At 42.7% G+C, this 72,089-nt stretch overlaps 3 protein-coding genes across 3 annotated transcripts; 1 reads left to right on the forward strand and 2 right to left on the reverse strand.

Moving 5' to 3' along the window:
* The first annotated feature begins 8,985 nt into the window (after positions 1-8,985).
* LOC147889550 (pentatricopeptide repeat-containing protein At3g03580-like) lies at positions 8,986-12,899 on the forward strand. The gene is made up of 2 exons (XM_087391158.1): positions 8,986-9,431; positions 9,566-12,899. The coding sequence occupies exon 2, from the start codon at positions 9,694-9,696 to the stop codon at positions 12,097-12,099; it is 2,406 nt and encodes an 801-aa protein (XP_087247284.1). The 5' UTR covers positions 8,986-9,431; positions 9,566-9,693; the 3' UTR covers positions 12,100-12,899.
* Positions 12,900-30,639: 17,740 nt separating this feature from the next.
* On the reverse strand, positions 30,640-31,934 carry LOC147889551 (protein BPS1, chloroplastic-like). Its single transcript, XM_087391609.1, has one exon. The coding sequence runs from the start codon at positions 31,838-31,840 to the stop codon at positions 30,743-30,745; it is 1,098 nt and encodes a 365-aa protein (XP_087247735.1). The 5' UTR covers positions 31,841-31,934; the 3' UTR covers positions 30,640-30,742.
* Positions 31,935-62,086: 30,152 nt separating this feature from the next.
* Positions 62,087-63,329, reverse strand: LOC147889552 (receptor-like serine/threonine-protein kinase At1g78530). The gene is made up of 2 exons (XM_087391273.1): positions 62,729-63,329; positions 62,087-62,631 (listed from the first exon to the last, which is right to left on the reverse strand). The coding sequence occupies exons 1-2, from the start codon at positions 63,327-63,329 to the stop codon at positions 62,216-62,218; spliced, it is 1,017 nt and encodes a 338-aa protein (XP_087247399.1). The 3' UTR covers positions 62,087-62,215.
* Positions 63,330-72,089: the final 8,760 nt, after the last annotated feature.

Genomic DNA, 72,089 nt, shown 5'->3' on the forward strand with positions numbered 1-72,089 from the left:
GGCATATGATGAACATGATGGTATCTATCTCTTACTAAAGTGCAAAATATTTATTTAATGATTCACATAATTGACTATGCAACATAGATTTGTTATGCTACACATGTCTTTCAAGAGTTCATGCATTCATGAATGATATTATGGTTTGAATCATTGTATGCTACATATTTTACACACAACATTCCCACAATACACTAGTATTGAAACTCACAATGTATCTTATCAAAGTGAGGCATGGAAATATTTCCACGTTACATTATCGAGAATATTTTTTACACTTGTATCAACATTTCAAAAGGCATTTTTTTAAATGATTATATTGATGTCCATTTATTATTTTAAAATTCTAAAGGTGGATCTCCTCATTTGATTGAGAACACACTCAAAGGTTCACATTGTTTCTATGTGTGTGTGCTAGAGGCATAGTTAGGTGCCCATAAGCATAGTTAGGTGGTGGTAGAAGCCACATAGGATGATTGAGAGAATCTAGGAGCAGATTGAGGAGATGATTGTGGAGCTCTGAAGTCATCAGTGATGTCAGTGATCATGTAAGAGGTGCCTACTTAAGGACCTCATCTTTCTTCATTCTATAAGCAAGATTTCTGAGCTTGTGTTCACTCTGTGCTTTCTTTTCAGTTTACCAACATGGTATCAGAGCCCTTTGATCCTCCTTGAGCCCATTTGTGCCACATCATCTTCTTCTTCTCCATCTTCTTCTTCTTCATCTTCACCATTTCTTCCCCTTCTTCCCAAATCTTGCTAAAGCTTGTTCTCCTCCGTTTCTTCACCATTCTCCAAGCCCTTCCTGTAGGAGATACCTCTCAAATGGGCGAACCTTCAGCTGCAAGGAATCGAAGAAGGGACGTCGCTGCTGGTCGTCATTTCTCGAAAATCGTCAAACCTCTCTTCTGCATTTTCTCTGTTTCAGCTCCACCTTTCTCTAATTCCTTTTAGGGGAAGCTTCTCCATACTTGGGCTATCTACTGTTGAAATTTGAGTAGCAATTACTGCATATTCAAGGAGAAAACCAGTCGACTTTGAAGAAGCTAGCTATGGCAACCTGACGCGGAATTGCGCCTCTCCTCCTTAGTGGATCTTCTCTGGTATAAGAGCTTTCTTTTGCTTCAGAAAGCCCCTTTTTCTTTGCTTTGGAGAATAAGATACAAGCCCTCCAAGTTCAGGCCTTTGTTTTTGACAGTTTTGACAAGGTTGTGAAAGTAATGCTACATTAGATGCTATTTTAGCATTTCTGAGGGTTTGAAGTTTTGAAAAGCATTAGTACAACTGTGGCTACAACTTTCTTTTAAGTTGCTATACCTGGATTTGACTGGAAATCTTTCATTTAGCGACCTTTGTGAAGCATGTAAGTGAAAGCATCATTGATTGAAATTTGATCACAAGTCTTTGCTACATTAAATGCTTATATTTTGAAGCTTTTCAGTTGTTATTCTAGCCTTGTAAGAGAGAAGACACTACCCAATTCCTGGGTTAGACCCTCTCATGGCTTGCTTATGCAAAATATGTGGAAAGCCAAATCATAAAGCAATGTCTTGTTATGCTACAATGGAAGAGAATGCCAACATGGCTTCCTTGCTGCAGATTGCCAAGATAATGGTTGCCAAAAAGGAAGCAACTTCAAAGACAGAAAATGCCAATCTACTTTCAGTTGATGTGCCTCCACAAGATGAGGCATCCTTTGAAGATTACTCTTTGAATCATCTCCATGTATGCTCCAGATCTCTCTTTTTGTTGAGTCAAGGTACTCAGCCTGGATAGTCCTCCAAAATGAATGAAATAAACTATTGTGTTTTGTAAACACCTCTGGTCACCATATGATGTAGGCCATGTGTATGTGTTTTCTCCATGGTACCTCCTGCAGACATTGTATGCATGTACATGCAGGGGAGATAACCATTGGAAGATATTTTGTATCCCTTTTGTTTACCTTACACCCATGGGAACCCTTGCTAGCTTGAGATCCTAGCCATTGATAGATCCATGACCACCATGAGATGGCATGTGACACCTTGTGCTAAATGTATCCTTGACATAGCCTGAGGCATTCCCTTGAGGGGGGGGTTTGTTGGGATATCTCAAGGTGTATGCCTCAGGCACACCTTGGTTTCTATGTGTGTGTGCTAGAGGCACAGTTAGGTGCCCATAAGCACAATTAGGTGGTGGTAGAAGCCACATAGGATGATTGAGAGAATCTAGGAGCAGATTGAGGAGATGATTGTGGAGCTCTGAAGTCATCAGTGATGTCAGTGATCATGTAAGAGGTGCCTGCTAAAGGACCTCATCTTTCTTCATTCTATAAGCAAGATTTCTGAGTTTTTGTTCACTCCGTGCTTTCTTTTCAGTTTACCAACACACATGATGGAAAATTTCTCATATTATAATTGAGTAAGAGCCATGGCCTTCTTTATGAAGGTACAAAAGTGATGTCAAATGTTTATTCAAATTTTTCTCAAAGGTGAAATGTATAAAGACCTTATGGATTAAGAAAGCCTTTTCATTTGCAGGTTCGGACCTTGAAATCTCAAAATTTTCATGTCAAAGAGTAAGATCCATTAAAAGAGCCCCTTGTGTGGTCAACTTGTTAAAATCCTCAAGAGCATGGGTAAAGAGACTCCTTGGTCAAATGGAAGAATCTCAAATGCCCGTCTCAAGAATATAGAATGTATGAAGTAGTAAAGAGACTGCAAGCCTTCAAAATGCTAAAGGTGCTCTTTATTTCTTGTAATCTCTAAGCCAAGGGCTTCTTTTTAGTAATCAGATAAGCAAAATGAGTCTGCTATAAAAGTCAACCTGCACTTTGCTCTCACCAGAAAATTTACATTTAATGAAAAGGCTACTATGTGTGCAATATTTCATGACAAAAAATAATGTTTCTAACTATTGTAGTAGCCTTTTATGAGCCTACCAATTGATGGATATTGATCATCGTGCTCACTATAATTCTTCCAATGACTTGTTTATACATGACGTTATCGAGATGGCAAGCATGCTACAAATCAAAGAGTAGGGTGATGAAAGTTGGATTTTCAACAACATATGGATGGCAGTTGTTGACTCAACACTCGCAAAACACATCATGGCACACTTGAGCTCACACAATGAAGCAAGACACTCCCAATGCGAAAATACAAGACAATTGCAACCAACATGTGTATCACAAATGCACATCTAGCCAGGGTGCAACTAAGGGATGTGAAGATAGTGGGAGAGAGGGAAGGAGTCTCACTTGCGGCTTTCTCACATACACAATGGGGGAATACACACAAAGGTGGAGGCTGAAAACAGTTTTCCTCTTCTTAGTTGTGAAAGCCAAAAGAACTCAAGTACAAAGAAATAGAAGAACCCTATATGTGGGTCTCAAACCAAACTCAACTCACTAAGGTGGCATACTAACTGATCCACGAGCTAGTGTAGATAAGGATAGCTATCATCCAGCTATTATTCATGGGCGGTGTACCAACCGCATCTGCAGCTAACAAGTCGGTGACATAAATGCACAACAGTCACCCTGGCATATCGTGAGTGGGAGCTCGATATCTCAACACTCCCCCTCGAGCTCAATCCCAATTCCTGCACACCAAGCAGGTCTCTGAACTTACGCAGCTTCTCTGCACCCAATGCTTTTGTGAATATGTCAGCTACCTGATCCTCTGTACTGACATAAGCTAGATCAATAAGACCTAGTAAAACCTTCTCCTGCACATAGTGATAATGCACCTCAATGTGCTTTGTTCTAGCATGATAGACTGGGTTATTTGACAAGTGTATACTGCTCATGTTGTCACAATAAATGACAACTGGCCCATCTGTAGACTAATGCATATCATAGAGTAGCTTATGCAACCAAGCTACCTCACATGAATCCATTGCTGCACCCCTGTACTCAGCCTCTGTACTCGACAAGGCAACTGTAGGCTATTTCTTGCTGCTCCAAGTGACTGCAGCACTCCCAAAAGAGAACATATACCCATTGGTAGATCGTCTATCAGAAATACTACCAGCCCAATCAGCATCAGTGTATCCATGCAACTGTATCTGAACCCCAGCCTCATAAAATAGTCCATACTACAATGTGGACTTCACATACCTGAGTATGCGTCTAGCCGCATCCAAATGCAGTTTCCTTGGAGCATGCATAAATTGACTTACCAATCCAATAGCATAGCTCAAAGCATAGCTCAAATCTGGCCTGGTAATAGTCATATAAATCAAACTTCCTACTATGCGTCTGTACATAGTAGGGTCTTCCAGAAGCTCACTTGCATCTGTGCTCAGCTTCACATTCTGCTCCAAAGAAACTGAAATAGGCTTATAGCCTGTCATTCCATATTTGGACAGCATGTCCAATCCATACTGCCTCTGCAAGAGCTGTATCCCACTTGGTGATCTAATCACCTCAATGCCTAAGAAATAACGCAGCTCTCCCAAATCCTTCATCTCAAACTTCTGCTTCAATAGCATTTTCACATGAAGGATATCTTCATCACTATCACCTGTGATGATCAAATCATCAACATAAATGACAAGTAGCATAATACCTTTCTCTGTTTTTCTCACATAGAGTGAGAAATGTGCCTTGGAGATCTGAAAGCCAATAGTGACAAGATACTGTCCTATCTTGTCAGACCATGTTCTAGGTGCTTGCTTCAAGCCATACAAGGCTTTCTTCAACCTGCAAACAAACTCAGGATGAACAGCATGAACATAACCTGGTGGCTGCTCCATAAAGACTTCTTCTTGCAAATCACCATGCAAGAAGGCATTCTTTACATCCATCTGATGTAAAGACCATCCCTTTGATGCAACCATAGCAATGACTACTCTTACAGTTGCCATCCTTGCAACCAGAGTGAATGTTTCTTCATAATCAATGCCATATGTCTGTGCATACCCCTTGACAACTAATCTTGCCTTGTATCTGTTCACAAAACCATCTGCATTGTGCTTAACCTTATAAACCCACTTACAGCCAATTGCATTCTTGTCTTTAGGCAAAGGCACCAATTCCCATGTAGCATTTGCTTCCAAGGCATCCATTTCTTCATCCATGGCTTTCTCCCATTTTTCATTTCCCATGGCTTGCTCAAAAGAAGTGGGTTCTGGTTCCTGTATCACTTTGACCATATAAGCATAGTGAATGGCTGTAAATCCATCATATTTCAGCCTATCCATAGGATACCTAGCTCTGGTAGACCTGTGCAAAATAGGCTCACTTCCAGGTGCTCTCAAAACATCCCTGGTCTTCATTACTCCAGGTGTAACAATAGAAGGAATACCCAACTCATCATCAATGCTTTGTTCTGAGCCACTGGATTCACCATCCACATAAGAGTGACCTGCATTCACATCAAACATGGGCTGATCTACCTTCTCTTTTCCTTTTCGTGATACTTGGATACCACTATCGGCATTGCTTTGAAGAGATTCTCCTGATCTCAATCTGCTTCTCCATGGTGAAGTATGTGAACCACTGCTAGAAGACACTGCAGGTCCATTGATATTTTGTGATTGCTGCTGTGAATTCTGTGCAGCATTACCATTTTGTGCATCTATATCAATCATCACATTTACTGGTTTATACTAGCTCCTCATCTCATCAAAAACAACATCTCTGCTCACTGTAAACTTACGAGTAGAAGGGTTATAGCATCTATACCCTTTATGCTGCAGAGAATAACCAATAAAGATGCACTTCTCAGCTTTTGTATCCAACTTGGACCTCAACTCATCTGGCACATGAACATAGGCAATGCAACCAAAAATTTTCAAATGAGAAATGTCTGGTTTCGTACCAGTATACATCTCCTCTGGCGTTATGCCATGTATTGCTGCAGTGGGAGTCCTGTTCATTATGTAAACTGCTGTAGCAACTACTTCAGCCCAATAATAATCTGGTAGATCTTTTCCATTTAGCATGGCCCGAGATACCTCTCCAATATGCCTATTTTTCCTTTCTGCAAGTCCATTTTGCTGTGGGGTATGACTGCATGAATATTGCTGCTTTATGCCATGCTCCTGCAGGAACCTTGCAAACTCATTTGAGAGGTACTCTCCCCCTCCATCTAACCTTAGGCATTTTATTTGCAGGCCTGTTTCTTTTTCAACCATAGCTTTAAAAGCTTTGAAGTGCCCAAACACTTCACTTTTCTTTTTCATAAAATACACCCAAACTTTTCTGCTGAAGTCATCAATAAAAGTGACAAAATAGTGACAGCCTCCAATAGATGCAGCTTTTGTAGTCCACACATCGGAGTGGATTAATTCCAATGGCTTCTTGCTCTCTTGAACATGCCTAGGAAATGGTTTCCTTGCCTGTTTTCCAAATTGACAGGCTTCACATACCTTATGCATTTCTGCAACCTTGAATTTAGGCAATCCTGCAACAATATTTGGGCCTGCATCAATTTAAGTCGCTGAACATTAACATGACCAATGCATTTATGCCAGATATCAATATCTACAACTACATCTACAACTACACCGGTCCCATGTGCAAACATTGCTGCACTCAATTCAGGCATGTCTACATCCAGCGTAAACATCCTGCCCTTCTTCTTTCCTTTTGCTATCAAGCGACCGTTATTTTTCATATCCTCAACAAAGCATCCATGAGGATTAAATCTGACCTGCAAGCCCTGCTCAACCATTTGACCAATAGAAACTAGGTTCTTGGTGATGTTCGGGACATGAAATACATCAGACAGGTATTTCTTTTTCCCATCCTGCATAGACAAAGGAATTTTACCAATCTGCACAATAGGATGTGCAGTATCATCACCAGTCTCCACAAATCCTGGTTTTTCCATTTTCCTTGCATCCTGCATCCATTCTGCATGACCTGTCATGTGGTTTGACGCACCTGAGTCAACATACCACACATCATTTCGTTCTTCTGCACTTGTCACAGAATTGGTCATGTGCTGTACCATAAATAGATGCTCATTTCTATCATCACCCTGTCTGCTAGAAGATGCATAATTGCCTTGCTGCAATTTTCCATTCATAATGTCATTCTGCTTTTTGTAGCAGTCTTTAGCCATATGACCTATTTTACCACAGTAGTAGCATTCAACATTGCTATTTGCTTTTTGGCCTCTCTGCCATCCACCACGGCCTCTTTGGCTCCCCCTGCCTCTAGAGTTACCACGTCCTCCATAGGACTGGTTTTCTTGAGTCTGCTGCTGCATATTCTGATTTCTACCACGGCCTCCAGATCGGCCTCCTCTACCTCTGCCTCTACCTCTTCCAGCATTTGAGTAGAAGACAGTTTCTTTTGAAGTTCCGCCTGAAGAAGATGCACCCCCATTTCTCTGCTCTTCAGAAATTAGAAGAGCAAACAACTCTTCAAAATCAGGAAATTTTTCACGGACGGCAATGGATGTCTGGAATTGTGCATAATTTTTTCCTAGACCATTCAAGGTCACAGACACTGGATCATCATCTTCCACTGGCGACCCAATGGAAGCAAGTGCATCTGCAATTTTCTCCACTTTCATGTGGTAGTCATTGATGCTCAAATTTTCTCTCTGCACATTATGCAACTCTTGCTTGAGCTGCATTTTCCTGGCTTGTGTATTTGTGCTGTACATTTTTGCCAAGGTATCCCATGCCTCCTTTGGCGTTCTTGCATCCTGAATATGCACAATCATAGAATCCGAAATACTGATAGAAAGCCAGTACATAACTTTTCTGGCCCTCTCATGCCATCCTTTAAATGCTTGCATTTCCTGTTGATTGGGAACATTAGGAAGAACTGGTTCCTCTTTATTTCCTGTAATGAACTCCCAATAGCCTTTTCCCATAAGGAAATTCGTCATTCTAAACTTCCATGCCTGGAAGTTGTTCTTGTCAAGCTTTTCAGTGACAATCTGTGAAAGAGAATCATACGCCGTTACAGAACACTGCAAAATATTCTTTCACTGCAAAAAACATAACTTTTGCCTCACACGGGCAGATCTGCAAAACTGACGAAAGTGGTATTTGACCACACAGTCACTTCCTAGTGACGATTTTGCATCAACAGGCAACAAGGATGATTTTGCAACTCCCAATATCTCTGCGCACAGGCATACGATGCAATTTCTGCGGCAACTTTTGATGGACCAGCAGAGCAGTGGTCGCACAGCAAAAACGGGGCCTTTTTCTGAGTGCCTGCGAAGAACTTCCGCCTTCAAAACGGGCCCCGAAATGGCCTCGAATCAGAAAATCAAAGTTACCAAGGGCTTCGCCCTTGCCTGCAGCATATACTGCCCTCTCGCCACACCGCGAAGGGCGTCTCAATCTGAAACAGTGCACTCTTGCACTTCCGGCTGTGCTACCTGCAGAGATTTGCTCCCAAACTCGAAAAAGGAAAGCAACACTGGTCCTTTTACCAGGACACCGCGAACTTGGTTTGCTTTCTTGAGCTCCTTACCACGAACAAGGCTCTGATACCATGTGAAGATAGTGGGAGAGAGGGAAGGAGTCTCACTTGCGGCTTTCTCACATACACAATGGGGGAATACACACAAAGGTGGAGGCTGAAAACAGTTTTCCTCTTCTTGTTGTGAAAGCCAAAAGAACTCAAGTACAAAGAAATAAAAGAACCCTATATGTGGGTCTCAAACCAAACTCAACTAACTAAGGTGGCATACTAACTGAGCCACAAACTAGTGTAGATATGTCATCCAGCTATTATTCATGGGCGGTGTACCAACCGTATCTGCAGCTAACAAGTCAGTGACATAAATGCACAACGATCACCCTGGCATATCGCGAGGGGAGCTCGATATCTCAACAAGGGAGTCACCGGACCTACCCATGTTGTCATCTCCCTTTGTCAAGATTGGTGTTCACAGAAGGATTAATTATCACTCCATGATCAACCATCTTTCTCAATAAACAAGATTTGACAAAAACCCCTACCGTTGACATGCCAGCTATATGCCTTCCCTCCTAATGATTGGTAAGGGCAGTCGGTCACCACTCTCCTATTCGTCGTCGAAGGCTAGGTTTAGATCTCCACTTTCCAATTTTAACTCCTTATTAGTAATCTGTGCTCTATCACCCTCTCAGAGTGTTCCTATTACACTGTCTCATCTCAATGCCACCGATTTAATAGTCAAAATCAACTTTGTAACCTGAGGTCATGCCACCTTCCCAAGCCTTTGACTGCTGGAAAAGTTGGGGAAGTTGGCCTCTAGAAATTGAAGGTAGTATTGAAGATCCACAATGCTCTTCCCCCCCTCGGTACTCGAGAGTCTTATCATCAAGTGACATGGCATGGAGAAACCCTTTGAAAGTGCCAACAGGGCTTCCACACTGGGAGACAAGGGCAAAGCCCTAGGGCTTGAGGCACATACGTATCCACACGTTTTAACTGCTTCAGGTGACGTGGCATGCAGGCATTGCTAGGACGACCGAAGGATCGGAGTGTGCAACGAAACGGTAGTTTCTTGTGAATATTAACAGACACACCCAACGCTCCAGTTTTCAAGCATAAAAGTAGCAAGTTGTCGCCATTGATAAACTGCTGGTACAATCTGTTCACATTAAAGACATGCTTGAGAAAAAAGAATCTAGAATCAAGGGAATGTTTCAAACTGTGGCTTGGAGGGTGTCAGCAATCGCAAGGCCAGCGTTAGATTTGGAGTACAGCTGGACGCCCCAGAACTGCGAGAGAGTGGTGTCTGGGAGATGCTGAGTTTAGAAGAGACACTCACTTCTTTAGAGGGGAGGCCCCAGCTTCCTTCGTATGATGATTTTATATGCATCTTGCAGAATTGCAGAAAAGAGAAAAATGTAACTTCTGCTAAGCGCTTGCATGCATACATGTGCAAACGTGGGTTAGAAGCTCATGGATCTCTCGGGAACTACCTTGTCCCCGTGCTGGTGGATTGTGGAAACATGTGTGATGCTCTGCAACTTTTTAACAAGCTGGTTGATCCCAATGTGTATTCTTGGACTTCTCTCATCACAGGTTATATTGAATGCGGGGAATCTCAGCATGCCCTCTACTTGTACCAGAAAATGCAAGAGAATTGTGTACATCCTAGCAAATATACATTTATGGCCTTACTCAAGGCTTGTGCTAGGCTGAAGGATGCGGAGAGAGGCCGTGAAATACATGCTGAGGTTGCAAGAAAGGGTTGGGAAAACGATCCTTTTCTTGGCAGCACATTGGTCGATATGTATGCGAAATGCAAGTTGCTTGCAAAAGCACAGCAACTGTTTGATAAGCTTCCAGTTCGAGATGTAGTCTCATGGACTGCCCTAATCACTGGATATGCTGCACATGGGCTTGGTGAGGAATCGTTACACTGTTTTGAACTGATGCAACTACAGGGTGTCTCTCCCAATTCTGTCACGTTGGTTTGCAGCTTGAAAGCTTGTGGCAGCATAGGAGCCATAGATAAGGGGCGGGAAATACATGCCGTTATTGTGATGAAGGGATTGGAAAGAGATCCTTTTCTTGGCAGCATCTTGGTCGATATGTATGCTAAATGTGGTTCGCTTGCAGAAGCACAGGAAGTGTTTGACAAGCTCCCAATTCGAGATGCAGTCTTGTGGACTGCACTATTAACAGGTTACGCTGACCATGGGTTTGCTGAGGAAGCGCTGTTTTGTCTCGAACGGATGCAACTGGAGGGTGTCTCTCCGGATGCCATCACTTTTGTTTGCATCTTGAAAGCTTGTGGCAGCGCAAGAGCCATAGATAAGGGTCAAGAAATACATGTTGAGATTGCTAGAAAGGGGTTGGAAAGGGAGCCAAGTGTCGGCAACATCTTGGTTGATATGTATGCCAAATGTGGATTGCTTGCAAAAGCCAAAGAAGTTTTCCACAATATTCCAATTCAAGATGTCGTCTCATGGAATGCACTAATTGCAGGATTTGCTGAACAAGGGTTTGGTGAGGAAGCGCTGAACTGCTTTGAACAGATGCAACTGGAGGATGTCCCTCCGGATGCTCTCACGTTTGTATGCAGCTTGAAAGCTTGTAGCATTGTGGGAGCAATAGACAAGGCCCAAGAAATACATACTGAGATTGCCAGAAAGGGATTGGAAAGAGATCCTTTGCTTGGCAGCACCTTGGTAGATATGTATGCCAAATGTGGCTTGCTTGTAAGCGCACTGGAATTGTTTGACAAGCTTCCAGTTCAAGACGTAATCTCATGGACTGCACTGATTTCAGGGTATGCTCAACATGGTCTCGGGGAGGAAGCACTGGAATGTTTCCAACACATGCAACTTGAAGGTGTCTCTCCAAATGCTATTACATTTGTTTGCAGCTTGAAAGCTTGTGGCAGCATAGGAGCCGTAGACAAGGGCTGCAAAATACATGTTGAGATTGCCAAAGGAGGGTGGGAAAGAGACCATTTAGTTGGCACTGCCTTGGTCGATATGTATGCCAAATGTGGGTTGCTTGTATGCGCACGGGACGTGTTTGACAAGCTTCCAGTTCGAGATGTTGTTTCATGGACTGCACTCATTGCAGGGTATGCCCAACATGGGCTTGGTGAAGAAGCATTGAAGTGTTTTGAACAGATGCAAATGGAGGGTGTCCTTCCAGATGTAGCCCCATGGAATGCACTAATTGGGGGATATGCCCAGCGAGGAGAAAGTGAAACTGTTTTCCATATGCTTGAGAGAATGATAGGAGCAGGCATAAAGCCAGACGAGGTGACATTTCTTAGTGTGCTTAGCGCATGTAGTCATGCAGGTCTAGTTGATAGGGGCCAGAAGTACCTTGAGGCCATGAACAAAGACTTCGCCATCACTCCGACTATTGAGCACCATACTTGCATTATTGATCTTGTTGGCCGTGCAGGCAAATTAGAGGAGGCAGTAGAAATGGTGAAGAAGATGCCTTTTCAACCTAATCTTGCTGTATGGCATACTGTGTTGGGTGCTTGTTGCAAGTGGGGTAATGTGGAGGTGGGAAGACTGGCTTTTGAACACGCGGTGCGATTGGATGACAAAAATCCTGCAGCTTATGTCTTAATGTCTAACATCTATGCAGATGCTCACATGCAAGAGGACAAGGAGGAGGTTCAGGCGATGGGAGTAAAAAAACACGCATGGAAGAAGCCAGGAGTGGTCTGAGGTTGATGGAATTGTACATGGAGAATACAAGGCATCCTCAAAGAAAAGACATTCATGCAAAGCTAAAAGACCTTTCTTTCAAAATGTGGGAGGAAAGGTATGCTTCTGACTTTCACGGGATCTATCTGATGAAGCAATAAAGATGGGTTATGTGGACCCAGCAAGAAGTTAGGTATTGTGTGCGCTCTTCTCAATACTCCCAAGAGGACTCCAATACATATTCAGAAAATCTCTGGATGTGTTATGACTCTCATGCAGATAACTTAAATCAAAGATAAGCAGCAAACTATTTTTCGTCAGTGATGCAAACTGTGTTTGTCTCTTCAAGAAAGGGAAATGTGCTTGTCGGGACTATTGGTGACGCTAAGTGAGTGAAATCTTATCTGAGACATACCCAGTCGAGGAAAGACTAGCGAGTTGTACATGGAGGAGGTTTATCAAACTGAGTTGGATCATGTAAGAAACATGTGAAATCATGCTTCCTTTTGGCTGTCTACTGAATCTCATCTACCTTATCTGAGACATATCCAGTGGAGGAACGACTCAGAGGAGATGGATCAAACTGAGTTGGATCGTGTAAGAAACATGTGAAATCATGCTTCCCTTTTGGCTGTCTACTGAATCTCATCTACATTATCTGAGACATATCCAGTGGAGGAATGACTAGTAAGTTGTACACAGAGGAGATGGATCAAACTGAGTTGGATCATGTAAGAAACACGTGAAATCATGCTTCCCTTTTGGCTGTCTACTGAATCTCATCTACCTTATCATCACTAGTCTTAATCCATTTAAGATAAGTTGGGGTTCTAGTCGGGGCTTTGCAAGTGGGAGACTTTAGTCTTCTTGGGTATCCACCTGTCCCTTTTTGGGAAGCTGCTATCATCTGGTTATTTTGGCACATTTTTTTGTCTACCCTTGTGTGTGGTGTGTTGGAGCACCAATGGCACTGACGAGTAGGAGGTGTGGGGGGTCCCAAACGTACGTCCCATAGCCATGCAACCTGCCTCCACACCTTGAAAAATCGGGCAGGATTGTGGAATTATGGAGAAGGGTCTCAACCACTCCAATATATTAAAGGACCCAATATATATTATCATTTTGCCTAGGGGGCAATTCCCGAAGCCCTATACCATGCGTCCTTGGCCACACACATGAAGGGTGAAGCCACCACTTCCCACACCTAGGATCCCTAACATCGTCTGACCTGTGCACCTACAGTCTGTACAGTCAACTATCAGTCCACTACCAATAAACAGTCGGCAAGTCTGCTACATCAGCACCTGGATCCTGGCAGCACACTTTATCTATAGAGATAACTCAAAGTTCTAGCTATGACCTACTTACTACAACAAGAAAAAAGCAGCTTCAAAGCGAACTACAAGAGGCACTACATCGGCTACATATGATTAAAAGCAAAGTGGGCACAAGAATCTATCTAGCACAGTGACCGGTCGTCAACGTAACAGCAAACAACACTCCATGCCTAAGTGACTCCAGCAATGACCAAGACTTGAGCACCGACAAAGCTACCAGAACAAATAGAAGTACAACAAGAACTAAAAAGATTAAGTAGAGAAAGAAAGCAACCAACAATTTTGACTTATGTTTAGAAAGCAAAGCAATCCACAAATTATGCTCTTATGGCAACAATCATGTAGTTCAACAGGCAGAATAGCATAAAGCAATGGATGAAGAAATGAACACATTGCATAAAAATAGAACTTGGGAATTATGTGATTTGTCACCACTAGGCAAGAAAATAATTACTCCTTATAGGGAATGGTTCTCCACTTATGACAATGGAAAGATAGGTTGTGTGCATCTTGGAAATAACTATGTATGTGACATAGTGGGAGCAGGTGATATAAAGTTTTCTTTTGCAAATGGGTCTACTTTTGTTTTGAAAAATGTGAGACATGTGCCTAAGCTGACCAAGAGTCTTAGTTTAGCGGGTCAGCTAGATGATGCTGGTTTTGAAACCATCTTTGGTTTTGGATCTACTTTTGTTTTGAAAAATGTGAGACATGTGCCTAAGCTGACCAAGAGTCTTAGTTCAACGGGTCAGCTAGATGATGCTAGTTTTGAAACCATCTTTGGTTTTGGGAGTTGGAAAATTCAAGAGGGCTCTATGCTTTTGGCCAGGGGTGCTAAGTATGGGACTCTGTATCCCTTATATATATCAGGTGTGTCAGATCATGTTGTTGGAATAACCAAGCAGCCAAGTACTTCTTTGTGGCATTGCAAGTTGGGCCATGTGAGCCAAATGGATGAACTCTTCTGCCGTTTGGGTTGTGTACCGCATTTGAGTTTTTTTTACTTTGAATTTTGTGAGTATTGTCTCTATGGGAAGCAGACTAAATCAGCCCATAAAATAAGGGGAAAGAAAGATCTTGAAAAGGTTGATTTAGTGTATTCAAACGTATGCTGTTCCATGGGTGTCTACACGGTCATTAGGTGGGCTTGAATATTATGTGACATTCATTGATGATGCAACTAGGAAAGTAAGGGCTTATGCTATGGCTTGGAAGAGTGATGTGTTCTAGGTATTTCAGAAGTGACTGGATTTGGTTGAAAATCAGTCAGATAGAACGCTTAAATGCCTATGGACTGACAATGATGGAGAGTATTTCTCTCATGACTTTTAGCATTTTTGTGATACACGTGGGATCTATGTGATGCTTACTGATTGTGGTTGGGGAGCCTTTCTGCTATGGAGAGGATATGATGCGCTGAGGATCAACGCAAGTGGGAGTATGCTATGCAATAAGAGATGAAGTTTACTCATGGAAGAATAAGACTTGGGACTTGGTTTCTTTGCCACATGGAAAGAAATCACTGCCATGTAAATGGGTCTACAAAATGAAGGTCACAAGTGATGATGTGCCTTAGTACAAGGCTCGTTTGGTTACTAAAGGGTTCAAGCAAGAGAAGAGTGCGGACTTTGATGAGATGTTACTCAAGTTGTGAATATGACCACACTTAGATGTGTACTTGGAGTTGTGGCAGCAAAGGATATGGAGCTTATGTAGGTGGATGTTAAGACAGCTTTCTTGCATGGGGATCTGTATGAGAAAATTTACATGGTACAATCGAAAGGCTTTGAAGAAAAGGGAAAAGAGCATTTGTTTTGCAAGCTGAAAAAGAGTCTCTATGGTCTTAAGCAAGTGCCTAGAGAGTGGTATCAGAAGTTTGATGCTTTCATTTGGTCCAGGGTTTCAGAAGAAGTGAGGTTGATCACTGCCTATACGAAAAGGGATGAGGATAATAGCGTGAAACTCCTGGCACTTTATGTGAATGCATTGAAGGTCAAGTTGCATGAGTCCTTTGACGTGGAGGATTTGGGACCTGCAGGTTATATTCTTGGTATGCGCATCTTGGGAAGCTCCTTTGGCTTTCACAGAAGGAGTATGTTATAAAAGTATTGTAGCATTTCAATATAGAGGGAGGTTGATCACTGCCTATACGAAAAGGGATGAGGATAATAGCGTGAAACTCCTGGCACTTTATGTGAATGCATTGAAGGTCAAGTTGCATGAGTCCTTTGACGTGGAGGATTTGGGACCTGCAGGTTATATTCTTGGTATGCGCATCTTGGGAAGCTCCTTTGGCTTTCACAGAAGGAGTATGTTATAAAAGTATTGTAGCATTTCAATATAGAGGGGGGGAAGACTCTAGGTACTCCATTGCCTCCATATATGAAACTGAGTCAGGCAGATAGTCCGAAATCAAATGAGGAGAGGGCCATGATGGCCAAGGTTCCTTATGCATCAGCGGTTGGGAGCCTTATGTATGCTATGATAGCTACTAGACTAGACATTGCATTTGCAGTGGGAGTTGTTAGTCGGTATATGGCTAGTCCAAGAAAGAGGCATTGGGAGGCACTTAAGTGCATGAGGTACATGAAGGGTACCAAGGAGATGTGCATCTGCTTTGGCAGAGGAGAGGTGTATACTTGGATACATAGATTCAGACTATGTAGGGCATGTGGGAAGATCCACCTCTGGCTATGTATTCAACTTTGTAGGTGGTGCAATGTCGTGGATGTCTCATGCACAGAAGTGTGTTGCTTTGTCTACCACAGAGGCCGAGCTTGTTGTAGCCATAGAGGGTTGCAAGGAGGCTATATGGCTTGATTGGCTAGTGGGAGATTTGGGGATTCATACATATGTACCGACATTGCATAGTGATTCCATGAGTGCTATTTAGCTAGCACGGAATCCGGTCTTTCATGCAAAGACCAAACACATTGAGGTCAGGTGTACCATTTCATCACAGAGGTACTTGAGGACAAGCATATAGGACTAGTCAAGGTTCATACAGATGATAACCCTGCATATATGATGACGAAGAGTTTACCTACTCAGTAGTTTGAGTATTGTCGTGTATTGATGGGCATATTGATGGGCATTGGATACTATGCTCACTGGTTGTTCTTCCTTAAAGGCACATTAGTCTTTAAGTGGGAGGTTGTAGGGGTCAAATGCCACTGTGCCTTAACCCCGGTTATGTTATATATATGTGGATGACATAGAAGATTAAGGTGTTCTGTACCCACTAAAACTTATGTGACTCTCTTCTGGACATCCTTGATAGAATAGCCAGGACAAAAGAACCTTAATTCTTCCAATTTTAATATTTTGAGTTTATACGTGGAAAGTGGTGGACACCCTTGATAAAAAATGGTTGAAAAAGGATCTACTCAATATGAGACGCTTTGGACATGTATGGGATAAGGAAACCCTTGAGAAGCAATCACGCCTCTTGTTCTTATTAATGCACAAACCTGTGGACATGATGTAAGGCTCCTAGCAACATGTGCAAGGGATGTAAGAGAGCCCGCTCACTTGCTCATGAATTTTAGACTTCAAAGGGAGTTTGGGAGGGAATCCATCAACGTCAAGGGTTTTTCTTGTTTGATTTTACAATTAATGATATTGCTAGGGAATTTATTGCTAAGGCAAAAGAGTAATTGGAATGTATTGAGGAGAAATTTTATTGTGGTTCATATGGTTATAAAGGAATGCAAAGGTATTTTAAAGTGTATGTTTGGATGTATTATAGCTCACTTGCCAAGAATTATGTGTACAGAAAAGAGGACAAATCATCAAGGAATGTGATGTACACCTAAAAAGCATACAACAATTCTTCAAAAGGACATTGAGTGCAATTGTAAATAAATAAAGGCCTTGGAACCTACTATGTGATGTGGTGGAAGCTACCCAAAAATAGAGTGTTGATTCCCAAATGGAAATTCTCTCTATGTTTTGTCATATGGTGGATACTTTCTTGTATTTTTTGGACTATGAGATACAAACCTAATGTAAAACTTATATTTATGCTGATGGCATGAATAAAATCCCTCAATTTGCACCCCCCCAAAAAAGTGTCGAATAGTTCAATGTTGAGGGTGTATGTTTACCTCCATCATGTTTTGCATGTTTGTTTGAATATTTGAAAATATATTTTGAATTTTATTATAATATATCATCCACAAGTGCATCAATTCGGTTGTCATGAAGCGTATAAGAATACCACATACTATTGACAAATATTTGTGTTTTGTTTGTTTTAGAACCTACATCAATAGCATCTTCATATAATGATGAATGTGTAAGCAACATTCAAATGATGTATGTAACATTGGAACTTGGGAGAGATTCATTTGGCTCTTTCTAGATTATTTGCAAATGAGTGTATTGATATGCTCATTACAATATCCACAAACCTTGATACAATTCATGATATGATATGTATACTTAATAAACAAGATTTGCAACATTGATAATCCACCACATCTTTTTGATAAACTTTATAGATAGATGGTCATACCTTTCTATCTATGCTTCCAAAGTGCGTAATACAGAACAAATACAAAGAGAACCACACCTTCCAATCCATGCATCTAGAAAGTTGTTAATAGATAATAAAACATACACAATAACACCTTCCTATTCATGCATTTAGAAGGTGCATGTGCTACTACTGGACTCAGTGTTGATAAATTTGGTGTTTGCTTTGTAGTTTACTCTAGCCTAGCTCCAAATTTCCTTGTAGGCTCCTCTTGGTTTTAAATACTTCCTTGAGATGCTCATGGCATCCTTTGGTGCTACATTCTAGCTCACTTGTTGTGAAAGCCCGATACCTAGGGATTTGACCTTCAATTCCATGTCCATATCAGTTGCTACTTCTACCTCAATCTGCTTGTTCCAATCCATATCTCTTGCTTGGTGTTGTTCCCTCAATTGTTGGTGGCAAGTTCTTGTGAGTGAGTTATGACATTCACTTGATTTGCGGCCTAGGGCACCAACTCAATATGTGTTATGTTACTACCCTCGTCCAAAATCCAAGGTATGGGGGGATATGGTACATATACAATATGCATGGATTTTCTTTAAAACTTTCAAATATGCAAAGGAAAAATATGAAAATATCATGTCCCCCCTCCCACAAAATATGAAGTATATACCTTCAAAAATATGCAAGATTTTAAGGTTTGTACATATTTTTCATAATATGTGAGGCCCAAGGGGGGGGGTCTTTTGGATGGGGGGGGGGGGGTAAAACAAAAAACTACACTAAAATATGAGAACCCATCTCCTTTCAAATTAATATAACTATTTCATGTGTTACCTAAATTTCAACGCGTAAAGACATATTTGAAGCTCTTTTCATGTAGAGCACAACGATGCTAATTTGAATAATTTCTACTCATGGCATATTGTTAAATTCATTTCATACTCAAGATTTTGATAGGTATTCTTACTAAAGGGAGTTGGCACCCCAGGATATGCAGTCACCTCAGCTACTTTTGTGAGTACATTTAGTAGGTGCCTCATGAGCAAGGTATGCCCCTATGTTCAAATCCACCTAAGCAACATCTTTAGTATACAATCACCATTGTACTTTTATATCTCATGTGCTTCTCATCCAATTTAATCCCATGTTGAAAATGACAATCTCTTAAAGAAATTTAGGAATCAAAACAAGAAGAGTCATAGCATTGTCTTTCCTTCCCTCACATTATGTAATGTTGTACACCTACTACAGTTGTCATAGGATAGGGGTCTTCATCATTCACCTCCAAAAACTTTCTTAGCTTGCTACCTTGGGATATTGAAGCATCCTACAAAAGTCCCATCTAGGCAAGCAAACTCTAAATTCTAGTGCAAAATGAACTAGATAAATTTAAGGCATTATTGTTCACATATGCATCTCCTTTTAGAACTCCATGTCCTTCCAACCCATCCTCTAACCTCTCCTCCTTGGATGTTTGGCCTTCATCCTCAAGGAGGCAACCTCATTAGAATCTTCTTTTTAACTCTCATCTTATTTTTTCAACCTCCTTCATGGACCATGTCTAAGTCTCTTTGTTGATCTCGCCAATTCAAACTTTATAGGAGCATGTTAATGTGCTAGGCTTATAGTGCTAGTTGAGGCCTATAGTGCTAGTTGACACTAACTTGCACTTCTAAACCAAGGTGGAATGAGCCCATCAGAAGCTCCCCTTCGTGTTCCCTCTCTCCCCTCTAGCTCCACCTCGCTAGCTGCCCTTCCTCTCAGCCTCTAGTCTCCCTTCTAGCTTTCTTCCCTGACCTCAACCTCCAGCTCGTTCCAAGCCCCCAAAGCACAGCAACAAGATCTTCTTCAGATCTTGAATAAGCAAAGAAGCCAAAAAAAGTACCAGATCCAAAGAAATGACCTCTGCTTCTATCCTCAGCTCAAAATTTTGTCAAAATCTAGCAACAAGGAAGCTTTAAAATGACCAGATCCAAAGCAACGACCTTTGCTCCTGTCCTCAGTTCAAATCTCATTATTGGCCTAATTTATTGATGGGAACCTTGGTAGGTTCCGGCCCTCCTCCTCTAGTTGGTTTTTTCGGGGTTGGTAGGACCTTGGGCCAAGATTTTCCCGTTCATCGAGCTTGAGAGGTCTTGCCTAAAGGTAGGATTCCCCCTTAACAAGGATTCAAATGGCATCTTGACCTGTGTGAAGAGGAAGGCTGCTAACCCAACAAATCGCACGGTTCCTAGGAGGCCTCCCTTTCCACCAATAGTGGCTCCTCAAAGCCATAGAGGTCTCCCTCCTCTCTTAGGTTTTGCAACTCTGGGTCTTCTTGAAACATACGTTGCATCAAGTTCAGAACCTCTGAGTTATTGGAGCTAGGTGGTTCCTCTCCTTCCACTCTCTCTGGCACTCAAAGTGCCTTTGCTCCCCTATGAGTCGTCAGGTGGTCAGATTGAATGGTATTTGACCCTATGTTGACCTTGAGTCTATGCTAAAATTTCTCTTGGCATTCGTGTACCAAGTTCTGAGCGTCTATTAAGCATTGTTTCTCTAAGACTAGGTCTGGATAAGCTCCCTTATGAGAAGGTGGAGATGTGAGGCCTTGGGCTCGCACTTGCTTGTTTACGTCCAGATATGGAGGCATACTAGGATCATCCAGGGAAGAGGCTTGTTCGGATGTAGAGGAGGTGGCAAGGGTAGGCGCCGCGCTCCCTTTCCCAAAGCATTATAATCCAAGGAACGGGCCCTTCCCCGTGCATTGAGATTGAGATCATCGAGAATATTAGTGTCAATAATAAGTCTCGCGAATGGATAAGATACTAGCATATTACTTGAATGTCAATAGTCGTAACATAGTCAAACGGGGTTAAATCACTACGAGCAACACGCTAGGCAAAATTCAAATTCTCATTGTCCTTTGAGAATCGATATCTTGCATGCATCAGTCACATCCATCATTAACCCATTCTAGAGCACTTGGTCCCATGCTAGTCCCATCCATGTGCTAAGGACCAAAGGGGCTTAGCACATGGGAAGAAATAGGATGGAAATGGGAATAGGTGATCCAAGGTGGTCCCATTCATATTTCTATCATATTCCCATCCCACCATGTGCTAACAAAAACAGAACTAGGGATGGGTTTAGGTGAAAGAGGACACATGGCATCATTTCAATTGTTTAAGAGGTGGGGACCACGTCGGGACAAGGATACATGTCATCCTTCCATGTTTTTGAATTCCTAACTAGAGTGCTTGTCCAGCTGGGCTCTTGATGAATACTTCTCTCTTTTGCTATCTTGTTGAGGTTCACATGACTCACGTTGTCAGAAATGATGCAGAAGATTGATGTTCAATTGCATGCAACCTTTTTTAGAGATGTTGTTCATGTCGACAGTAAAATCGGAGAAAGACAAATTCCTATTCTTTGCATTGTAAGCAAATCTATTGTCATTCCACTTCGAGCGAACGACGAGGAGATGTATTTCAGAAATGTATAAATAATAAATCAAAACGAAATTGAGCCAGAAGCATGCAACTGTGACAGGAAAAATCCAAATCCAAAGCTGCATTGCATGTACGACAAAAGTTCCAGCACCATTTGCAACTTCATTGGATCCCTTTTTTCGAAGGCACAAATGTTTATTTTTTGGGTCAAATTATGTTCCTACGCTTTAGGAAATAGTACTTCCGCGCTCTGGCCGGATGGCCCTCGAGCGTGTTGTAACCTAATGGACCTACTGTGTGTTGTGGCTCCTTATGTAGTACTGCTCTAAAGTTCGTGCTTTGTCTACGGTGTCTGTTGTTTCCAAAACTTTGATTTCGAAATTTTCTTCGAAGGGCTTGTAATGTTGCAAGTCCTCTTTCATTTTCGCCGGTGGTTTTTTATTGTGCTGTTTGATCCTCCGCGGCAGGTCCGTCGTGCTCCCTATGTACTTTCTGTTGTTGGGCTTGCATGTGATGCAGTAGACGACGAGGCTCGTGCGATTCCCTTGCGCGGGCGCTTCAGTGGATGCTCCTCCTTCATCTCGAGGCTCGCGTCTTTCAATGTCGTACCTACGTAAACATTGACAATTACGTTAGTCATCGAGGTTTTCGGTCTTTTTTTTTTCGTTTGACGTCCATAATAGAATGCATTTATTTACTTGCCCTGGTTTTTCTCTGTTGCCGTGAAAGGATCGTTTCCAATACCGAAGCGCTCCTCGTATAAGTCCCTGTCGAAAATATACGTAAGCTTCTCCATTGTCGTCACCGGGTGCGTCGCATCGTGCGTCCCTCCAAATTGTTCCATGAATTGTTCGAGTATAGCCGTTGCGCGTCGTGTCCCTCAGCAACTCCAAGGATACGTTGTACCCGTAATGCAACAGCTCGCACGCATACACTGTGATCCCTTTCGTCTTCGTGTCTAGTAGCTTCTGCCCCTCCAAACTTTCCATCATCCTATCAGTCTCATCGAACTCAATGTCAAGCTCGACAAGGATCTCTTTGAGGAGTCCTGCAGGAGAAGTGCAATCCAGGATGAGTATGTTGTTCTTGCAACTCGTTAATTCTGTTTCTCAACTGTTGCGGTTTTTTTTAATTTTCGGAAGCATTACGCACCATTTGCGAATCTCAAGCCTCCCGGCTCTCTTTTAGCTAGCAAACGCCTATTGCACTTGTCAATGAAGTCGCGTAGTTCCGCATACGTGTTGAAGCCGTTGATGTAAGCTCCCGGACGTTCTCCTGCATTGTTTGCTAGCCGGAATTGCTTTGTGGTTAGGAAGAACCTCCTCTTTGCTGCTGGAGGTTTTGTTGCCTTCGCGTTGCTTTTGTATAGCGCAAATAGCTTTGCAGGCACGACTTATTACACCGTCTTTTCAAATGAGCCGTCTTTTTAAATCTTCAAGAAAAAAAGATTCTTTCATGCTGGTGGAATTTACCTTGTCTGCGTCCATGTCTTATGCTGCAATGTCCCGAGCTTTATGATTCTCTGCACCTGTTCTCGACAACAGACAAGATATTAAAACCATTTTCCTTGCACGCATGTTTGACGCAACATATTCATGACTTGCCTCTGCCTTTTTCAATCTCTGGTAATGAATACCTTTATGCGCGTGGTTGTGTTGTCGGCTGTGAGAACTCTCGTGGAATTGGTCTGAATATGTCTGGATGTGGGTAATGTAGTATGCGCAGCCTCGTTCTCTCAGTCACTCTGGACAACATCACGTATGCCAGGCCAGGGGCAAACACTCCTCGGAATATGAGCAGCGCTTTGTTGGATATGGTTGCGCCTTGGGATTTGTGTCCCGTGATAGCGTATGCTAGGGTCAGTGGAAATGTGGACTTGTGGAACCATTTTCCATTTATTGCCTTTCGCTGATGCTTCGAGCGTCGTAATGTGAGCACGGCCGCTGTTGTGTCCACGACGACAGTGATACCGTTGATTTCCCCCCTGCTAGTTGCATTGATGCTCTTGATTTTGCACATTGCTCCATTTGCGGCACCTATTGCGAGGTCGATGTTTTCCGTTATCATTGCCTTCGCCCCCACGCAAATTTTTCCTATCTCGTTGAAGCTTTTGTCCTCCAACCATTCTTTGAGAGCTGGTTCGCGCTCGCGGCGTTACTGTGTATTTGAACATGCACAATCGTCTCGGGAGTGTTGAATTTCTCCACAAGCTCATCGTTGAAGGTAGCGACATCGACTCTGTGTGTGCAAATGATGGTTGTTTCGGCATCGATGAAGTGGCATGCACCTTCCTTGTCGACAATGCACTGCCCCAAACAGTCGGAAATCTCGTCAGTTGTGGGCGTCCTGAGTCTTATGGTATGCAAGAATGCGAGGAACGGCATGTCTCGTGCATGTCGCACCGAGAATTGCATGTGGTACATTTTCGCTGCAGGCCAGTGCGCGGAGGACGTGATGTGGCACGGCTCGTAGAGATCCTCGCGGTGTTTGCAGACTGGCGGTAATTGTGCCAGGTCACCAAAAATTATCAGCATTTTGTGTCTGAATGGCTCATGCAATGTGCCATTAGTGACATTGACGATTTGTCTTACCACGAGATCGAAAGTCATCCTTGTTAGCATGGACATCTCGTCAATGATGATCGTGTTGGCTTCCTTGATTGCGAGGTGTCGCTCATCCGTCTCATGGATGTTCAGTGGGTATTGACTGCTGCGCACAGGGATCTTGAATTGGTAGTGTACAGTGGTTGCAATCCCGCTCAGCCGCGTCGCAGCCGCCCCTGTTGATGCACAGAGTATTGCCGTTTTGTTTTGCGCTACCAGATGCGAAACATAGTACCGTATCAAGAAGCTTTTGCCGCTACCTGGTGTTCCACAGACAACGTGTAGCCCCGAGCTTGTTGAAGCCAGGCTTTCAAAGACTCTTTCTTGTTCTACTGTCAATGCGGCATTGGCGACGGTGCGAAACTCGGCCATTTTTTGCAACATCCTCGCGCGTGTTGGCCCTTCGACGGTTTGCTGGTCGATGTTAGGCGCTTCCATCGGGCAGTCTCGGATGATCGCAACCTTTTGCAATATCATATTGATCAACTGGTCCGTGTGGTCAGTCGCTAGCAAGTTCCTTTGCGTGTATTCGGTCACATACATCTCGAGGTCCTCGTTGCTCAATATGAGGCCGCGCATTTGGCATTCGACAAAGTAGGATCCAATTGTGTTGGCAGGTGATATGAGCTCCGTTTCATTCCTGAAGCTGAGTTTTCGCAAGAGCACGTTGTAGAAGTACCCCTCTGGTTGATGTCGAGGGTGGTAGTCAGTGAATCTGCTTCTCGCTCACATTTTGCGATCCTGTTGCCGAAGAGGTCAAGACCGACCGTTCCACGTTGCGTTTCCTTGGGCTTTCGTATCACATATTGCCTATGGTAATCGTAGAACGTGCTCTCCTCGATGACGCTCGGTCTCCCGCAGTATATGTCGACCGGGTGCAGGGTGACGTTGTTGTTTCCGAGACGATGCGTTGTCTTAGAGATGGTGGCGAGGAGTCGACATAGTGAACGGTCTCCCTCCTTGAGTGAATTGCGCATTATAATGCGTTGCAATGCTCTCGATCACATTAATTTCTTGCCACCGTGTATCGGTGACCTCGTCTGCAGTGAATGTCAGAAAGAAATCTGGGAGGCCCCAAGCATCGACCATCGTTATGAGGTCCTTCAGTTGCCGTCGATGCCACGATGGGGACCCCGGCATTGTTGATGGCATGCTGTAGCGAAGCACGTGTCTCATTGCGTCTTCATCGGTCGTGGCAGGGTTGGCTTTCCTATATTGGTCGATGTCTCGTTGCAAGCATGTAGAGTTGCTTGAATTGGCAATCATCACTGCCTGTTTTAACGCCTGTTTTAACTGGAACATGATCAACAGGTACGGCTTGTAGAGCGTGTAGATAGAGAATAAGGTGCATATTCTCATTTTCACATAGTTGCTGAACTGTATGCAGCCATCATAGTAGCCCCGTCCGACAGGGAACGGGAATGAGAACACTGCTGACTCCATGGTTATGTTAACGCACGCACTGCCAGCTGCTGCTACTCCGTCGATGTGGAATGAAGCGACCCTCTCTGAAAGCATTTCTGTACCCTGTAGCTGTATGGAGGCAAACTCATGCTTGTCCCTTGCATCAAAGGCGCGACGGTTCGCGGGGTCCACCATGTTTTGCAAAAGCAGGAGCTCAGGCTGAGATTCCGCTATTGACATTAACTCGAAGGGAGCTGTCTCATCGTGTAGTTCCAAGATACCTGCAATGGTTTGAGGACTCAAGATGCACATACCCATCTTGATGTCCGCACGCTCTACTAAAGAATTGTACTTGCGCAATATTGGATTGTTCTCAATGTTGTATGCGAGCACACCTGACAGCTCGTTCGTCACGATTTCTTGAGCCGAGAGCTTAGTGGGACGTTTCGCCAAGATATCAGAGGATTGTCTAGAAGTGACCTTCGATCGAGTGTGCCATGAGCAATCGCATTTGCAGTCGTGGTAACTGAAATGGATACATCTATGATGCTTAGCAGTTGCGTGTGGAGGTGGTTTGTTTTAAGCAACTGCCGAGAGTACTGTGGCATCAACCGCACAATGTATCTGCTCCGCTGGGCATCTCGTGTGCAGCTTTGGCATTTCCAGTAAGTCACTTGCATGCCCATATTCTCGCAGGCATCTAAAAGTATCATGTTTCCGAGTGCGGCGCTGTGGCTTGCGATCCCTATGCCTTGCGAAGAAACGATCCTTTGGTTTGCAGACAGTAGCGTGGTTATGCCATAGACACCGCAGATTTGAAGGCTAGAGAAAATAGCTGCTAACCCATTGCTTGTATCTATCTGCGATGGTCAATCACGATGACGTAGCTGGCCTCAAGGACATCTTTCTTGATGTTATATCAAGTTGAATAGCTCGACCTCTGGCTGCTCTGAGCGTTGACGAATGGTCATGTTCGAAGGAGTTTCCGGTGGTCATTTCTACATCGTGACATGAATCGATGTCTTATGTTCGGGTTTAAACACGTACAGGGATTAATAATAAAAATCATTCGAAACTTTGCTATAATTTCACTCACGTGATTTTGTCTAAACCCAACAGGAAAACCAAAATGGACTGAACATCTATCTTTACAAGGTGAAAGAATTGATAAAATAACTTGAATCAAGCAAATACATTTTGTTGTGCGTACCTTTAGGAGAAGACACTCGTTTGGAGGCTGCAAACATCTCGAAAACAGAAGTGTTGCAGACATGATTAGTATGTTGGTCGAACCAAGCAAATGTAATGTTCCCTTGCGGAAACAGAATGTGCGAAGAAGTGTGAGTGCTGAAGATGAGGAGTTAAAAAAAAAAAAAACCATACGTAATGTATGGTGGAGAGCTGGCACATGTCTCTCCAAAAATTATATATCATAGGGGAACGTGCCATCCCCCCGTTTCGAATAGTCACCTCCAGTGTTGGAGGTGTAGCGCATTAATGCGGACCAGAGCATGCGGACCAGAGCATGCGGACGGTGCAGAAACATTTCAGAATTGAAATGACCGTACATTCTACTTACGTGGAGTGTCCTTTGTGACGTCCACAGCTCGACGAGAAGTCGCCTATTTCTTTGCTGGAGTGTTGGAATCTGAAAAACAAATATGATTAGTCAATATGCATTCCTCGTGTTTTGCATGTTTGGATATGTTGGTTAGCATATGTGCAATTTCCTAAAGATGATAAATTCTAGCACAACAGCTACACACAATCCAACGTCAGACATCGTCCGTGTGCTAATATCTATCTCTCGGAGGCTCAGTTCCAAGATCAACGTGGGCAGCCTTTCCGTCGTCAAGCATGTGTGCATTGCCTTCTAGTGTAGTGGTGAAAGAGAATTTTAAAGCCAGTTGGGCTATTAAAAGTGAATTTTGTACGATGATTTCCATTGAAACAAACAACTTAATGTCGACATGAGAGGCGACACGGGGTCTGTTAGGACCCGATCCTCAGCACAGAGCCATCGTTAAGTTCATAGGAGTCCTGTGTACTGAAGGAAGCAATGACATCTCTATAATCAGAATCTTCAGGACAGGGTCCTCCCACCGTATTAGCGGTAATCTATCGAAAGGCTAAGAGTCACCATTGTTTTAATAGAAGATTCATATGACGAGACATAAGCATATGCAAAGCTAAGCAGTTTTGTAGAGGGTCGAGTCTTCGTTGCACCTTTTGATCATCTCAGAGTTAATAGCAAGGCAGTGAACAATTGGGACAGAGATTATCCGACAATTTTTTTGGACCCTTACATGCTGTAATTGTTCCAGTCGGGGGAGCTACTCTGGTCTCTCCCCTCCCCTTTTTGTTATCCGTCGAAGCTCTTCTTTCCCATGAGCATAAAAGCACACAACAAAGTCTGCGAGACGAAGGAGTCGATTCAGCAGGAGGTTATGACGGGGAAGATTCAGTCGATAGAAAAGTTTCTGCAGAGTCCAATATTCGTTCTGAGTCTCTATATCCTAAGGAATCAGACGTTTCGATGGTATTGCCTTCAGTAGTACTCCTCGATGATCAATCTGCGTCACATGTCTTCTATAGCGTGCCTTCCCCCCTTCCCATTAGCGCTCCCGTCTTCCCCCCTTCTTCCCGCTCGCCCTTCGTCTCCCTTCAACATCCGCGGCGTCCTACTACTACCCCCTTGACGGCCCTTCATCCACCACAAAATTCAAGGTGAGCAGGACTTCACCGATTCGAATATCTCTGCGTCGCGACCCTCTGAAGTACGGGAGCTCAAGACAACGCCTTGGTGGCTTGAGCCCGAGAACTTGTTGTAATTACCGAGCGAAGTATAGTCGCCAGCAACCTATTCGATCATGGCAAGCTTGTGGGACGATGATCGCGCTTTGCTGGAGGCCTTCGTGGGGTCGCAGTATGAAAATACCCTGTGGCTTGAATCAGAACAATCCATACCTGTTGCCGGCACTGGCGCCATCGAAGATAGCCTTCCCCAACGACTTCAAGCCATTGTGGACAATTCTCCACAGAGCTGGACTTATGCCATCTTCTGGCAGCTCACATACTCGAACAATGGAGAGCAGGTTCTGGGTTGGGGAGATGGGTACTTCAATCCCAAAGAGGTCGAGCAAAGCGATCGTGCAAGGCAGATGGCAGCGAGCGAAGTGGATCAGCAGCGGAGGTTGGGGAGATGGGTACTTCAATCCCAAAGAGGTCGAGCAAAGCGATCGTGCAAGGCAGATGGCAGCGAGCGAAGTGGATCAGCAGCGGAGGAGAATTCTGCGAGAGCTTCAATCTCTAGTTGGCGGGGATGACTCCACAACGGCAGGACTGGATCTAGAAGCTGATGTGACGGACACAGAGTGGTTCTACTTGGTGTCGATGATCTACTCGTGCCCCCTTGGTACAGGAACACTTGGGCTGGCAGAGAGCCGACTACTTACCAGCAAACTTGCTTGCACTATACCTACACGGGTTGGCAGAGTTGACGGAAACGGGAAGAAGCAACAAACCATGCACAGAATCGTTCAAACTGTAGCAAAAAATCAATTACCTCTACAGAGAGATATTCTGATCGACAGGAGAGGCGGTACTCGTATTTATGTATGTTTCACCTATATTTAAAGGTGCAGTTGGCTTTTTACTTGGCTTTCAAAGCTTGGCTTTTTACGCAGATGGCTTTTCAAAAGCTTTCAAAGCAAAGCTTTTGGGCTTTCAGAATTTAAATCTAAGGGTGTAAATTGTGCCATGTGGAAGCACAGGATTTCAGAATTTGAAAAAACGTTCTAGTGCTGGCCAAGTAAAAAAGGGAAACCCATTCTCATTGCCAGTGTCTAGAGGCCATGGTCCAAGATGGGAGAAAAAGTTGCTACTCCCATTCTAAATCCATCCTAAACCACTTGGTCTAGGATGGGAGTAATGATGCCAAAAAGATTCCCATGCTACCCCCATCAATGTAAACAAGAGAAGAAATCAGCGTTGCTCTCCTCTTTGTCAAAGTCTACTAGAGTCCATTAGAACGTTGCCATCGTTTCCACTGCCTAAGTGGTGCAAACAGCTTTTGTAGCACGCTTTTTACTTTATGCTTCTTTGCAAAGACCTTCCTCACTGTGCGACAAGTTTCATATTCTCACTCATATCTACACGGTGATCTCTTCGAACGCATTGCTCAAAAGATGTCAAGAATACCTCGGTTAAATCAAAATCAAGAGAGAGTTTTTTGTAGAAAAATAAAGTCCCCTTGTGACCAAGTGGTTTCATAAAAAAATAAAGCTACACCATTAGATGTATATCAAATCAACGTCTACCATTGAGACACATGACTCAACAAGAGCTCAAAAACTCAAAACTTCTCCCTAGGCTACCTTCCGTAAAGAAAAAAATCCTAGGCAAGTAGGGCAAATATACACGAATGCACTCCTTCAAAAGCCTTTCAACCATCAACAATTTACCTAGGGACATCCTGTTGTCCAACAGGTACACACATAGCATGTAGCTCCCAAGGAAGCCTAGTCCATCTCTAGAATGAGGAATACTTCCCGAGTTGCGATGACAGCCAAGGCATAGCACAACCACATAGAGCTACGGTTTGACAACCTTAGAGACTCATCTTAATACGTCCTGTCAAATCAATGTCGAGAAGATTATCTGCTTACAGGCTCAACAATCACCTATCAAAAAACGAACATTTGGACAAAAGAGGAAAAGCATGGGAAACATATGGACAAGCAGATACATTTAAACAAGGCAAGGGGAGAGAGAGAGAACGCTCTGTATCAATATCTGGCTCATATGCCTTACCAGCCATCCAGCTGTAGTAGGCCATCGCAAATTTTATTTAGCAAAACTAGCATCAAATACATTCCATACCCATTCATATTAAAGAAAGGAACACCGTGATAACTATATGTCTGATCTGTTGACATGAATGATAAATACCGTACTCTTCCACCGGATCCTTTGAAAGCCTGGGCGTGTGTGAAAAAGGAAAACCACAAAAACAAATTTAAGACACTTGTAGCAACTCTGAATAGAGATTCACAGCCTAAACGGCATTCACACATAAAAAGAAAAATCCCATGGCAAAGCCAAAATCTACGAGCAAGTAGCTGCAACTCTATGAATTAAAACTATCGTAACCTAAAAGAACACCGCACGAGAGAGGAGTTTAACCAGCATGCTCTCACTTAAATCGTCCTGTGAGGAATTAAATCAATGCACTCTTTCTTCGTCTTGAAAGACGAGATTGAGAAAAATGTCCTGGATCTAATCAAGTATTGCTGCAATACACATGCCAAAAAAACTTGTTAATTATACATGTACAAAGAGTACAGCAGCTGACTGTTAAACAGCGGTGGACCATATAAAATAAAGCACATCCGACATAGAAACGGATTACACATCATCCCCAGTTCCAAAATTTCCCAGTTGGTCTAGTAAAGCAGACCTGCTAGCCACAACTGCATGGGAGATTTCATGCAGCCTTCTCCCTACTAAATCCAGACCTTCTGAAAGGAAGTCCAGATTCTGATTCAGTGTTTGGATGCTTACAGCAAGCTTCTCTGCTTGCTCTTTTGTTAAGGGTACCTTCTTTTCGCCCCCCAACGGCTCTAATGTGTTAAGCATCTCTATGACAGAACTCTTCAAAACGTGAAGGTCGGCAAGGCAGATTGTAGAGCCTGCAGATTTGCTTTGGTTTGCTTCCTGCCTTACAAGTTGAGACAAATGAGAAATGGATGCCCACCATAAGGTCTGATTTGGGAGCAATAAAGAAACGGACATTAAGCCATCGTCGCGTAGCAGGGCAAGAGCTAATGCATGGAATATGAAAATGGCAGTTACATTCGCTCCATACAAGGCAAACAGAAAACCCTTGCCCTTGGTAATCTCCCTCTCTCTCGGTGGCACCAGACTCTTAAGCATGTCCTGCAGTATTACGCTACACTTCTTTGTGTTCAAATTGCCTGAAAGGTCCTTTTCACATGGGTATTCCTCCTTCCGTGACTCTGTTGTGTCTAACCATTCGCGCAGAGATTTCTGGGCTCGCAGCAGTTTGTCCTCCTTCAACCCCGCAAGCGGATCCCCTAGCGTGTGAACGGCATGCCGGATGAGGAGATGCCCTTGCTCAATGTCCGCCACGCCTTCCAAGAGGGCGTTACAGACATCAAGAATCCGCGCCGTCTGGTCCATAAACTCGTCCAACCACTTCTCATCGCGGGCAGTAAAGGGGGCCTCGAGGGGGGGAATGAGCTGCACGGCGGCCTGGTATTTCTCGAGGGCCAAATCGAGGGCACGGGAGAGCCAGGGCAAGGAGAGGAGGGGATGGAGGGGGGAGGGGGGGGGGAGGAGGGAGAGGAGGGAGGAGGCGAGGGAGAGGTCAAAGGAGGAGATGTGAGGGGGGGGGGGGTGGGGGTGAAGGCAAGAGGGGGGGGAGGACATATGATGGAGGTGTTTGAGGAAGGAGGAGAAGGGGGAGGATCTGTGGAGACTCATGGGGAAGGCGATGGCTATGGCGATGGAGACGAAGAAGAAGAGAAGGTCGTCTGTGTTGTTGTTACAGAAGAAGAAGTCTTGAGAATCAACGGAAAAGCTCAAACCGACGATTGCAGAAACCACAAGCAACCTATTAATAAGGTCGTTTGGTAGATTTAAATAATAAAAAAGAGACTAATCCCTTCCGGCCTTAAACACACAAATTAATAACTTTGTCTCATCATCGGCTCTTTCCTCGAATCTCTCTTTGAACCGTGTGTTGGCCTGCCCTCTTAAGGGTACGTCTTAGGTCTCGAGTTTCAATCTTGAAAACTAAAAAATGTCTTTCCTTGTGTGATTATTTCGCGTCTTCATTTTGTGGTGGTCTGATTGGCCGCGTGCCACATCTGCTTGTCTTTTTTTTGTCATTCATCTCTCCTCCTCGTTGGGCAAGCCCAGTTCACCTTGTTTTTTTCATTCCCACAATCTCATGCCCTCAACTTGTTCTCATCGACTTGCACAGAAGAATCGTGCATGCTTACGTGTGTAAATAAATGATTTCACCCAAAAATTTGTGTGTGTGTGAAAGAGTTTTTACCCCCAAAAAAAGTGTGTGTGTGGGAAATCTTGTCCATCCATACGCTCCTTCATGATTATTTCGACATCTTGGCATGGTGGGTCCTTCATGAGAGAGAGAGAGAGAGTTTATATATGATGTTTATCATATAGGTGACATTTCTCTACATCTTTTAGAAGTATTTGCCCACTGCTTCTAGCTGCCACACACTATGGGTGGTATTAATTAAATCAGCAATTGTACTTTGAATTAATTAAATATGTGTGTCTATGTGTGTGTGTGTGTGTGTGTGTGTGTGAGAGAGAGAGAGAGAGAGAGAGAGAGTTAGAAAGAAAACTATTCCCCAAAACAAATGTTGACCTCATTTCTGTGGGCTTTTTCCATTGCTGTTGTTTTTCATTTCAACAATTTCCAAGCATCTGACTCACTAACCTTCCTTATCACTTTACAACACATGCCGCGTTGCCCCAAAGATTGTTGTAGCAAGTTCAACCTACAAAATGGAGAGAGATTAGGGAACATAATAGGTGAAAGGAAGTCCCTACTTTTTAGGTTGTTGCAGGACACACAGTGATTTGCTCTCACGAAACAAAGATACGCTTAACACTGGCTTGTTTCACACTATTAATGGGATGATTTTCATGTCCTAAATCATTGGCAAGAAGGTAGTAAAGAGTATTAATTGCTTAATGGAGTTGATTCCTTTGTGTTCTTGTGAAGTAATGCAAGGAATTATAATATGCACATCAAATACAAAGTTGCTTGGAAGAGGGGCCATTGACTACTATTGCTGCTAAACTTATACGCCTAAGCATGATAATATTTATTAACTTCTCCAATACAAAAAAGCATTAAATATGTCATGCAGAAATAGTAGACTAGGCTTATACCTTCTGGAATGTTTAAAATAAGATCTCCACTCATAATAATGTATAGGATACTAGATAGGATGTGTGTGGGGGGGGGGGGGGATACAATAGCTTACCTTTCATTCGGAGGAGAGGGGGCATACTAACATAGCTTAATCAAATTAATTCATGAAGAGGGGAGGGTTGGGGGGGGATGGCGCTAATTAATTGAACTTTCCAAAAAGGTTGAATCATGGGGCACCAACTCGATTTGTAATATGTTACTACCCTCAATATGCATGGATTTCCTTTAAAATTTTCAAATATGCAAGGGAAAAATATGAAAATTTCATGTCCCCCCTTCGATAAAATATAAGGTATATACCTTGAAAAATATAGCTTTGTACATATTTTTCATAATATGTGAGGCCCAAGGGGAGGGTCTTTTGGATGAGGGGGGGTAAAACAAAAAATACACTAAAGTATGAAAACACATCTCCTTTCAAATTAATGTAACATTTTCATGTGTTACCCAAATGTCAAGGTGTAAAGACATATTTGAAGCTCTTTTAGTGTAGAACACATTCATGCTAATTTAAATAATTTCTATTAATGGCATATTGTTAAATTCATCTCATACTCAAGATTTTGATAGGTGTTCTTACTAAAGGGAGTTAGCGCCCCAGGGGTTGAATAGGGCCCCGTGGGGTGATGGGTGAAAAAGGCACATTCAGTAGAGAATTCTAGAAGAGCTCTAAAAAAGGACACGTGTCAAGGGTATTTAAGAGTTGCTCACTATAAAAGGAGTATCTAAGGGCCTTAGTATTTTCTTGCATCCTGAGCTGCCTCTACCTTGTGCCTCGCTCGCCTTTGTCTCGCTCTCTCCGTCCATCTTGCTCTCTTCTTTTGTCTCTTTTCCTCCATGCACTCCCCTCTCTTCGGTATGCACCTCCCCCTCTCTTCTTATATCATTGTCCTCCCCTCTCTTCGGTCTCTGCTGCCTACCCATCCTCCTCCTCTCTCCCTAGGGGCTCAACCTACCCATCCTCCGCCTCTCTCCCTCTTCATGTCTCAACCCGCTACCGCTGGGAATTTTCTACATAAAATTAAAAGACTTTTGTAGTTGATTTGGGTTGGGAATTGGTAACAGATTGCAAACTATAAATTTTTGAAGCTAGTGGGTTGAGTAGGGGGACATGTTAGAATGGGACATCATTTATCGAATCCCCCCCTCCTTGAATTATTAAGCTAACAAGTAGCATGACTCGTCTACGATGGGTTAGAGACCCGCTCCGCCGGGTCTCTATTTGCATATGCTAGTACAAACGTATTGTGGTGTCAGATTGTTGGATACTTCTTTGGCCATTTGTGGTTATTAACATCACCTTAACACTTCTCAAGGTTGTCACCACTTCGTTAACGGGACCATTCGTGGCTAAGATTGAGGCCTTAGATTCTTGCAATGAATGAAGTCAAGGATCTTGTAGAAGACAATAGAAGAGAGGTCAAGGTTGAGGGACAAACCTTGCAGATACTCTCTTGGAGAAGCCATTCATGTAGGTAGTGCCTCTTCCATCCATTCATTTCAAAGACATCAATGCAAAAGACTGATGGCCACACTTTAAAAAATGCAGCTGCTAGGCAACTTCCTTCAAAATTGGGAGGGAGGGGGCGGGTTCTTGGGCAAGGCATGCTAAGAGAGGGAGCCATGTGGCACATCTCCTAGCTCCGCCTCCACTGCAACTCATCTTGCCACATGGCACCGCATGCTTAAAAAAAAGAATACAAGCATCATGACTCTTGCACCTTGCATGGGAAGATAATGCATCTCATGTATTGGAAGAATCATGCCTTTATGTAGAGGTCAATGCCTATGCACGCAATATAGTGATGGAGAGAGTTCAAATAGGCATAACATGAAGAGGTCGACATGCTAGATGGGGCTGTGTCATGCAAGGCCACCTGAGAGTTATGATATTGCATGTTAGGCAAGGGATGGTTAGATGGGAGAGGCTGCAAGTTATGTGGCTCGAAGATTTGTGAAGGACTCTACTCACATGAAACCTTCCTCTTGCGATGCGGAACACAAATTATATATAAAAGATAGATGGATGTCATGTGTGTGTGTGCTCAGATAGGCATAACATGAAGAGGTCGACATGCTGGATGGGGATGTGTCATGAAAGGCCACGTGAAGGTTCTCTCTTATGGTATTGCATATTAGGCAAGGGATGGTTAGATGGGAGAGGTTGCAAGTTATGTGGCTCGAAGATTTGTGAAGGACTCTGCTCACATGAAACCCTCCTCTTGCCACGCGGAACACAAATTATATATAAAAAGTAGATGGATGTCATATGTGTGTGTGTGTGCAACACGCATGCATGCTAGTGCATTAGACAGAGAGAGAGAGAGAGAGAGAGAGAGAGAGAGAGAGAGCTAATAAGCTCAATACTTATTGCACCCATTATGTTCTTGGAGAGAGGCACTATATATATATATATATATATATATATATATATATAATATGTTATATTATATAATATATAATATTATATTATATTATAATATATACCAAAACATGTATTATATATTATATATTCTCTCTCTCTCTCTCTCTCTCTTTTATATTATATAATAAAGCATATATTATATATATAAATACATAAATAATATTATATCTTATAGATAATGTATGTATGTATATATATATACTTTTTATCGTATTATATATTTACCTTTCTCTCCCTCTCTTTGTATATTATGTGTGTGTGTGTGTGTGTGTAAATAGATACTTCTCTCTTTCTCTCTCTCTCTCTCTCTCTCTCTCTCTCTTTGCGTATCCACAGTGTGGCAGTCTGGCACGCGATTGGATGGTTGTGGCTTGGTGAGCTGGAGCTACATGACACGGCGAGGCTGCAAAAGCCTAGTCCGTGGCCCAAGAAGTACCCTGTGCTACAAGGCTGCAGAAGCCTAGTCCACGGCCCAAGAAGTACCTTGTGCCTATGCGCAATCCACTACCTCTCCACGCTATCTGCATTTGACTGCAGAATTCTCAATGCTCCACATTGCTAGCAGTCCGATGGCTCTGACTACACTCTATCAGAGTCTGCAACCTGGTCTCATCTACTACTGCCTGCTACTGTTATGCCAGCATGGCGAGTAGCACCATGTGTCACATCTACGTGGTTATCTACGCACTCTGCTCCATCCTTCCATGTGGCAACCTTGACCCGTTATGCCACATCAATCACGCCAGTGGGACCCACGTTGTTAGTCTGCAACTAACCTCATTCTTGCTCTTCCCACTCTCATAACCCTATAGAAGATGCACATCACTCATCCTCTCGTGGGGTTCGCATCGCGAGTTCAGATGTTTAATCTTGGTGATATAGTCTCTTAAGGACTCGGTGTCCTGCTTCACTTCACAAAGTTGGTTAAGCGGGCTCCACTTGGGACACTGGGGGCAAACCCCACAATGAAAGATCTACGCAATGTGTCCCACTTTATTTCTCCTTAGGGTTTAAAGCTCTAAACCATTGTCCAGTCTTGCCATCAAGACTCAAGCTAAAAGCATTGATCTTGTCTAAATCCCCGATATCACCAAAGGTCTCACATATTTGTTCAAATTTCTCAACATGGGAGACTGGGTCTCCTTCTCCCACAAACTTGGTGACTAGCTTGGATATTATGATAGTCTTCCTCCTTGAGGGGTTGGTATCCCTTCTTGGAAACATTGGTGGAGGAGCGGTCACCCCCCTTCCTAGCGCTTGCACTAGGATTCTCATAGCTTTGTCTGTAAGGACCGTTTGCAATACAAGAGGAGGTTGTGGTATGGTGGGCACTGTCTCGTACATTGGTGGTCCTGATGAAGGGTTCCATGGATTTGATGGCACGAGGCTGGGGTGGGAGGATCCAGGCTCATCACTAGGCATTTGCATTGTGACTTGGGTCGGGTTGGGCCTAACAAGTTGGACTAGAGGTCCTATAGGGAGTGGTATGTTCCCTGTAGGCATAGGCCTATAAGGGGCACTTGTTGGGTAGGGAATATCTCCCATGTTTTGTTGCCAAGGAGGCATCATAGGGGCTTCTAAGGTGGTGGGTCATAATTGTGGGCCTTCAAGGTTACTCCTCTGCCTCCTTTGCTCTAGCATTTGGGGGCATTTGTGAGAATGTGGGTCCAAATCCATCCCCACGGGATTGTCTATATCATCAAAGAATTGGTACGATGGGGGTTGATTGCCATTAGGTATCGTGGGACTTGGCTCCCTGAGTATTTCTAGTGATATCGGTGGTTGGGCCAGCACTTGAGGCTCTATCGTTGCCCTAGTCTACCCAGTGAATGGGTTTAGTAGGTCAGCTGGGTCTGTAAATCCAAACCTTCCCATGATATTGGAAAATGTTTCCCTTAATGTAGCTGCTAGTGTAGTTGGGGTAGGAGAGTGGAGATCAGTGGGGATGGAGTTCAGAGCCAATGAGGCTCTAATATTAGAGGGTTCACCCATGTCTCTATCTTGACTCATGGACTCTTTTAAGCTAGATAATTCACCTGGTAGTGGTTCTTGCAAGGAGTGAGAACTGACTTTTGCACTTGCTGATCCTAAGGATGCCAAGCTATGTATGGAGGTAGATCAGATGGTATTTGAGGCACTATCTTTAGGCTCAGGGTGAAGCTTGTAGGACTCTTCCTGATCTTAAGATCATGTGTTCATTGGCACAGTTGAGGCCCCGATTCTAGGTTGACGATGCGGGGTCAAGGGGTGGTAGCCCCTTGTGGGGATAGGTTTATGGCAATGACTTATGGAGATAGGGCTATGGCGATGACCCGTGGGGATAGAGCTATGGCAATGACCCTTGTGGGGATAGGGCTATGGCGAGACGACCCGTGGGGATAGAGCTATGGCAACGACCCGTGGGGATAGTGCTATGGCAACACCCATGGGGATAGCAAGTTGGCGGGATAGAGCTAAGGCAACGATCAGTGGGATAGGGCTAAAGCAACAATTCAATGCCTGTTAGACTGGCCAGATAGAGCTAAGGCAACGACCCATGGGGATAGAGCTAAGGGAACGATCAGTAGGATAGCCTTATGGCACCGGGTCAATGCATGTTTGATCGACGAGATAGTTGATTGACAGTAATTAATTAGGACAACGGGTTAGGTAACCTGACATGTGTTAGGTTTTTTATGGGGGGATGCTAAACTACCTATTCTCTCTACTCAATGCAAAAAACAAGAAAGAAAAACAACATTTGAATGCAAAATGAGAGATTTCTTGAAGAGGTGACTATCAACACTCAAAACAACTTCTATTTTCAGCAAGATTCATCACTCTTGGTTGTATTTTGTGAGTTTTGACACCATACACTCCTTAGCAATCTTCCAACTATCTTCCTACCAACTCAAAATACTAAAAGCAAGCCTCAAATGATCCAAAATGCTTTCCAACAGAAAATGATAGCTTCTTGTTTTTTCCATCCAAACACACACTTCTTCACTCTTTCCACTCCTACAACTCCACTACAAATCTCTAAGTTAAGCTTGAAACAATGTGCAATGGGTAGATTACGAGAGAAGGCGAGTGCAATGCAAAAGCATACCTTGAACTCCCCAGCTGCGGTGCCAAAGATGTGTAGCCTCAACGGTGACTCATGTGTCGTGGGGATCTTGAAGGAATGCCAATGGAGCCTCCACTCCAAGCTACTCCTTGTGAGAGCAATGCAAAGCATGAGCCGTCCGCATGTGTCACTCAAGTAGCTCGTGAAGTGTTGCAATGTGTTAAGGGAAGAGGAGAGTGAAGAGTGGCAAACATAAACGCACTACAAGGGAAACAAGAGAACACCCAAAGACACTCTTGGAAGAGAAGAGGGAGCTTGTATTCCAAACTTGTGCATAAACAATAAAGAGCAAAGTCAACCATTTGGCCTTTTATACAAGTCACCTTTTGAAGGGAGGGCCAACACTAATCTCTTTATACCACTCTCTCTTCTCATTCTTTTACCATCCTCTTGGGCCAAGACACAATCCTGGCTCTACAGACTTGCCACTGTCCATCAAATCACATCACTAAACAACGGTGGCATATTGTTAACCAATCGGTTAATAGTTCCACACACGTCTTCAACTAAAGTCTTGAAAATGTTGAAACCTTGCTTTTCTACTTCTACATTTGGGTATTCACCTACACCTACCAATGATTAGAACTTGCTCTTGAGGGTCGGTTGGATTTTCTTCTTGCGTTGAAGACTTCTTTGGTGCTAACCTTAGCTTCATAGTTGCAATTGGATTTTTGGTGCTAGCCTTGGATTAGTAATTGAAATTGCATTTTTATGGTAGCCTTGCATTGCAGTGCATTTCAGGCCTTCTTTCCCATCTATGCCTTGGTAATCATTGGAGATGGTATTGACATTATGTTGGGAATTACCACACTATGTTTTTCTACTTGGATCATTCCCAAACCTAAATCTTTTGCTTGCACTTGTCACTACTCATACGCTAGCATTTGAGGTGGTTGATATTATTTATTTTGAGGTTCAGTTATTCTGATACTGTAGAACCATGTAATGAAATCATGCCCATGAACTAAGCATATATAATGCCATAGCCTTGTTGGCTAATTTTCTCAAGACTAACCTTGAATTTAATAGAGTGTATTCATTTGCTTTGTGGTTTTCCCATGTGGTGTAGACACTATATATTATCTCCTAGTGGTGGTCTTGATGGTGGTGCTACATCTACCTTTGTTTGGATCATTTCTTCTTTGACCTTACTCGGTCTTTAGTACTCTTCTCTTTGCTTGGCTGGCTCTATCTTTATGGATGTAAACTTCATATGCCAATGATTTTGCCTCCTCTCACCATCTGAGTCAAAGTAAATCATTCCATCCTCTATGTCCCTTTCCACTTCATGGGATTTCTTGGAGTCTTCATAGAAATTAATTTCTTCATTTCCCTTGGGCAATTATGGCTCCTTGAAATTGCCTTCTCACCATTTTTTGGATAGAATGAATATGGATTGGGGGAAATAGTTATGGTCTTGAATTTGGGATTTGCAAATTAAAATTTAGGGTGTTATGAGCATTGAATATTTTAAGTATTTTGCATATATAAACCATAGGAGACTTGAAATTTTTTGTGACATCCTAACATTTAACTTGCTTCCTTTAATGGAAGCTAGCCTATCACAATCTATAGGGCTGAATTTAATTTTAGAGATGATTTAAATTTTGGAATTGAGTGTTGGATATATCCATAGACCTTAGGTGAGTTTCTAGTCGGGGTCGAGTCTGCCGAGTTGTGCACTCTGGGTCTCTAGTACGTCCAGCCCCAAAAAAGAATAATTAAAGGGGCCCTCGCTCTATGTAGAGCTTAAATTTACAACTCTAAATAGAATTCACAACTAGAGCTTGAAATCCATGTAGGCCTATAGTTTGGGTCTAGTGGCTAAGAATTGTTATGAAGTAAGGAACATATTCTTGACCATGGAAAGAAGCTACCATAGCTTGCTACTATAACCATCATGCTAGTTCCTAGAGGGGAAGACCTAGCTCTATGCAAGCTGCAACTTGTTACTACCGCCACCATATTGTTCCTATTGCATGACGTGTGGCATTGGGTAGTCCATTGTGTTGATTCCAATGGGATGTATGGGATCCACAAAGGGGAGGGATTGTGGAATCCATATCTCCATGAAAGGGAGGAAATAGAGGGGGCCTAGGCAAGGGAATCATAGGAAGCAAGTTGTTGAGGAAGCTCAAAGGTCACAAATGGAAAGGATTGCTACAATAGATCTATCAACCAAGAAAACAACAGAGATTGAATCAAGTAAAAAGGTTACCCAGAAGCAACAAGGAGGAAGAGAAGATCCTTTAGAAGACTAAAAATGATATACCAAATTCTACAAATAGAAGATCATCAATGTCGTGTTCATCCAAACTCATAAGTTTCCTCTCTCTCTCTCTCTCTCTCCCCCCAATGTTGGGTTCATCCAATGCTCATAAGAAAACAACATAGATTGAATCAAACAAAAGGGTTACCCAAAAGCAACAAGCAGAAAGAGAAGATCCTTAGAAGACTAAAAAAGATATGCAAAATTCTACAAATAGAAGATCATCAATGTTGTGTTCACCCAACGCTCATAAGTTTCCTCTCTCTCTCTCTCTCTCTCTCTCTCTCTCTCTCTCTCTCTCTCTCTCTCCTCCCTTAGCTTGAGGTCCGATGTATCTTAGCTCTCCTCAGAGGAGACCACCAGAGATGAGGCGTCACTCTTAACATTGCCCATTGGATACAGAGGTCTAGGAGACCATGTCCTCCATTATAGCGAGAGACATATTAGCGGTAGCAGACATAGATCTAGGACATATTTGCAACCCACCACAGAGCCACCATGGATTTGGGATTTGGATCTTGAGTTTTAGTTTTTAGTTTTTGAGTTTTGAGTTTGAGCTCTTGAGCTCTTTAGCTTAGCATAGCACTCAGAAAGGGCTTTCGCACACCCTTTGCTTCAACCCATAGAGGCTTGTATGAGTTTCTCTCTTGATGTACTTTGTCCCATAGGCTCATGAGCCTTTCGAGGACATTAATAGATCTCTCTCTCTCTCTCACACACACACACACACACACACACACAGAGACACACTTCCTCACCTATGCTTAACACAAACCCCCCCACCCCCTTACCCCCAGCCCCCCACTTCCCCTTCCTTATTATCAATTATTTTCTAGTTCAAAAATTTCCACAATTCTTGCTATTCCTGTCCCTTCTACTTACACTTCTCTTTAAATAATTGTTTTGGTAGCAAATAAATTTATGGCACTTACTAAATTCTTTCTAATTAATAGTCTTACCTTCCTCCTCTTGTTATCCCCACCCCTTTCCCCCCCCCCTTTTCCCCCCCTCACTTTCTAATAACTCATGCATCGGCTTTGTTTGTGATTTTCGCACTAATTTTCTAGTGAGTTACCCCCCAACGCCCCTTTTTTCCCCCTCTTTAGTCTTATAAAGGTTTATATAATTTTCTTTAACTGTTCCCTCTTTATTTCTTCCTCACTTGTTTTTTTAAAATCATAATTTTAAAAGATTTTAAGCACTTTTTAAACTGCTTAATATGGTACTACTTCATAAAGTGTTGAATATCTATTATGCTTTATTTTGGGTTGTTAGTTTAATATAATTAATGTGGTTTTACTTTGTCATATGAGAATTTATACTCTTGGTTTTCTTAATTCTTCCACTAGTTTAAAAAAAAAAGCCCTTATATATATATATATATGCTTGAAACAAGCATCCCCCTTGCTGTCCCCCTCCCTACTTATATTGCTACTTTAAGCCACACCTCTTTTCCAAACCCCCTTAACCAGTCCCTAACCTTGATTACATCTGAACCACCCCTTAACCCCCGATTCATGCTAACCCACTATTCACGTTATCACTCCCTATTTAGTTCTATACCCTTATTTTCCCTTACCCACTGCCCAACCCCTAACCACCACTACCTACTCCCCTCATGCACGTCCTTAATCTACACGCTCTTCTTGATAGAGCGTTATGATTTGCCTTCCTACCACTCCCTATTTAGGTACCTTCCTTCTTTTATGCCACCACCTTTGCGCCACTTGATTTCGCGGGGCGACAGGCTCTCTTGATGTGCCATTTTTCCTCCCACTCTTTAGACACCTACTAGCTGCCTCTTGTAAGCTTCACTCGACTCCTTCCTTGGGTATGGGACTGTGCTGGCTCCTTCACCAACCTTTGCTCTTAAGTATCAAACTTCATGGCTCGCTCATCCTTACAACGTTCTTTCCTCTTCAACTAACTATTCTTTTACCCTTCCTTATTGTCCCTTTGCAGCAACTTGTTTCTTGTTGGTTCCAACCCTAGCAAGCTCTCTCGCTCCCCGTCGACTGTGTTGCTACTACTCTATTCTCGTTTATGTGCTTAGATAATCTAGAATTGCTCCCTTGTGAAAACTCAGCCTGAAGACAGAGTTGATTGTGTGTTAATCATCTCCGTTGCTATTATTTTGTCTCATTGAACAAGGAGCTCTTGGAGGTTTTTACGTTAGTAATGACCACTTGGCTCGCAATGTTATAAAGCTTGCATTATTTTCTTCTTGGCTTCCTATCGGTTCTTTTGGCGACAAGCTTCCTGTCAGTTCATTCTTACTCTCTGCCTTTCAAAACCTTAGCCACCCTACTTCTTCTCTACTTCTACTTGTATGTGGTTTGGCAACACTATATGCTTGCTAGCGACATAGTATGCAGACTAGCAACACATTTTTGTAGCTTGATATCAATTTGTTATGTAGCCAAATGGAGTGCTTGTAATGTGATTATTGCTCCACACACTCAGAGACTCTTGGCTCCTTTCCTTTGCGCTCTTGGTGGTTTCCTTTGTTCACGTTGCTTGAGGGCTCATTAAGTTGCACTTTTTTTCATTAACTTCTGGTAGGCAAAAACTCTCACACCAACTATTTGCTCTCTGGCATTGTGCTTCACGATCCTCCATCCATGCTTCACAAGCACTTCAACTCGGTTGGCTTTGCTTGTCGCTCACTTGGGGTTTCTTGGTTCATTGTGCACATTGGCTTTGGCTTGTCTTGCTCTTCTATTTTTGTTTTTACTTCTCGAGGGGTTTGCTTAGTTATTTACCCTGTATATTTTTGTTCTTTTTACTTCTTTAGGGGTACTTATAGTTAGTTATATTTTTGTTTACACACACTTATTTAATTATTTATTTACATATTGCTACTTATTTTAAGTAAATTGTCACTACTTCTCTTCTCAAAAAGGTTTTATTAATTGGAAGTTAGGTGGTTATAGATTTATTTCATTTTCTTGCTTTTTTACACCTTTACTTGTCGTTAATACCCCTAATCTAGCATTTTACACACCTACCCCCGCTACCCCTTTTCAAGCTTTCCTTCTCAAGTGCACTCACATACACACACATACACTTATATGTACTTAAATATATTTACATGTATATATTTTATTGTATTTACATTTAATTTTAATGACCTATTTGTGTCTATTAAGTGGTGATTTATTTTAATTACCTTGGGATCTTACCATTATATGACTTTGCTTGTGGGTGTGGATTACACCCCTTTTGACAAATGCTTAATTGTTATTCATAGTAAAGGTGTAAATGAGGACCCCTCTACACTTATATAAGAATAGTTCTATCTCTTTAACCTGTAATTGCCAGTCAAGGTCAAGTTGCTATCCCTTCTTTAGTTAGTAATGTCTTTTTCATAAAGGGTTATTAAATTCCCTTTTGGTTATTTTTTCTAACTAGTTTTGTAACTTCCTTGTCTCTTTAACAGTTCTTTTTTAACTAGTAGATTTCCTATTGTCTAATTGCTTTCAAGAGTCTTTTAATATCCCTTAATTACCGTTCATGGGAGAGGACTACCCCCCATCTTGATTTCATTGGTCCTTAGGCTCCCTTTAGGGTTGTGAATTAAAGGGAAAATTTTTCTCTAACTAAGCTTTTAATTTTTTCTAAGCACATTAACCGTGTAATTGATGTATGTAAAGTTTAATTTATTTAAAGTTGTGACACTGATTGTGCATATAATATGATGTTTGCAAAAAAATGATATTTATGAATCTAGACGGATGTCTTTGTTCCTAGATAAAGCAATAACATGCTAGGGAATACATGCATTACCTGTCTGCCGAATTGAAACTATGATATTCTAACACCTAGTTTTTCTTGGATGGTGGTAGGTAAGTAGACCCTGACCTTGGAGCCTGGACTACCTGACGGATTCGACATTTTGTTACTAATTCTGGTCAGCAAACTCAATATAAAGAAATATTCTTTTGCCAGCTCGCCTATTTTCTTTTTTATAAAAGTTTTGGATTGCAATATTTTCAAAAGGTACTTCAATGTAGTTTTATTTATTTATATGTTCCAGCGAGTGATTTTTTATCCAAATGATTGAATTAATTGTATGGTTCATTTATTGATGGGATTATTAAATCTACACACACACACACACACACACACACACACACACACGCCTGCCCTTGGGGACCCTTGTGATCCTAGGGTGTGCAAGGACTATTCGCGATCATGGAGCTATACATGGATCACTAGACTCGCTTACTTTATGGGGGATACTATATAGAGGAGTGCATATTGGCCCTTCACCCTCATCCCCTTGCTATATGCCAGATTGTACGAATACTTCCCTACTCTCTGTATGCGAAGAATAAAATCAAATATGAGAGCTTGCGCCTGGGGATAATGCATTAATCTTGTTCTCTGGCTTTCTTATGGGGCTAAAACCTGGAAGATTTATTGGATAGGCTCAAATGCCCTTCATCAGTCCTTTTGGAGTGGGATTGGAATGAATATGTAGATACGTGCTTGTAGTACTCTAGCGGTTTGTTTTCATGAAGGGAATTGCACTCCAATATTGTGTTGAAACAGAGTATGCTTGATAACATACTATAGAAAATATAGCTGGCACGGAGATTTCCTATATGTATTGTTATGGATAAAATTGTCTAAGGAAAAAGGCATTAATATGTATGTGTGTTTGTATATGTGGCAATAGTATAATAAAATATGGTGTGCATAGGGCCCAAGGTTGAGGTGGCAGGGCATGACCATGTGCCACCCTTCCATGTAAGAGGACCCATAAGGTGTGTTGTACATAATCCATGATAGTAATATTATAAAATGCAAGGTGGCATGGCTCCTCCATGTGCCACCCCTCCACCTAGGATGCATTAAGTGAGATATGGCTCAAAGTCCATGGGAGAAGCAATATAAAATGGGTGGAGATGGCTATTATATTGAGTTATTCCCTCCATATGGGATAGGCCCATGTGGGGGAGGTATAGAAGGACCAAGAGAGCTAGTTAAATAATGGGGAAAGTAGGATGAGGTGGCAAGATTCCTTGTGCCAACCCTCCACTTGTCCTCCTAGAGGTTTGAACATATTATAAAATTGGAAAGAGACCAAGGGAGTATCATAGACTTGAGATATGGGGCTTGATTTATGTGGAAAATTGAGGCAAAGGGTTGTCGCACACAATTGAGAGTGCGTACCCACCTAGCCCACATGGGAGACTTTTCCACACACACCATGCATGTGGGAGGATACATTAATGTGGAGAGACCCCCTCTTTTGGCTATAAAAGGAAGGGGCTATTCCTTGATGAGACACGCTCATTCTTGTAAAGCCACCTAGCTAGTATTTTGATATTTCCCTCTCATCCCTTCTTTCCAATAAAGTATGGTTCACTTCCCTTGATGTCTACATCTCAACATTCCTCTTCCTATCATGTACATGCTTCTCTTCCCCCTCTCCCTCTCCCCTTGTGTCATAGTCTCCCTTTTCCTTCCCTCCACTTCTAATTCCTTTTTCACCCCTATGACATTCCTTCGCCCTCATGATCTCCTCTTCTCTATGGCCTTTGAGCGTCGCCATACTTAGCCTCTAGCCTTTGGTCTCGATTACTTTTCTGGCTAAAAGTTTTGGTGTGGCTACTGGGATCCGAATCTCCATGGCTGGTGGTGAATCTTCTATTCGCACGGGTTACATCAACAAAACTATACCATCCGTGCTCTTTCTAAGCTACTGCGCATGCATTCGATTCGTGCGTCTCCTGTGCGACAGTTCTCTGGACTGCTGCGATTTCTGGTTGCAGACAGTTTTTTGCGCGACAGTTCTTTGGACTGCTGTGACTTCTGGTTGCAGACAGTTTTCTGCGCGACAGTTCTCTGGACTGCTCTGGTCGCAGAATGTTTTCTGAGCCCCTGCAAAAGAGTAACAGCAGACCTCGCGCCCCCCTATCTCTTCTCTTCTTCTCTTTCTCTTCTCCTTCTCCTCTCCTCTCCTCTCTTTTTATTAAAGAGTAGGATTGGAACCCAAGACCTCCCCCTTCACAAAAGAAAGTCTTATCATTGGGCCAACAAGTTGGAAGTGGTAAAAATGTAATGATGTTTGTTTATATATTGAAATCGCGGGAGCTGTAACTCTCTAATCGTAAGGAGTTTGCTCTTGCTGTAAAAAGCAAAAATATTTCATTTTATGTGCTCTATCCACATCTCTTGCTAGATCGCCAATTCAGAACTTCTCCAAGCTCACTTCACGGACACACGCCTCACGAGAAGGGTGGACATTTATGTCACTTCTCGACGCGTTTAAGGAATTGGTGCCTGTTCCTCCGCACCTTACGGCTACCAATGCACGAGATGTCTTCCTTGAGCTTCATGTCGACCTTCAACGGCTGATTGTCCAGTGCATTATTGATGGTGATGACGGGTGGAATGACACATTGTGGATAATTCATGGTGAAGAACTACTGATACGCTGGGAGGATTTTGACTTTACTTCTACTCATTGTGCGGTGATCGAACTACTTGCTGCTTCAGAGGTAATTAAAACGGTATCCTTCATCGAAGGGTGGGATGCTCCCCAAGCTTGGGGGGAGATTTGGCGCATCTGCTTGTTGATTCCTGTGGAAAAGCTCGTCCTGAATGGTTTATTCACAATCTCATTACAAAGGTTTCTAGGCCTTGGCTATGGTTGGTAATGTTTCGACCAAGGAATCCATTTGTACCTAATCAGCCTTTTGTGCCTCATTTTGAGCTTCAAATTGTAATTCTTTTTGGGCTTAAGATAAACTATCAACAAAGAATTGCAAGTTTATTTGGTGCTGAACGTTTGGCTCAAGTGTTGAATTCTCCCCACCCTCTCCTCCTACCTATCTTGGACTACCGAGAAACTTGGGATGTCCGAATTCTAGTCTTGGTGTGATGACATCTTGGATTCTTCAATTTGATGGAGCTTACAAACCTTCGACCAAGGCGGCTGGCATGGGTGTGAAGCTCACTTCACCGAGTGGTGAGGAGTTTTGTTACAGCAAGTCTTCACCCGCAAGTACTTGCAATCAAGCTGAGTATTCGGCGCTCATTTTTGGGCTACAAAAGGCACAAGAACATCATGCCAAGCAATTGGAGGTGCAAGGAGATTCTCAACTAGTGTGTGAACAAGTTAGTGGAAGGTGGAAGGTGCGGAGCAAAGGCTTGGTTCCACGACATCAACAAGCCTTGGAACTTTGCAACCAATTTGAAGAGGTAAAAATTCAGCATATCCCTTGAGCTTGAAATCTTGTTGCTGATTTCTTGGCACGTGAAGCTTGTATTTCAATCACGCATGATGCGAGTGGAAGCACGACCCCAACAAAGCTGCAAGCCACGAAGGAGGGTGATCGTTTGTAAGGAATACAAAGGTTGTGGTCATCATGAAACTAAGTGTTGGGCGTACTTGATACGAGTTCACCGACTTCGGAAGATCATCAGGAGGGTTCTCAAGGACATTGCTCAAAAGAAGGATGCCAGACCGCACACCCCTTGAAGAAATATCATGGCGACTACAAGAACTGGAAGAAGCTGAAGGTGATGTGCAAGCTCTCCAACTGTTGACATTTGTCATGGCATTCTTGTTTGCCTTGATGAACAACCTCATGCAACACCGCACCTCTAACCCTCGCGTGTAATGATCAATGTGATATCATGAGGGTTGGTCCTTTTAAGATTGTCTATGTGCTATTCTATGCTGAAGATTCTTCTCGTGTAATATTTCACACTACACCAGTCACACCCTACCCTGCCTATGTGTGCTTTTTGGAGGTATCTTCACCCAATTTTCAGTTCAAGCTTCCTCTTACTATTGTTCGTCCATAGATAAGCCCCTCTTTTCCATCTTCCAAGCATGGCTGACATTCCCGTGTTTTGTGGACGGGTAGAAGAAAATCCAAATGAGTATCTTGTGGCTTTCAAGCGCCGTTGTGTTTCTCTCAACTTTCTTACTGAAGACAGATGGCTATTGGTTCTTCCCACATTTCTAGAAGGTTTGGCTCAAGTGTGGTATGAGAAGCAAGCCGAAGATGTTCGCCAAAGCTGGCCAAGGTTGACAGCAGCAATGATTGAGTATTTCGGCAAAGAAGAGGAGCCGGAGAATGTGTACCTGTAGGTGGCAAATTTGAAGCAGTCAGAAGGTGAGACGGCGCATCGATATGTGGATCGAGCGGCCGTGCTCCTGGACCGTTTGATTGCCACACAGGAGGACAATGCCGGGTTTCGAGCTGGAATCACTCAGCATGTGCTGGGCTACCTTGTAGCAGGAGCGAGTGATGAATTCCGCCTCAAGCTTAAATGGGAGAATCCAGAAACTATGGTGCTAGCACATGAGATTGCTCAAAAGTTTGATAAAGTTCAGTCTGACCCTGCTTCAAAGAAGACGATTGTCCCTCCGCATCCCCCTCAATTCCTGCAACAACCTGGGGTGTCTAACTCAGTGGCATACCCCCACCCCTCATCAGGGATGTATCCACCACCTCCACCTCAGATGTATGGTCCTCCCTTAGATGCTTACCCTCAACAAGGTGGATATCCTCATCCTCCGCCTCGAAGATTTCCCCAGCCTCGGCCACGAGCTCCCCTCCTCTCTACTCCCGTGGCCCCTCCAACTAAAGAGGCCCCCCCTGCAACAGAACCTGGAGTCAATGACCTAGCCAAGGCCCTGAATGATCTTCGGCTTGAGATGGTGGGCATCAGAAATCAAGCCAACCACCCTCCAAGAGATCGTGCTAATGTTGTATGCTACGAGTGCCACCAGAAGGGTCATTATCGCACAGAATGCCCCAATATTCCAAGGGTGAATCTTCTAAGTGAGTCGGGCACTGAGGATTCTGATGTGGAGATCCTTGATCTCGGGAAAAGAACTCGTGCTACCTCGGACCCCTCTCCAAACCGTGGACCGGGCCGCCCCAGGAAGAAGGTGTCCTTCTCAGAGCCCTCAGATGCTGAGATGGCAGGCCCACCAACAGAGAAGACTAAAAGATATCGCAGGAGTAAGTGGTCACCCTCGGATTTTCCCATCGGCTCAGGGCAAGAGGACTATTCGGTCGTTCAGGACCTTGCTCATCGGTCTTTGAGCATCACACTCCCTCAACTAATAGCATTAAGCCCTAAGGTGAGACGTGAGCTGCAGCAAGGTCTCTCAACAAGGAAGAGCAAGAAGAAGGGAAAGGTACGAGAGGTATCTTCTATCTCTAAAGAAATTGATCGGCACCCACACACAGTAGATGTCATCATAGATAATTGCCATGTCAAAAATGTGTGTGTTGATGGGGGAGCTGCATGTAATATCATGGTGCCCCGCATCATGAAGAAATTAAATTTGAAATGTACAAGGCGTCCCTCCACTTGCATCAAGGTAGCAGATGGTCGACGACTCGCCACCATGGGAGTCATTGAGGATTTGCCCATCACTGTCAACGGGTTGACCACCACTGTCAATTTCTATGTAGTGGACATTGAAGATATAGGCAGAAGTTACCCAGCCATACTCGGGAGACCATGGTTAAGAAAAAGTGATGCAGTCAGCTATTGGAAGACAGGACACATGTCTTTTGGTGCTTCCAAGGAGAAAATCCCTGTGCAACCTGGTGCCATGGAACCGGAAGAAGAAGAGGAGCATGACAGTGATACTATCTCATCTTCAGTGTCTGAGTCCATGGAAGAATCAGACGGGGGGGACGAATTCTCAGAGGAGGAAGTTTACATGATGGGGGTGTCTCCGACCCTGCCACCTGCAGAAAAGATAACAGCTAGTCCTCAACAGCTCGAATCAATGCTTTCTCCAGACCTCACTCCAGGTGAGAAAGATGAGTTTCTTGAAATGTTCAAAGATTTCCCTGACCTCTTTGCAACTAGCTACCACCACCTTCGCCATGTGACTGCCATAGAGCACAAGATAGAGCTGAAGCCTGATGCAAAGCCTGTGGCTCAGAAGTATCGGAGATTAGGGCCCCTGTAGACCGACGCTTTGCGCTCAGAGTTGCAGAAGCTTGTAGAGGCTGGGTTTATTGTTTCGGTTCACAATACTGAATGGGTTTCACCAGTGGTAGTCATCCCAAAGAAAAACAACAAGTGGCGGGTCTGCATCGACTATAAGAAGCTCAATGCTGCCACCAAGAGGGATCATCATCCTCTACCCTTTCAAGACCTCATTCTTGAGAAGGTAAGTGGTCATGAGATGTATACTTTCTGTGATGGTTACTCTGGGTTTTATCAAATCAGAATTGCCGAGGAAGATGTGCTTAAAACCACATTTGCCACACCCTGGGGGACATTTGCATTCAAAGTAATGCCATTTGGCCTCACCAATGCTCCTGCCACCTTTCAAAGATTTATGCAGATGGTGTTTGCTCCTTATTTGGGGGATTTCTTGGAGGTGTTTTTAGATGATTTCTGTATATTCTCATCACGTAAGGAGCACATCATGAAGGTTAGATTGGCCTTCCAAAGGGTCAATGATGCAAATGGCAGTCTTAACCCTGAGAAATGCACCATTGGAGCCACTCAAGGGAGGTTATTGGGACATGTTGTCTCATCCGAGGGCATCAAGCCTGACCCCGAGAAGGTAGAAGCCATCCTCAAACTCTCCCCACCTACAACCAAACGTCAGGTACGCTCATTTTTCAATCTAGCAGGATACTATCGCCGCTTCATTGATCAGTATGCTGCTTTGACACGGCCCATGACTATGCTATTACAAGATGGGGTTGATTTTTCTTGGGATGAGGATTGTGATCATGGTTTTGCACAAATCAAGAATGCTCTGGCTTCAGATACCATTCTACGCAATCCAGACTGGTCAAAGACCTTCTATATCTTTGGTGAGCACACTCTGGCAGGTATTCTTCTCCAGCAAGGGGAGGATCGATTCATGTACCCCGTTCGATTTGCTTTCTCGACAATTGCTCGACACCGAGCGACGCTATTTAGAGGCCGACAAGCATGCCTTGTCTTTGGTGTTTTGCATTGAGAAATTTAAGCATTATGTGGCTGGAAAGTCCTTCTTAACACTCACTGGCACTGGTCTTGCAAAGCAGGTTCTTCAATCACCAAATCCCATGGGCCGGTTGGCCAAATGGTTGGCAGTTCTACAAGAATATGATTTTTCTTTCAAAATTGTAAAAGGGGGTTGTTCCAACTTGAAGAATGCTTTGATTGATTTAGAGGAGTGCCTTGATGTAACCCTTGTAGCAACCATAGAAGTTGGGGATCCTTGGTATGGTAGTATCTACAAGTTTTTGACCGCTTTCTCCTTTCCTTCAGAAAGTACCCTTCTTTCCAATAAAGTATGGTTCACTTCCCTTGATGTCTACATCTCAACATTCCTCTTCCTATCATGTACATGCTTCTCTTCCCCCTCTCCCTCTCCCCTTGTGTCATAGTCTCCCTTTTCCTTCCCTCCACTTCTAATTCCTTTTTCACCCCTATGACATTCCTTCGCCCTCATGATCTCCTCTTCTCTATGGCCTTTGAGCGTCGCCATACTTAGCCTCTAGCCTCTGGTCTCGATTACTTTTCTGGCTAAAAGTATCTACCCTAGAAACGGTCATGAACCAGAAGTACCCTTATATGTAAGTCATTCTTTTGGGCTTAGTTCACAAATCCATGCAGCAGCTCACCTTGTCTCTGATTAGCAAATGCATCAGACATCAGCAGCACATTCTCAAGCCATCTGTGAAGTTCTTGGATGGATGAAGGAGCTAGTGAGCATTGAACTGGCATGGATATTTTTAGGATATATCTACTCTAAGAGTTGCCACTCTATGTCTTAAAAGTTTTCCTCGAAACTGCATTCTAATCATTTTAATCTTGTTCTAGAAAATGTACCTTCATGAAAAATGGTGCATTATGAAGAGGGGAGAGGACATGATAGTCCATTTTCTAATAATCATTACAAGCATGTAATGATGTTTTACTTGGGGCATGATGATACAAAAGAGTATATTGGTCCCTTTGATCATGGAGTCTAGGAAAGCTGGACGATATGATTACTATAGTTTGGTAAGCATATATTTGGTGTAGTTCATATTTAATTTTGACACAAGTCTTAGGTTGGAGGATCCTTATGTGCAAAAAAGCATTGGGACTTGGACGAAGGCATGTTGAACTGATTATTCAGATACACTTGGATATGGTGTGATGGTAGTTTGCCTCGTATGGAGAGAATCTACAATGGAATGTGATAGCTATTACTAAGTGAAGAGAATAGACTTGGGACCTCATACAAATACTGGAAGACAAGAATCATAGACATTGAGGATCTCCATAGGCAATGCCTGGAGCTTGTGATGCTGCTAATGTATGTCTTGAAGTCCAAAAGTTTATTGAAGAAGAAGAATTCACATGATGCATTACATCTATTTAAATTTAAATTTCTAAAATGATGTTTCTTCATGTGTGTAGTAGCAAGCAGGAATGGAGAATCTATCCATTTGGAACAAGAAGGCATGGAGAATTCATAGTATTGACCCAACGCAACCTACGTGATCCATTCCAATGTGTTGTACATGAGATTATAAGAGCTTATGAGTTGAATGTGAGATTCCAAATAGCATAGCGGTCTTTCTAAGGACTTAGTCGAGGATTCAAAGACCCTATTATTGGTGTATTAGAGTTGAAGAAGAAGATAAATAGGCTATGAAGCCTCTTTGTAATACAATTTGAAATACAAACACCTATTTCTAATAATATTCTTCTATCTAAAGCAAAAAAATTTCATGTACCTATGGCCAAATGGTGAATCTTTTGTTATGTCTATTTTAATTATCTGTTGTTTTTAAGATTGCATCTTTTTATATATCATCTTGCACACAAAAGTTATATCATATTTTGATGTAACTTACAAGTCAATAAAATGTTGTTTGCCAAGTTTGGCCATTCCAATACACATGTAGACGGGATTCGACCATGGCACCACATTGATTAGATGGAGTGTTTAAAAACCTTACACACAAAAGTTATATGACATTTTGATGTAACTTACAAGTCAATGAAATGTTGTTTGCCAAGTTTGGCCATTCCAATACATATGTAGAAGGGATTTGACCATGGCACCACATTGATTAGATGGAGTGTTTAAAAACCAAAATTCGAGATTTTCCTACATCACCTTGTAAAGGATTGATGCATTTCATGATTTTCTACAAAGAAATATAGATTTTGAAGGGGTAGATGAAGAAATTTGACAACTTTGGCCATTTCAATGTCAAGGAGTAATTTGACCACGGCAAAGAAGGCAAAGTTGGTCGGGACATCATGGGGTGTCCAAAAATTCAAAAACCCACCACAGCGCGAATTTGGCCATTTGGGCCCTCTTCAACATTTGCCAAAAATGGACATTGGAATGGCCCAAATTGTCAAATTCCTTCATCTACCTAATTGAAATCCATGTGTCTTTATAGATGCATCAACTTCAACATAGATAAACAGGGAAAAGAAAATATTTACAAAGTAACTTAGCAAATGACGGTCGGTCAATATGACAACTTATGTGCCTTGTAGCACAGCTCTGGTAAGACCCTTAGGCAATATATTCTCTATATAATTTCTTGCGCTCTGGAGGAACCTTGTAGGTTGGCTATGTCAATGTAATTTTTAATTTAATCCAGAGGACTTTGATCTTCCACTACATCACCTTGTAAATTTTCATTTTCTTTGTTTATCTTGCCTTTGGAGCCACCTTTTAGGTTGGCTATGTCAATGAAATATTTGATTTCATATCACTAAATCACCTTGAAATAATTTGATGCATTACATAAGAAAATATATATTTTGAAGAGGAATCTAAAATTTTCATTTTTTATGTTTTCTTAGTCATGGAGGTTGGCTATGTCCATGTATCTTTTATTTAAATTTTTAGGTTGGCTACTATATCGCCTTGTAAAGGGTTGATGCACTTCATGATTTCCTATAAAGAAATATAGATTTTGAAGAGGTAGATGAAGGAGTTTGATAACTTCGGCCATTTTGATGTCCATTTTTGGCAAATTAAGGAGGAATTTGACCACGGCACAGAAGGCAAAGTTGGTCAGGACATTATGGGGTGTCCAAAAATGCACAAACCCACCATGGCATGAATTTGGCCGTCCAAAAATGCACAAACCCACCATGGCGTGAATTTGGCCATCTGGAGACCCACCCCATGATGTCCTGACCAACTTTGCCTTCTGCGCTGTGGTCGAATTCCTCCTACATTTGCCAAAAATGGTCACCAAAATTACCAAACTTTGTCAAGAGTATTATTTTGACTTGGAATATTCATAATATTTTTCTAAATTAATTTCACAAAAATATATATACAAGTAATAGAGCTTAATTGCATGGAATATGAAGAGAATAGTAAAATAGCTGTAACTTTTGCGCTATAACTCCAATTGTAAATTTTTTTAGTTTAAAATCGAGAGCATGAGTAGCTCTATGATATTTGATTCTTCCCTGAATGTTCAAATTCAATATAGAAGACCTTCAAAAATCAATCACAAGTTGAGGGGGTCATAAATTTGTAATTACTTTAGATACAAATAAAGGAAAAGGGACAAGTTTGCATCTAAAAGGTTCAGCTCTCTACACAACAAACTTGGAGGTGGTGTATTCAATACTCTACAATTCAAAGCGACATTACCTTATATTGAATTAACAACACATTCAAAATTCCAACCATGACTCAATCAAAATTATTGCTTATGGCATGGTATCTTGCAAGGAAGAGAATGTGATAAAATGTACATTTTTGTATTATAATCTCTCCATTAAAATACAAAGACTCTTCATAGCCTGTACCTCCTCTTTTCTACCTCTAATACATAGAAAAAAGAGGCTTTTGAAATCCCCAAGTAAGATCCTAATACTAATACCATTAAGGCTCTTCTCTCAAGGTAGCCAGGCACAAAGTTTTTACACCATTGCCAATGGGATACAATGCAATAGGGGAAGCCATGTGATGTGGATCACAATGATCAAGCTGTCAATACTTTGATGCACTTTAGTAGTTAATAAGTAGGCCATTCTAAAAATTGGATGTGGAAGACCATAACGTATCCTCCTACTTGACTAATATAGTGCACCAATGGGAGATCTCAAATGCCTTCTACATCAATTCAACAACCATTACATTAGCAAAGCTAACAAAGCACATTACATTAAAAGACCATAAAATATAAATCAATACATAGGATGCTTACCATCATGGCATTGTCTCCTTTGATGATGCAAGCAAGCTGGCAAATAGGTATAAACTGTAATCTTTAGACATGAAAACTTTAGGCATGAAAACTTTATACATATTACCAAAAAACTTTGGACATGAAACCACACAATAAAACCATCAAAATAAAATTCATAAATGCTTTTAATGTCCTCCAAGTCATGAAGAAAACCTATGCAAATTCCAAAATGCCCAACCTACAATTTATGGGCAGCTTGTACTAGTCAAACACATTGTTTAATGTTACACGAGGGATAAAATGGACATTTTCATGCATTTCTCTAGATTCTTGCCTGCTATTTCACCATTTCAAGTAAATTTGAAGGACTATACATTTCGTTTTCCATGACTAAAAGATATTCTTGCACATAACTTATAGATAGTCCATTGTCAGTTATATCAAAGATTTCACTACTTCCCACTCCTATGTTAAAATAGGATCTTGTAAAGAAGATAGGCAAGGAAGGTACATAGTCTAAGAAATACAACTAGCAACCTCAATCTGGAGGCATCTGCTAAGTTAGACAATTCCAATTACGGTACATGGAAATACCGAATGGAGACCATTCTTGTGCTTCAGGACAAATGGGAGTATGTCGATGGGTCTACACCTAGACCATTGGCCGATCCAGCCACCAGTAGCTCTACTCCATCTGTTGTCACAGCACCAGCAATGGGATCTACATCTACACAAACAGTTTCTGCACCAATAGTAGATCCTGCCATTGCCCGAGCTGTCTGAAGCTGTGAATGCCTGATCATTAGAATGACCTTTACGTGCTTGAATGGCCTGAGTCCTGAGTTCTTCACCAAGTAGGACTGATTGAAGTTCTTCTAGTGTTGGAATTTGCGATTGGATGGCAATACTCTAGACTAGATTCTCGTATCCTTCTCCTAGTCCATTCAGGATTACTTGAACCATTTCTGTGGGATTCATAGTCTCTCCTGCTGCTGCAAGTTGATTGTTGTAGTCTTTAATGCGGAGTACATAAGCATGACCGGTTTCACTGCTGTTGCGGAAACTCTAGTTGATCTGGTTTCTCAGGGTGAGAATCCTAGATGTGTTCTTGGACTCGTAGAGAGCTGCGAACATATCCCATGCTTCTTTTAATGTCTTGACTGTGTTGAGCTATCCTAGCATGACATCTTGCACATTCTGCTTGATCAGGTGATAGGCATACTTGTCTTTCTTATCCCATTCTGCTTGGTCAATCTATAAGTTCAAGTCATCCAATGCATTTTTCATGTTCTAGAACACACTAGAGCTTACAATATTGTCAACTTCTATCACTTTCTTCTTGACCATGCCTCTAGAATACACTAGAGCTCACAATATTGCCATCTTTGGCCACTTTGGTCACTTTGTTCCTGACCATGCCTCTACAACACACTAGAGCTCATAATATTGCTAGCTTGTGTCACTTTCTTCTTGACCATGCCTCCAGGACACACTAGAGCTCACAGCATTACCACCTTGTGTCACTATGTTCTAGACCATGCCTGTTGGGAAAACAATAGCTGTAGGAGAGGAAAGAGCAATTGTATCCTATATGAGAAGGAAAAGAAAGAGGGAAAAAGCTCCTATAGGAGAGCAAAGAGTTGCTGTAGTAGAATCGCAGTGAACTTGCCTATGAATGATTCAACTACTTCCCACTCCTCAAGGTCCGAAGGGAAAACATCTGCCACCATGAATAAGAGCTCTTAGAAACCAAATACAAAATTTCCAAATGGACTCATTACACTTACAGGTGAAAAAGGTACATAGATAAAAAGGCTCACAGTGTGATGGTATCTTAGATTGATTGAATGATGGAGGAAGCCACATATCTTTTCCCATGTAAACATGTTGCACTTTTCCAAGCCATCCTTTCTTCCCAAACTTGAACTTCAAGATGCGCCCCTTCCACTCATGCAAAATATCACCTCTCTTGCTCTTGGGAAGCTTATGTGGACCTTTGGCCGATCCTTTCATCACTATCCAATCATTTAAGCCGTAGGTGCATCTGGAGTTGTGGAAGACACAAGAGGTCACATCATTGTGTGGTCTTGTAGCCTTTCTCCTCACCATGGGGTCACCATGCTTGCAGAGGTTGCAACAACAAGAATGGGACTCCTATGCAAGGCAATGTAGCTCCAACAGAGGCACAAAAGAGGGAGAAGGAGAGGGACAGAGCAGCAACAATAGAGGCACAGGAGAGGGAGAAGGAGAGGGACAGAGCAGCTCCAACAGAGGCACAAAAGAGGGAGAAGGAGAGGGACAGAGCGGCATCAGCAACAAAGGCACAGGAGAGGGAGAAGGAGAGGGACAGAGCAATAGCAACAAAGGCACAAGAGAGGGAGGAGGAGAGGGACAACGCAGCTCTAATAGAGGCACAGGAGAGGGAGAGGGGAGAGAGAGAGAGAGAGAGAGAGATAGAGAGAGAGAGAGAGAGAGAGAGAGAGAGAGAGAGAGAGAGAGAGAGAGAGAGGAGCTGCAGCAAGCAGGCCAAAGCAAGAGGGAGCAGAGAAAGAGGGGGAAGAGGGAAAATGCATGGGATTTGGTTCAAATTTGAGTGATTTGGCAAGCTGGACCAGAACAGCGGGGTGCAGAGGCCCTAGAAAGAGGGAGGGGAGAAGAGCCCTACCATCCCATTGAAGGTAATTTTGGGCTGATGTGGGGGAGGTGCACTTGGCAGGAGGGTCAAACATGGGTTAAGAGGGGGGGGATGGTTTGGGTGGTCTCTAGTGTAAGGGGAGCAACCAATAGGGGCTCTCTGCAGGCCTACCCACCCTCCACCTCAACATACCATTGCCGCACACCTTCTAGCACTCTCATTGGTACACCTCAAATCACTCTCTAATCCCTTGAAACTAGGAAACACTAATTGGAGGCCCTTTTGAGACCCCGATTCTCCCCTAATGGAAGCTTGTCTCGCCTGAAAAAGCTCACCTGAAAAAGCTCGCCTAGAAAGTTTTCCCCTTGTCATGATCCCTCAGTGCAGTCTCACACATATTAAATATCATTTGCATAGGCTTGATCCTTGTCAAACTGCAATAATAGTCTGATGACTCGGAAAGAGATTTGAAAGTACAAGACAAGATATCATATGCATCATTTTTAACAAATGTTGTATCTCTATACCATCGCTATGTTGATATAGGGTTGATATCCAACAACTCTTGAATTATTATATTTGCTAAAGTAACATTTTTTACTCAATTAGTAATTAAATAAGTAATAAATTAATAAGAACTAATGATTTAGAAATAAATTAAAATTTAAAAATCAGTTAATAATTAACAAATAATTAGTTAGTAATAGAAATAATTAGATAATTGAGTAACTAATTAAAATTTTAGTTGATAATAAAAATAATTTAAAAAATTAACAAAAAATTTAAGCAACGTTTAATGAGCAAGTTAATCAATAATTAATCAAATAACATATGGAACAATACTAATCAAGAATTAATCAATAGTCAATCAATTGGTTAATCAATAATTAAATTAACCAACACATGATGCATGTGGGAGAGGGGAGAAAATATGGTGCACGCCACATGTTTCCCCTCCCCCACATATGGCCACACCATATGTGGACTGCACCTTCCCCTTTTTTCCATCAAAAAATTCATTTGGAATATCAAATTGTTGTTATGTTTATAGTCAACACGATTGAAAAAGGGCCAATGAGTTCAATTTCTATGTCAAATGTCCCAAATATTATTGTTTCAAATGTCCCAAGTTATGTGAGGGGAAAGTAAAAAGGATATTGTCTTCCCCTCACATTCACTTTCCCACCCACACCACTGTTTTTGTTTTTGTATGCCACAATTGTAAGAGGTGAATCTATTGTTAGAATATGAAGCCAAGTTGAGTCAGTTTGGTGTGTTCTAGTGTGTTCTAGATTGAGTTCTAGTCTAGTGTGTCCTATGGATGCCACGTGTCATATTGGGAGCTATCCCATATGCATAGGTGTTCATATGTGTGTGTGTGCTCTTATATAAGAGCTGTACTTGTCTAGTGTCAAATCAATCAAGTACAAGCTCTTTGGTCTACATGTGAGTACTCTCCTTTTGTTCATTGCAGTCATTTCATTTCCATTTCATTATGTCTCCTTTTGAGTATCACTTCCTCTCTCCCTAGCCTACCCTCTCTCTCTTCCTCTCTCCACCATGTTCCTTCATGTGGTATGAGAGCCACCTCTCTTACCTTTCCTCTTCCTTTCTCCTAGCTCAACCTAGAGGATGAGGGAGGCCCGCAAATGGAAGCTACACTCTCCCTCCAAGGTAGAGCTACCCTCCCCTTTCCTTAGCCTCTCCATTGAAGTCTGATGTTGCTCTTGCCTGCCATCACTTTGATCTTGTATTGGAATTGCCTCTTCAGTGATTGCCACAACACATCATTCGAAGGCATTCTCGCCTGGTTCTGCACCGACATACCTCTTTGCATCAGGATGTGCACACTCTTGTGCGGTAGCTACTTCGGGCTCATGGGTTCTCTGCCCTTGCTATGCATAAAATGAATGAAATATTTTATATTTCTTATATGTTTGAGTTAAAGGTTCTCTACCTTGAGTAGTCCCTCTAAAATGAATGTTTGGAGCGTGAATAAAGGTCCTCTACCTTGGATTGTCCTCGTAAAAATGATGTATTTCTTTTATGGTGTGTGACTCCATGTTTCTAGTTAGTCCCTGGAGTTAAGAGGGGGATGTACCATGGGAGCCATGTATTGGCATTGATAGGGTCTAGTTATCAGGCCTGGCATATGAGTTCCAGGATGTTGGTGCATTGGTCTTCTAGACCTCTGAGTTGTTCATGCATCCATGCTGAGTCATGTTTGGGACGTAAAGCCATGTGAGTGCTCAGTCCGACCTCTAAACCATGCTCAAAAGACTTGAGCCTTTGAGTTGGCATGGGAGCCATGTCTAGTTCAGACATTGCACAGTTTAGTAGTCCTGTCATTATCATGTCCTGTCCTTGGTTCCATTCCAGTAGTCTCTCACCTTGCCTTCATGGGGGGATGTTAGAATATGAAGCCAAGTTGATTCAGTTTGGTGTGTTCTAGTGTGTTCTAGATTGAGTTCTAGTCTAGTGTGTCCTATGGATGCCACGTGTGATATTGGGAGTTATCCCATATGCATAGGTGTTCATGCTCTAGTCATTTCATTTCCATTTCATTATGTCTCCTTTTGAGTATCACTTCCTCTCTCCCTAGCCTACCCTCTCTCTCCCTCTCTCCACCATGTTCCTTCATCTATGTAGTGTTGCAAAAACACCACTTTTTGAGTGTACTAGGTCAATGTTAAGTGGAGGTGACTAGTATAGAAAAAAGTCCAAAATAAGAGAAAAAGTCCAAAAGCTTTGAATAGAATATTCTAGACATAAATTACAAGTTGCGTGGTGTTGTGAGGTGAAGGAAGGACACGATGTTTCGATGATTATATGTTTGACAACTTTGACAAATAAGGGCCTATCCCCACTACTAGTTAAGAAGGAGTAGTCAAGGTTTTCAATAGAAATATGCATAGAAGGATCCTGTTATATTAAGTCTCTTAACCACAAGGTAAAGATTCTTCAAAACTTAACCTCGAGGAAGTAGGTCCTTTTGTGAAGGAAAAGAAGTTCAGGCAATAGGGCCACTTCAATCAAGATTTTTGTTATATACATTTGGAGATTGAGACCAAGTCAAAACTATACAAGATGGGTACTCATTTGAAAGCCTTTGGACAAAGAAGCCATTGTAGTTGGAAGATCAACGAATGAACATCACAATGTAAAGATATATAATTTTGTGTGAAAAAAGACCTAAGTTCTAGTTAAGACCACTTCATGCATAACATAGTGATGTTAAGTAGTTATGTTAACTTTATTAGCATAACATAATGGTAGGCGGGAAAAAGCTCTTAGACACCATCACTGAGACTGTCATGGTCATAGGGAGTGCCATGTTCTTCACACTTCTCCCACAACAGGAGAGGTGTTGCACTTGCAGCTATACTTTTCTTCGTCTGCCTAAGCAAGTACACAACATCTTGCATATGAGGGCGATCCCATGGACTATCTCGAGTGCATAAGAGGCCTATCCGAACCATGGAGAAGATTTCTTGACGAGTGATTTTGCTTGCTACGGCAAGTAGAGTTGGGTCTATGACTTCCTCGATCTGATTGGGGTATTTTGACAAAACCCACTTGGCGAGACCTCCGAAGTCCACGAGGAAATCAAGCGTGGGCTGCCTTCTTGTGAGGACCTCCAACATGATGACACCCAAGGAGTAAACGTCTCCTTTGGTGGTGACTTTTGGGCCATGGCGTACTTGAGCTGCTCATAATTAACCAAGGTTCTAATCAGTTCACAACACACACACACACACAAACAGGTCGGAGTTTCGGAGAATATTGGATAAAGTAACACTCACCTTCGTTGTTTCCGACAAATGTTGCCGTTCCAAAATCGCCCAGATGTGGTTCGAGATCGAAGTCCAACAAAATATTGCCTGGCTTTACGTCGGAGTGAACGATGGGGAACGGACACTCGTGATGAAGATAAGCAAGCGCGTTCGAGACGCCCAAAATGATGTTGAACCGCCGCTCCCAGCTTATATGAGCTTCTCCTCCGTGCAGGAACTGGTGCAACGTTCCGTTCGGTATGTATTCCATGACGATGGCCAGCATCTGAGAGCTCGAGCACGATCCTAGAACGGCGACAAGATTACGATGCCGAATTTTGCCGAGAGTTTCCATTTCCGCCTTGAAAGCACGACGGGCACGCCGCTGATTCTCGAGCCGCAAGACCTTGAAGGCCACGGGCCGTGTGGCGTCAGGGAGGTGGCCTTTGTAAACGGTGCTGTAACCTCCACCGCCGATGACAGAGCTGGGGCTGAGATCGCGAGTGGCAGCAAGGATCTGATGGGGAGATAACTGAACGGGATGCCACCAGTTTTCGGAAGGGGACGAACAGGTGCATTGATGAGGGAATTGATCGGAGTAAGGGCGAGTTCTGCGGCCGAGATGCAACATAGCCAGTTATGGTCGAGAAGCCGATGGACTGATAAGGCGATGGTGGGTGTTAATTGAAGCGGGAGGTGCTTGTCATAGCTTAATTTCTTGCATATTGACTAGTGAGCCTTGAGGGTGGGAGGGACGTCCTCTTCCATCGACTGTGTCACGCCTCCTTTCGTGTTGACTACGTCTCACGGTCAAGCTTTGATCCATGCTTAGCTTTTGTGCTCGTTGCTAAGAGCCTTGATCAACGGGAGGGGTGGTTTGCAAACCAACCTCTCACTAGCAACCAACTTTTCACAGCAATCTCCAAAACCCACAGAGTTGGATCCAAATTGAAATCTTGCATCCTACCTAGTTTGTATGAGTAACCTGACCTGTCTACCTAGTTTGTATGAGTAACCTGACCTGTCTACTACGGGCTAGCGACCCGCTCCATTGAGTCTCAAGCTCTTTCATTTCAAGGAATACAATTTAAGATATTAAACATTTTTGGAGACTATTCTTTGGAGTCTCGGACTCACAATTGTCTATAGTCAATTTTATAATGTTGAAAGCACTTACTCCAAACCTTTGATATTGCAATGCTTGTATTTTATATTAGATTGTGGCTAATTAATTAATTAAAATTTTTATAAAGAAAGTATAGTAATTGATTTTATTTTTTATTGCTTTTTTTTCAATATTGAGAATTATATTTTACTAATAAGTATTATTAAACCATATTATTTTACTTTTATTTTTGTGAGGAAAAAATTTATACTATCTTAAACTTGAAGTTCTATTTGCATTATGATTTTAATATTATGTTAATCCACATTAAATAAATGCTAATTATTTTTTAATTTAAATTAAAATATTTTTAAAATAAATCATATGATGCATATTATATTAAATTTTTATTTTTCTTTCCAATATACATTGTTTGAAATGTTTATTTAATTTAATGTATTGATGAAAGTTTGATTAAAGATCTTGGATCTTGTTTTCAAGATCATTTATTCAAGAATTTTGAAATGCTATTAATTCTATATAGCTTATTAATTTTTCCTCATACTTTTTTAATGCCTTGCCTATTTTTTTTGCTTCCATTTGTAAATATTTATTTTGCACATATAGGGCTCTTTCAATTTCTCTAATGTCTACCAGCTCTGCCCTCATTTCCTCTTTGGAGTCTCAATCTATAGCTACCAATTGCTTCACTTGGGGCTTTAGCTTGTTCTCTCCTAAAGCAAATCCTTTACCAATTGCTTCACTTGGGGCTTTAGCTTGTTCTCTCCTAGGTTCACCATTCAACACGCCGCGATCACCTCCCCAAAGCAAATCCTTTGTGAGAGACAAACCAAAGAGATCATGCAACAAAGAGTACACAAATGCCTGCGAACCGGTGGAAGAGGTGGCTAGCAGAATTTCAACATGGTTGTGTGGGAAGGCCTCGAAGGAGATGCAAATTCAAATGTAGCAGCAGTGGATGGGGTAAGATTTGTAAGAGGAAGGTCGTGGCAAGCAACATAGAAGAGGAGCAACTTTGGGAATGCAACCCTGGCCTTTGAGGGCTTTCTTCAGAAAGCTTGCGTACCTATCCCGGGCCCAAACAGAGATCAACATTCCCTCCTTTTGAGCCCGAGCTTCTCTGTACTCCCATTAACATTTCGAAGGCAAGAAAGGTCCGCAATGGAAGATCTATCGACCGCCACTGAAGAATAAAGTGCCAACAGTTTTATATCTTGATATCATGTAGAGATTCACCAAAGATCGGTTGAGGTAATGCCCAGACTGCCTCAGAGGTCCTCTATTCCCAAAAAAAGCGAGATATATAGAGAGAGCGAGAGATCCAACGTACCTGGAGATGAGATCGTTGCTCAGAAAGTTTTGGACTATTCCCACCTTCCACAGATTCTCCACTATCATCTGGAGTGCCTTTAATTTCAGACTCCACAACAATCGTATTTAAACTCGACTCTTGAATGTCATTTAGCATTGTGTACTTGCTACCATCAAGCAATGGGCTTGATAATGTTTTAGAAAGAACATTTCTCTCAAAAACTGTTTTGAAATGCGTGTTGGGGTTTTCAAATCCATCAAATCATCTTCAGAAAGTTGATTTCTATTCCCCTGACCTCTAGGATAGATGTCTTTATAGGCAATCACGGCAATACTGGAGTCTGTTCCAGCAAAAAAGCGAGATATAGAGAGAGAGCGAGAGATTCAACGTACCTCGAGATGAGATCGTCGTGCATTTGAGCGATGGATTAGGCTGCTTTCAATAAAATTTCATGCCCAGACTGCCTCAGAAGTCCTCTATTCCACAAAAAAAGCGAGATATATAAACAGAGCGAGCGACGGATTAGGCAGCAATAACAGATTGAAGACGTGCATCTGATCATCCGATTAATACGTTTGACCAATCCTTGATTAATAGGTCTCATTGTGGTTCCATCGTTGAAGCCAATCGTTAGAGTTTTCCTTCAAGCATCTAAATTGTGGCGAATGGATTTTCCACAACCGTGAATGGAGGAAGGAGTCTAAATTGTGGCGAATGGATTTTCCGCAACCACGAATGGAGGAGGGAGGACTTCCAGGAAATTGACGCATCAATCCACAACCGTGAATGGAGGAAGGAGGATTTCCAGGAAATTGAAACGGTTTGCACGCGCAACAAACATCCACAAATATCCTTCGCTCAACCAACACTAACATGACACGTGGCTGAGCCCTCGAATGACACGTCAAACCCTTCCTTAAGGAAGATAAGATAAGAAGCTACCACCTTCGCGTGAACAAGCAAACGTTCACACGCTTGGCTTTTTGGGTAATGATGACACTTAAGTTTCTTGGTGGTTGCTAGATGATCCTGAGCATGGAGATGTCATGTCGCAAGGCTCTCCCAAAGGAGTTGACTGGCATCAGGGGATGCCCTCTCTTTCACTTTCACTGCCAATGGCTGCGGTTAGGGTAGCCTCGCAGCAGGTGCAGGTCTCATTGGATGGATGCTGGTGGGTGTTGAGTGCATCGTTGTCTCCAATAGCAGTTTCGGTAGCTTCTCGCAACCTCTTCGGGCAAAGAGTACCATCAGGAGGAGGAGCACCAAGGTGCCGCGATGGCAGGCTAGGTCAAGTATTCCAAATTTTTGGGCAAAAAATCGGGTGACCCGGATGCTCATGTCCGATAGTTTGAGAAGGTGTATGCAGTCAATAATCCGCTGCCTGTGATACCACTCCAACAAGACTCTGCAGTTTTCGGGTCAACCTTAGTAGGCAAAGCTTCAAGGTGGCTTGTAGAGTATGCAATGGATCAGTTCGACACATATGATCTCGTCTGTGACACATTCTTGAGATGGTTTCATAAGGGAAAAACGATTCCATAAACTCTTGATAGATTGCACCACTTGGATCAAGCAGATCAGAATGTGGAGGATTATGCATCCAAGTTCAACTCTATCATGCAATGTGTGCCATAAGCAAATCAGCCTACTTCAGAGGTGCTCAATGACTACTTCATTTTGGGGCTATCCTAGGATCTGCGGACAGTGTTGGCCACAGTGGATCAGACACAAACGATGCTCACGGCGGTCATGGCACAAGCAGTGCGAGCAGGGGAGTCTCTGCACTAGAGGATAGCTAAGAACTGCAAATCCTCAAAAAGCAAAACCAAGAAGAAATTGGCAAAATCTAAGAAGTCGGATGATAGCGATGAAGATTCGAATGTCTAACAAAGGCTCTAAAGAAACCAGCTCGGAGGAATCCATCTCCGAAGCGGAGACAAAGACTCAGCGAGCCTCTAAAGGGGGTAAGGGTGCTCCAATGGCTTCCGGAGAAGGATCAGTCCCCAAAGGGTATATGGTGCACTCACTACTGCAATCCTGGTCATTCTGCAATTGAGTGTGCCCTTAATGCGAATTGGTGCACGATTTGCTTGACAAAAACCCACAACACCACTATAACGGGCATGGCCAAAGAGAAATTGGTCAACAATAGGATCCAGGTGCATCTTTTGTGCAAGAGGAGCAACCACAATAGTCGTTCCAGCCACAATAGTCATTCCAACGAGGCAGTGGCCACGGATGCGGAGGTGGAGGTTGTGGGCAAAATTGAACAAAAACTTGCTTGTTCTGCTTGGGCAAGGGCCATTGGTGGAACGAATGCCTGGATGCTCAGGAATGGGATCGGCAATGAGCGGAGTGGCAAAATAGGACCGGAAAAATGCCTAGCACTTCCATGGTGCACATTGTTGAGGATGACCCATTGGTGTGCTCGGAGATTAGCATAATCACCCATGCGGGTACAAAGTTGCAAGGGCTAATCCTCAAGAAAGGTGACAAGTTGCTGGATTGGCTAGTACAGGGGCAAGTACGACGACAAGTCCACGAGTTGGTGATGGAGGAGCCACCCTTGATGCAACTAGCGGAGTCCGCAAAGGCGCCCATTGGGGCACTCAAAGTGCAGTTCGCGGAGCCGGTTGTCCAACTGGAGTCGGAGATAGCATAAGGCAAATTCAAACTTCACTTATCAGGGAACGGCCCAAAGGTTGTCAAAGCATCTTCCTTGTTGGTGGCTAACAAAGCCAAGAAGCGGGCGAATTTTCCACAAAGGGAGTCAGGACTCATTTTCTTGTCAACAAGTTCATGGGATGCACTATCTCTATGATATCATCACAAAAGCGTTGATAATACTTGCTCTTTCCTAGAATTCTGTGAACACTAGTCACATTGTCAAGATTTGGTAATGACGTGATTGCTTGAACTAGTATCAGGATCCATTTGCAAACCTTCTTTAGAGTTCAGACACAATATACCCCAACAAAACTACTTTTGTTTGAGCCAAATGACACTTGCTAGGATTTAGACTCCCTTTTGCTTTATCAATCCTAGCTAAGGCCATCTTTAACTTCTCCATGTGATCTATGTGCTGAGAATAAATGCAGAAATCATCCAAAAAAACCCTTATGAACTTTCCCAAGTAACACTCAAGAACATGACTCATGAAGCTTTGAGATGTACCTGGTGCATTGGTCAACCCAAAAGGCATCACTCTATAAGCAAAAACTCCCCAAGGTGTGACAAATGACGTCTTCTTTTGATCTTCCTCCCGAATATGAATTTGAAAGTACCCAGAATACCCATCACATATAGAATACATCTCATGCCCTAGTACTTGGTCTAGTATTTCATCTTGGAATGGAAAAGGAAAATGATTCCTCTCATAATGCATGCATTCAAAGGACGAGATTCCACACAAACATGCCACTTATTTCCTTTCTTCGGTGTGACAACTACAGGAGATATCAATTTTGAATCATCAATAGGAAAGATGAATCCAAACTCAAGTAGTTGTGCTACCTCTTTCTTTAGTGCCTCAGCTTGGATCACCCCTATCGCCTTAAGTGTTGCACAACTAGCTTGCTTTATGGCTTGAACTCAATCTTGTGCTCCATAAGAGAGACTGGTTGAACCTATGAATAGCTTGATGCAAAGAGACACAACAAGAAAACGCACCTATAGATGCGCACACACTCGCGTCTCCTTAATTTTTTTAAAAAATTACTAGCACATCTATTTGCACGTTTATTGGCATGTTTATAGACCCGCATCTAAAGGCACATCTATATAACAAAGAAACATGCCTATAGATGTGCAAATAGATGCCTTGCTAGAAATTTTAAAAAAATAGACAAATGCATACATAGACGTGCCTATACACGTGCAAATCGATGCCCTACTAGAAATTTAAAAAAAACAAAGAGACGTGTACATAAACGCATTTATAGACGCACTTATAGATGTTCTACAGAATATTTTTTGTTAATAAAAGCAGAATTTTGTGTGGTTGAACAAAATGTTGTGTATGTTGTGTATGCTATGTGATTATAAGAATCCCATTTCCACATTGTGCAATTCAATTCTTACAGCCAAGCGCATTTTAATTAGCACGATTGCAAGCACGTCTATAGCCGCGATGATTACAATTTTGAATAAAACATTACAACTCCAAAACGTTTAGTTCACAAGGCATTAATTGTGATAGAACGTTGCACAAGAACATTGAAAGCCAAAAAAATAAAAGGAGTGTATATTAATTCATAGCTCAAAAAGTGCTTGTATGTACATCTAGCATGAAGCCAAGCCATGTCCTGTGGTTTCAAGTACAAAAAATAAGAGGAGTGTTTATACAAGAGAGGCATGAAGCCAAGCCAGTGGCTTCAAATGCAAAAAAGAGTAGCTAGCACTACTATGACTAATCTAAGTTCTCCACATCCTCGCTCCCTTCTTCGCCACCTTCTTCACTCCCTTCTTCCTCATCTTCTCCCTCTTGATTAGCCGCAAGGTCCTATAAACGAGGAACATGTATCAATGTATGAAAAATCAAATCTTTACTTACAATATTGACATTATTTAATTACTTTCAAATAATTGGGGGGCCGGCACTCCAGTAGCCCCGATATACTGCTCCTCAGTAATCAACCCATCATCATAGAAGTGCCTCCATGTATCTTCTCTGCGCTGGTGGTGGTGGTAGGCTGTCTCGACAAGAGTAGGGTACCTGCCCATGATATCAAGCTGCGAGATGACACAATTTGCGGAGGGGTTAGTACAAAGAAACAACCTCCTAATAAACTACATAAACAATATAATTTGAGATCGATACTTACAAATTGGGCCTCCCATGATTCAACACCCCTTGCTCCAAAATGCACGCTTCCATATTGCTCCATTTGGATCCTTCGTGCCTCCACGTGCTGCAGACTGGGTTCCTTCTTCGCTGACACTTCATTGCTTTCTTCCACTCATACTTGTGAGTGGTGTGGGGTGGTCCCCTTGGTGGTTGACCTCCCTCGAGCCTGGCAAGCTCCGCTAGTGCCTGCCTCTTAAGCAAAGATCTTTTATTGCTAAGTATCGTGACAATCTTTGACTTGGCCCATTTATTTGTGAACTGAACATTGGGGGGGTTAGGATACCTAGAGCGAACAACAGTGAGGGTCTCATCAACCAGCCTCTTTGGATGGTCTTTGTAGTGAATAAAGCAATCTCTGTAATTGTTAGCAATTACAGAGCACATGAAGACCATGATGTCCTTCCCCCATGCATCCATCAAGATGCCTCCTGTCTGAGTGATGTCATAGTAGATCGTACCATCACCCGGAGGCATGTCTAAATCATCTAAATCATCCTCGTCCCCACCACCACCCCTCCCAAAGCATTGTGCCATGCATCCCCCATCGCTCTCCCTTCTACTACGCCTGCTACTGTGTCGTGTCGAGCTAGTACGCTGGCCACTCGTAGCTAGAGAACCAAGTTCGACTGCACGGGAGTACGCTGGCCACTCGTAGCTAGAGAAGCGACTCTCGATGGCATGGGAGTACGCCGGCGGCTCTGTGAGGTAGAAGGACCTCTTGACCACAGGGGGAGAGAAGGGGCTAGGAGGGGAGAAGGGGCTCAACTCTATAGCTGGCTGGGCTATCTCGACTCTGCTGGGGTAATCTTAGCTAGTGTAGGATTGGGGTGGTTTGAAGTCTGTACCGCTGACTCCGGGGGGGTTTTCGTAGTACCATCATGTATGTGTATAACTCCACAGGAGTGGGAGGGTGCCCCAAAATGTTATATAACTCCTGAAAGATGGCATCCTGAAGATCAGTTGAGGTTGAAGATCCTGGCCACATGATGAACTCAAGAAAAGAAAAGAAGAAGATTACCATCGAGCATTCCCTTGTCACGAGATGCAAAAGAAAAAATAGAGTGACAGCCTGACATTGAGCAAGCAAAGGATATCTTTCATGTTTCATATGCTTGGCAAACATCCACAATGCTCTAAAACACTAAGTCCTCGCGGAAGACAATGCAAGTAACATCCTTGTATCTTGTAACGGTGGTGTTCAGATCCTTTGTCTCAACCTTATTACTTGGTATGCCTTGCGTATTGCTTACAACACCTTTCAAGCATCTACAGAACCGTGTCCTCTTTGCCATATGTACTCAGATGTAGGTCTCCTGCCCTTCACTGTTTGTGGCTTTTCACATCCCAGCCATCACTCCCTTGCGCTTATCAGGATCTCAGAAAGAGAAGAGCTTTTTTTCAACCTAAATGGAGCAGAATTCAGCCTTTCTGATTCTAGAATGTACTTCGAGTCATCGTTAAATATGAATACATGACAAATGACCCATTGAAACTTTTCTATCCACTCAATCTATGGCAAGTTTCCTTTTCTTTCCTCATCAAGGGCGATCCTGCAAGCTTCACAAAAGTGTTGCCCATCAATGGGCTCAAACGTGTATCTTTCCAAGAATCTATTCTTTGCCAGCATGTATCTCTTCTCGATGTCAGATATCGGCTTTGATATAAATCCTCTTCACGAACAAAGTCACTCCTAAAGTTCTCAAAAGCATCAAGAAAGTCCACGCGCTTTTGAAATGTGACATCAGGCAATGTAGGATCATCTTCTTGAAGTCTCTTGAATGCCATAGGATGAAGAGAGATATTAGTGGCAACTGGAGTTCTTGTTTTCTTCGTATCTTCATATAATTTGCATGCAAATGTCTTATCTAGCTTTATTTGATTTGTGAACAATGAAGGAGCAATGAAGCTCGATCAATAAGCATTGTGGCCATGCTGAATTGTGAAAATCCCCAAATGTACCCCTCATCCTCTAGAGGATGTAAGTCTGCCACACTTATAGAAAAGTCTGCGAGACTTGTATCTTCTTCTTGTGGATCCTCCTGATCATCACTATCCAATTTTTTGCCTGGTTTTAAATAACCTGCACTTGAACAATCTGCACGTGGAG

Source organism: Dipteris shenzhenensis, chromosome 20 (assembly GCF_047967505.1).
Source record: "Dipteris shenzhenensis isolate YYH24624 ecotype China chromosome 20, Dip_SZ_1.0, whole genome shotgun sequence".
Classification (NCBI taxonomy): domain Eukaryota; kingdom Viridiplantae; phylum Streptophyta; class Polypodiopsida; order Gleicheniales; family Dipteridaceae; genus Dipteris; species Dipteris shenzhenensis.

What these genes read in the sequence shown, in the direction of transcription:
- LOC147889551 (XM_087391609.1), bottom strand. Translation starts at nt 31,840, where the DNA reads ATGAGTCTCCACAGATCCTCCCCCTTCTCCTCCTTCCTCAAACACCTC.
- LOC147889552 (XM_087391273.1), bottom strand. Translation starts at nt 63,329, where the DNA reads ATGTTGCATCTCGGCCGCAGAACTCGCCCTTACTCCGATCAATTCCCT. An exon ending in ATTTGTCGGAAACAACGAAG is followed by an intron (nt 62,632 to 62,728) that starts GTGAGTGTTACT and finishes AATTATGAGCAG; the next exon opens with CTCAAGTACGCCATGGCCCA.
- LOC147889550 (XM_087391158.1), top strand. Translation starts at nt 9,694, where the DNA reads ATGCTGAGTTTAGAAGAGACACTCACTTCTTTAGAGGGGAGGCCCCAG.